General features: G+C 39.7%; 3 protein-coding genes across 3 annotated transcripts; 2 read left to right on the top strand and 1 right to left on the bottom strand.

The window, feature by feature from the left end:
- The first annotated feature begins 14,062 nt into the window (after positions 1-14,062).
- LOC140261991 (granulocyte-macrophage colony-stimulating factor receptor subunit alpha-like) lies at positions 14,063-23,261 on the top strand. Its single transcript, XM_072356053.1, has 9 exons — positions 14,063-14,201; positions 16,972-17,101; positions 17,192-17,370; positions 18,096-18,235; positions 19,892-19,930; positions 20,504-20,642; positions 21,185-21,272; positions 21,841-21,922; positions 22,786-23,261. Exons 2-9 carry the CDS (start codon positions 16,974-16,976, stop codon positions 22,849-22,851), a joined length of 861 nt encoding a protein of 286 aa, XP_072212154.1. The 5' UTR covers positions 14,063-14,201; positions 16,972-16,973; the 3' UTR covers positions 22,852-23,261.
- Positions 23,262-26,905: 3,644 nt separating this feature from the next.
- LOC140250748 (uncharacterized) lies at positions 26,906-66,026 on the top strand. The gene is made up of 22 exons (XM_072333682.1): positions 26,906-27,023; positions 30,318-30,526; positions 30,698-30,831; positions 32,807-32,933; positions 33,975-34,104; positions 34,208-34,377; positions 36,169-36,308; positions 38,117-38,155; positions 38,714-38,843; positions 39,274-39,367; positions 40,877-40,958; positions 55,008-55,104; positions 55,273-55,406; positions 56,400-56,520; positions 58,619-58,748; positions 58,853-59,028; positions 59,699-59,838; positions 60,598-60,636; positions 61,548-61,680; positions 62,406-62,499; positions 63,060-63,141; positions 64,089-66,026. The coding sequence occupies exons 2-22, from the start codon at positions 30,442-30,444 to the stop codon at positions 64,155-64,157; spliced, it is 2,346 nt and encodes a 781-aa protein (XP_072189783.1). The 5' UTR covers positions 26,906-27,023; positions 30,318-30,441; the 3' UTR covers positions 64,158-66,026.
- Positions 66,027-66,161: 135 nt separating this feature from the next.
- SLC25A6 (solute carrier family 25 member 6) lies at positions 66,162-69,842 on the bottom strand. Its single transcript, XM_072333696.1, has 4 exons — positions 69,645-69,842; positions 68,122-68,608; positions 67,238-67,378; positions 66,162-66,795 (listed from the first exon to the last, which is right to left on the bottom strand). Exons 1-4 carry the CDS (start codon positions 69,753-69,755, stop codon positions 66,638-66,640), a joined length of 897 nt encoding a protein of 298 aa, XP_072189797.1. The 5' UTR covers positions 69,756-69,842; the 3' UTR covers positions 66,162-66,637.
- Between the last annotated feature and the right edge of the window lie 1,899 nt (positions 69,843-71,741).

Raw genomic sequence — 71,741 nt, 5'->3', positions numbered from 1 at the left:
AGAGTTAGCTGCCTGTGAAAAGGAATTGCTGATAAATTTCCCGAAAGCCAATAACCTATGCAAAATTCAATAACAAGCAATCACTTGACTCGTGGTCATCCAAGCATCATGCTAAAATATAGTTCCACTGAAGTCTCATGCATGTGACTACATGAATTGGATTTTCCCTTCTCTCATTCCCTGGAATTGTTTTGTGTTGAGTTAGAGCAACTCATGCTTGTAACTATGTGCCGGTGGCATTTGAGTTGTTCTTTAGATCCACCTCTATTTGTGTCAACAGAGGAAGAAGAGAAAAACTCATTTTTTGTTTTACTTTGAAGTAAAAATGATATAAGCCATCCTAACTGCAGAGGAATAGTGAGGCAAAATGAAAGGGCATCATTAAGATAAAGGGAGTGACCTGAAATCATGTGTTCTTGTTAGCAGAAAGAAATTCTGGCATCACAGTTTTCTACTGCAGTGACTGATCAACCACCATTTGGGTCTTTTAATTCTGTTTTGAAGCTGAACTCAACATTTCTGTTTCACAAAATAGGTGTGGTAGCTGTCCACATGGCCTTCTACTCTGAATCTACAGTCTCAATATGTAACATTTATATTGTTATGGATAACTTTGCTAGTGTTTTTCAAAGTGGATAGATGCACATGTATATATAGCAAAACAAGGTTAGCCAGAGGAAGTCATATCTTGGAGAGATGTCCTTTTCTTTCCAAAAATTGCCAACTACATCAAATGGCTATCAGTTGACCAGACAAGTTAACTTTGGAACGCTTTTGTTTATCTGTTTTTCTGAATCCGCAAAAGTTCATATAAATTACAGTCAAAACCTACATGTAAAGGTTTATCAGAGACCAATGTGCAAGTCTGAGGAACAATCTAAGATAAGGTGACTGCACTGAGGTGGGAATGAGCTCTTTAAAATACTGCAATATTGTACAAAACATGCCTGTTCTTAGCTAATTACAATGAATCAGTGGAAGACTTGAATTAGAAGACAGTGCTGATAGCACTGACAGTATTGTCATTATAGATGCATTATAATAAATTGGACCCACTTTGTACCTATAATAGAATATTCACAACCTAATATGGGGACAGATAAGGGAGAGAAAGATGGGGGGAAAAAAACAAAAACAAATAGAGCTCCCATCTTTTCTGAGTGAGGATTGAGGCTTTTTTCCCTTTCAGGTTTGGCTGCATAAAAGTCACTAATACTCTTGTCTTCATATCACCTGCACAAGGATATTGTCTTTGTTAGCTGGCCAAAGAGGGGCACAGGGTAAGACAAAATTACTCTTTATTGAAAACTGGTTTCTGAGTTGAAGCAATTAGTTGCAGAACACAGGAGTCTTTCCTTTACAAAATCTTCAAGAATTCAAATAGGAAGCAGTTTTTTGACAACAATTTGCAAATCAAGTGAAGCTTTGCAGGAGACCATCTGAAGTATTAAAACTTGAAATCTAAAGATATTATAACAACAAAGATCGTTTCTGAGCATCTGAAGCATTTTCTTCATTCTCACTGGGAAGGAAAATAGAATGAACCACTGCAAAGAACATTCTTAAACTTATTGTGTAAAGAAGCATGGAAAGCTATTAAGAGTGCTTCATTATTAAAGGAATGAAATAAAATGTTCTTCATCTAGAAACTTTTTTTTTTTTTTTTTTTTTTTTTTTTTTTTCTAAATCTGACAGTTTTTAAAAGGTTTATCTCTACAGGGGGGTGAGGGAGGGAGGGGGAGGGATCGCATGTGTCGTAATTGTAAGGATTTGAAATTCAATGATTATAAACAGTGATCTGGTCAAATCCAAGTATGATTTACCTGATAGGCTGCATGAGTTTAGCCTAAGGTGAGATGAATCTCTATCTTATTTGATTCCACATGTTGATAGCAGTTAAAGTATATACAGTATATAAGATGTTAATATATGTACATGTCGTGTATAAATAGTACAAATTCTGTTGTCAGTGCTTGAATATCTGCTCAGGAATTGCTATAGAAATTAGTAATCACTTGCCTATATAAGGAATATGTAAAATACTCTCAAGAATCTAGGCATTTTCTCCAGTTTCCTTGAAAGCTGAGTAACAGTAATGAAAAATAGCTTACCCCAGCAGTCTTTCTTCCTATAAATGTTCAAGATGTATATCTACTGTTTTCACACTGAAAGATATCTGTTTCAAGCCTTAGTCTTACATGCTGCTAGTCACCACAATTACTGTGATTCATCACTAACCTGATCATCATCCCAGAGAGAAACTGTATGAGCAATCAGACATCAGATTCTGATCAGTATTTTGAAGTTTTCTGTGCAGTCCAGAACATTTAAGCAAGAATCATCATTTCTGGAAAGACTTTCTCATCCTCATGGCACTCCTTCCCCACCAAACCCTACCTGCCCAAGTTCAAAACAGTAGCTACAGAAGAGCAGCTTTTGTCACTCACTTGAAAGAAAACTGACTTGTTGCCAAGAAAGCTGATGATATGAAATTCACCAACCCAGCAATCGCAAGCAGATAAATTGTTTGTTGGTGAAACAGATTTGCTAATCTCATTTCCAAAATAGTCATCTTCTTTGCAGCTGTACAGACTGATAAAATCACTGGCATTGACTTCACCTAGGCAGATTTTTAGAAACTAATACTATATTATAGAAAGATAGGTTTCTAGATCACCTGTTCACACTATAATATACTGTTCAATGTTGATATTCTGCTTCTTTAAACTCTTATCTCTTTATTAATCCCCTGGAGCTCATCAACAAAAAAAATAATCCTCTAAATTCTTGTGGACCTTCAATCTCGTTTGAGTGAGAATATAAGAAGAGAAATCACACTGAAAGTCATCAAGCTGCATTCATCAGTCGCAACACTTCAGATGCTTTGAAGCATAGGTTTGGATTAACCATTCCATGTGCTCTTAGAAGCAATTCTATTCTCAATCAAAAGAATGACCTATTGGCACTGACATTTTCCACAAGTTAACATACATATATGTACATAAACTTAATACATTAGACATTCAACAAAGCAGATTTATTCTAAATTTTTGAAGAATCTGGAAGAAGAGCCTTCTCTTCTTTGCTTTGAAATTAATCATGATTTGGTTAGATGTTTATTTTGCTGTTTTATTTTTTTGTTTTGAGTCAAGGGGAGAAAAGTCTGCAGTTTCCCATTAGATAATACTTGCATACTTTATTTCCCAGATTAAATATTAAAGTTTTTTACTCAGGTGTCACTGGATAGAAAATACATAAATAAATAAGGTTTCAAGGAAAAGTTAGGTTAAAATCTGTTGGAGGAAGGCTGCTCTAGCACAGTTCTGACTTCCTCAACAGGGGAGGAGAAGAAAGCTTTGGCTTCCAGAAAGAATTTGAAAGAGATGAATGATCCTTGCATGAAGTTTGGAAAAGTAATGTTAGCCCTTACCTTTGGCAGATCTTCACAGCTGTTGCAGTCCACACACAATTCACTCTTTCAGTCTTACAATGAGAACACACATGCTTCTGATGGAGAAGATAAAATGTACAGCATTCTACAGTGCTGTTTGCAAGCTTTGGTAATTCCCCACTTAGCATGTTGGATATTCCCAATGAGACATGATTATCCTTCTACTTCTACATATTTGGTAAAGCTGTAGCTTCCAATATTACAGAACTGTAGAATCATAGCATTACAGAATCACAGAATCATAGAATGGGTTGGGCTGGAAGGGACTACCACTGCCTGTACATGTCTCTCTTTTCCCTCAGTTAGACCAGCAGGTCCTTGCTCAATCAGTTTCCCACCTCTGCAGCTTGATTTCTTCTGCTGGGAGATGGGAGCTCTTGTGCTCTCAGGAAGGTGTCCTTAAGAGCTGACAGCTCTGCTCCATTCCTGTTTCCAAGGACATTTTCCCAGGCAGAGCTCATCCAGTATTTCCTTACTTCTAAACCCTTTCCTGCTCTCAGTTCAGTGTTACTTTCCCTCTCGTTATAGAACCATTTGTTCACTTCTCTTTGTGTGATCAGATAACCTAACTCTTAAAAAAGAATCAGATCCCTGTTCAGAACCGGACACTACTTCCTTTTAAAGCTCTTCCTATTGCACTTGATCATGCAAGCAGTACCAACTCTCTTGACTCAAGAAAACCTACATGAGTCAGGAATGTCTTCACTCTTAAACAACTTCCTGCTTTCAGCTGAGTCATATTCATTAGCCATTTCCATTTTGCTTTATCTGACGCAAGTACGTGGATAAGCATTTTTTTTTTCCCCTTTTAAGCAGCTGTTCATTATTTTGTCAGAAGTTTATTTCTGAGAAATCACAATAAGTGTTCCAATAATTGGAAAAACAAATTAAAAAATCAGAGGAGATGTAGAAAACACTGTGCACACAAGTCTGAGTTAGATAATACTTGTTGCAGGTAACCTCAATATATATATATATATTAAGCTACAAAAAGATGTCTCAACAGCTCCCCAAACTGAAGTTCCATAGAAACAAATAAGATCTCCTTCAAGTACTCGTTATCTGCATTGTACCCATTTCAGCCTCGTTGAAATAGCATCTAATTGCTGATACAGTAAAGTGAATATAAGAGGGGCTGTGGCACTCACACATCTCATAGGTTCCACAGATCATTGTGTGGTTGTCAGAGGTTTGTGGGCTGGTTTGGTCGGGTTCTGTGACTAGTGGAACAGGGTGACACATGGACCCATGCCCCAGGAAAGGGAAAATAGATAAGGTATCAGAATGCATGATAACACACTGTAATACACTATAATACAACATAATTAGAATTGAAGATAATACATCAAATAAAATAAGAAAGAGTGTGTGAAAGCCAGAGGGCTTACTCTAATGCGGAGGCAAGTGAGACATCTAGTCAGGTTGAGTAGAAGAGTAAACAGGGGGGAACATCTCGTGATAGGAGAACAATTTTATCTTTGAGCAGAAACGGTAACAGAACAGCGCACAATCCTCTGGGGGATGCAGCATGCTGTTCTTCTGCTCTTCTGGAACAGGGTACCTGGAACTGGAGCATTAACTCTTTAATTCCCAGTGCACTACGTGATATTATGATGTGGAATACCAATAACAAAAAAAATCAAAAAGCCATGACAGTGATGCTTTACAAGTAAGAACAGAGTTGCTGAGAAACTACCTCTGTATAGGTGGGAAGGTTCCTAATGAATATTGAACAACAAATGAATGAATGAACAACTCTGCAGTAATGAGAACCTCAATAGGAAGTAATGATCAGAGCATGATAAGCCCAAGTTTACTAAGAAACTCAGAAAGGCAGAGAAAGAAAGTTGTTGGTTTACTTCTTTGATATTTTAAGTATTCAGAGAATCCTAGGCTAGAGATGATCAAGGAACCAGACCACAGCTGCCTGGAAATAAATGGAAATCATTACACTACTGATGTGTTACCTCAATATCAGACTGGTACTTGTAGCCTAGTAGGTAATATTCATTATTTCATTGCAACATCAAGGGCAAATTAATTTTTAAATGACAAGTTTTTTTCAGTACATATATATATATGTCTTTGCAAATCTTGCCCAGTTATTATTACTGCCAATGAAAAAGCTATACTCTAGCAAGAAGGCTTTCCACTCACCTGGTTCATTTGCATCCTGAAATTATCCCATGGTGTAACTACGATGTACATGGCAACAATATGAAGCTTTAATCTATAATTCAGAAATTAATCCCTTTTCCATTGTCCTTTTTAATTTTCACTTTACATTTGAAGTGCAGAATGACCATAAGCAAAAGCATGGTTTCCTCTTGTCAGTCGGCCTACCTGCGAATGCAGCATTAGTCTGCTCGTCAGCAGTATATAAAATATGCTAGCAGAACTTTTATTTTGATATATTTTTGTTTAAAACCTCTAATTTTGCTTGAAATAAAATGATATAAAATATAAAGTTAATAATATAAAGTAAATAACATCCAGTAACAAGAGTCAACAATGTCTGTAGCTAATGATATTTGTTTAAAATATACCCAATTTTTCACTTTTTAAGCAATTTGGTGTATACGGGTAAAAAGAGATCAGGCAAATTAGCCTGATTAAACATTTAATTTGGTTTATTTCTTGAACAAGAGACTCAGCAAAGGGTCCTGGACAATCCTGCAATAAATATAATGAGAATATATGAATTTAAAATATTGATTGCACTGTAACATATAGAAATATTAGTTCAGTAAAACAGTTTTTATTTGATACAAGGTTCTAGTCCAAAATATAGGCTTGCACTCCACCAGAAGATCTCTGTTCCTCTGATAACAGTAGCAAAGCAGCACCATTAGGTGTTTTTGTATTGCTTTGCTTTAATTTACAGTCTGAAATAATAGGTCAGATGCCTGAACTTCGGAGCATTTTGGTTAGATTTCAGACCTATGGACACATTCACATAGGGATGAAGCTCTGAGCATGGTGTGCATGAGCAGAAATACTCAACACAAATAAATTTAATGTTTCAGAGCTTAATGGCTAGAGTGGCCCATAGCTGCTGTTTACAGGAAAAATTGCACCTTTTCCTTCTGCAATGAAGGAACGACCTGTTAGCGTTTGTTGAGGGGAGAATTAGAGCAGAACAGAACATACAGGAACCAATAGGCAGAGTAATGAAAATAAAGAAATAATGGATTGCAATTAAGAAGCAAAATTAAGCCCTCTGAAAGCCACCTGCAGACTCGATCCTGCACACAGGCGGTGCCTTGATGTTTTGCGGGCTGAGAAAACAGCCTTCATTTCTGTTACTCGGGAAGATTCTCAAATTGGCCACATGATGGTAGTCTAGCATCAGACACACGCAAGCATCAACCATTTCTTTCACATAAGAGGGTGAAGAATTTCTTCTAGTAAACAGAAATCAAAGGAAACTCTGGAACTTGTCACTGCCACATGGGGAGAATCTAAGCGCTAGTTTGGCTTCCAAGTAAGTGTAATTTTCCCAACAGGGTTCTACTGTACCTAAGTGGATAGCCTTACATCTAGATAAAAGTGTGCCATTACAGACAAATCCATACCCAGTCCTTACACTTCACTTGCACATGAGGTCAGCATAGCATCAGCTGCAGCTAACTGCAGTTTCCTCTTTTAAAGTACAAAACAGGAGTAAAAAGTTGAAACAAGCCTGTTGCTGTGCACTCAGTAGCTAGCTCACTGTAGGAATAGCTTTGGTTGTATGTATGAAATGAAGGAAAACGAGGGCTTTTTTAGGACAGAATCCCCTTTGCAGGCTGGGGACCTAGCAGCATCTCCATAATTGAACTGAATTCAGATCATAATTTAGCATTTTCTAAAAGGTATGGACTTCTAAGCTTTTAGGATTTCAAGATTAGATAGTTTGTGTAAAAAGATGAAGCCAGGTTGTACTCAACAGCAAATTTCAGTGGCCCTAAAGCCAGACTGGGGATTGGGAAATTCTTCTGCACAGATATAGATATATTTGTTTGTGAAACTGAGCAATAATAATAATTTAAAAGTAGAAGAAATAAAAAATTAAGCTCAAGTTCTAAACCGTTCCCATAAGTGTTACATTGGGCTGGGGCAATCCCAGATATGTATACAGACTGGGGGAAGACCACCTTGAGAGAAGCCCTGCAGAGAAAGACTTGGGGGTCCTGGTGGATGAGAAGGTGGACATGAGCCAGCAGTGTGCTTGCAGCCTGGAAGGCCAACTGTGTTCTGGGCTGCATTAAAAAAGGGGTGGCCAGCAGGGAGAGGGAGGTGGTTGTCCCCCTCAACTCAGCAACTGTGAGACCCCATCTGGAGTACTGCGTTCAGGCCTGGAGCCCCCAGCATTAGAAAGTTCTTGTAATAGGTCCAAAGGAGGGCCACTAAGATGATCAGAGGGCAGGTGTACCTCTCCTATGAGGAAAGGTTGAGGGAACTGGGCTTGTTTAGCTTGGAGAGGAGAAGGCTCCAGGGAGACCTCATTGCAGAGGGGGAACAGCTGTTCATGAAGGCGGGTAGTGATAGGACAAGGGGAAATGGCTTTAAACTGAGACAAGGAAGGTTTAGGTTAGATTTTAGGAGGAGTTTTTCACTCTGAGGGTGGTGACACACTGGAACAGGTTGCCCAAGGATGTTGTGGATGCATTGTGGAGGCATTCAAGGCAGCCTGATCTGGTGGTTGGCAATCCTGCATATAGCAGGGGGTTGAGACTAGATGGTCTTTGAGGTGATTTTCAACCCAGGTCTTTCTAAGATTCTATGATTCTAATATTGTTTTCTTTCCATTTCTTCGACTTCCTATTAAATTTAAAATTTAAAATGCATTAAGAAACAAACAAAACAAAACAAAACAAAACAAAACAAAAAGGAGAAAGAAAGATTGTCTTTTGATTATCAGTTTCTTCAGGACAATAGCAGCAGTGTTCTTTCTCAAACATGCAATTCTTTAAACTAAGTTGTTATGCTTTAAATTAAAGGTCGAAGATAGTCATGTGAAGCCATTGCAATGATTCTGATTTTGAAAATACTGACATACTGACCCAGGGAATCTGTGGTATAACCTGCAGGACTAGTAAGGGTTGCTTGTACACTACTCTGGCATGCAACTCCCCTCCCTTCCATAAACAGATCAAATCACTCTCCAGGCTGACAGAGCAGCTAAGAGGAAGTCCATTTTCAAGTTAACTGATTGAGTGAAAACATACATGTCTAGCTCAAGCACTGACAATGAGGCTGCCAATGACAAAACTGGGTTTCAAACACTCTGCAGAGTTGCCTTTGTGCATTTTGTGTCTTTCTGGCAAGTTATACTTTCCCAATATCTATTTTAAATACTTACACTGACATTGATAGAGCATTGCTTACTCTATATAATTAATGAGGTTATAAACTTTCCTAATCTATTATCACTTCTTTCACAATTAAAGATGTTGACACAACAATAACTTAAGGCTTTTATACCAGCCCAATATCTTGTATTCTAATTTGCTGTAACTATTACATCACAACCCAACTTTCCCAGTGCAGGAACTTGTAATTCTGAGAGCAGCCTGGTTTCTGACAGTCTACAGGGCCCAGTTTCAAGAATTACAGAAGCTGAGTAGACACAAGAGTCACAGGACAGTCTTTATCCTATAGTAGGAGTCTTTCGGTTCCTCTACAGAGCAGCAATCAGAACAAGTCAGTTCTGAACAGATCAGTTACAGTTAGTTTTTTTGCTCTCTCATTTCCTTTTTCATAAGAGCAGTAGTACTGAATAAATGTGCTGGCCCATAATTCACAAGAACTCCCAACCTTACATACATTTCCATAGTGAATTTTTTCAAAACAAACTTCTGGTATAATTTTAGCCTTATATATAGCATATGACTGTGGACATGCCTGATGCCTGTTCCCCATGCTCTTCCATGTGTGTGCTTCTGTCTCTCACTGCTTTAGGAATATGTTTCCCTTGCTGAGAAGACGTCAGCAGTATCATCAGGTTGGGAAGAATAAGCAAATTCTGTGTGTTCCCGCTGGCAATTCTTGGCTTCCTTATCACAACCTGTTTAGTTTGCTCACTCCAGGTTCAAAGAATCTTTTGATTTTTCTGTGAAACCACAACATTATCCTTACATGTGTTTACCTCTGTGTGAAATGATTCATGAAATCACCAGAGAAGGAGAAACAAAGCCTAAACAATAGAATTCCCACCTCCTCATACCAACCTCCCCACTGATAATATAGCACATGTTTTCAGGGGAAACTGAAATCAGTCAGAACTGCCATTCCACAGTTCTTCACACCTTCACAATATAAGCCTCTGTGACTGCATTACAATAGCCACTAATTATACAATTTATTCCATATCCTTATATCCCACTTTCTATTCTAAACTTTGTGATCTGATTAGTCAACCAAGTAACTTCTATACAGTGCAACTTTATAATGAATTTTCATCTTTATACTATTCATTATTGCAGTGAAAGTCCTCCAGCAAGGGCAAATATACGATCAGTGGACAATAGAAAAGTATGTTTTAAAATATTTTCACACCTTGGAAGTAAGCCAAGGCAAGAATTTCACTATTACATATTGAAATAATTGCAAACGTAGATGGAGCTTGAAAACTGACTCCTTTCTGAGGTAAGCAAATAGCCTTGCAGAATCACAGAATGTCAGGGATTGGAAGGGACTTCAATACCCTGTATTAATAATAATAATAATAAAATTAATAAAATTTATAATAGCAGGAAAACCTAGAACAAGTCACAAAGGAACATGACCTATTAACCATGTGATAGCATAAGAAAAACTGTAAATATTTTAGAAAATGCAATTTAAATAAAAGACATGCAAGTATAGGAAGATTATTCACCCTCAGTTACGTTTGTTTATATAACCCTATTTCTTTTATAATGTGCATCTATTTATTGTGATACAGTTTTTAATTACATTCATTACATCCTTTCAACAGAAGACCTGTTTCGTGCTGCAAAATTTGCAGATGAATATGAAAGTCAACTGTTTAGTTTCCAAACTTCCCAGCATTATTGTCACATATCTGGATGGGTTGTACATACCCTATTGAAAATGAGATTTCAGGCTTGCTGATAAAAATTGATCCTGAAACCACACACACTTGAGTTTTAAAATGTGTGTACAATAGAAAGTGAGAAAGAGAACAGAAGGTCTTACTTCTGCAGCTCCTGAAATGAAGTGCCATAGCAGGCAACAGCCTACTGTCTGCTCTCTGATCTATGAATAAAACTGGGGAATTGAAACCTCAAGAAGATGAAGCATCTTCTCAAGCAACTCCCAATTCCTCCTCTGATCAGAAGAAAAAAAAGTGGAAAAAAAAACCAAAACAACAAAACACCACAACAAAGAAGGCTGATAGAAGTGAAGCTGTTCAGTATACAAGAAAACAGAATCAGGACAAATCTGAAATTATTTGTAACTCCTTCAGTGAAACGTAACAGATCTGTGTAACAAGACTGGTACACTCACTGAACATTGTATGTTATATATGTGTTGTTTAATAACTTTCTGTTCAAGTAATTAAATTATGAGAAAGGTAGAGAAATCTGTAAACATAGAGACAGAAAATCATGAAATAATAGAATGGTTTGGGTTGGAAGGGACCTTAAAACCCATGCAATTTTGAGCTCCCCACCAGCTCAGGCTGCCCAGGGCCCCATCCAACCTGGCCTTGAACACCTCCAGGGATGGGGCACCACAGCTTCTCTGGGCAGCCTGTTTCTGTGTATCACCACCCTCATAGTAAATAATCTCTTTCTAGTATCTAATTCAAATCTATCCTAATTCAGCTTAAAGACATTACCCTTTGGTAAAGAATCTCTCTTTCCTTTAAGCTCACTTTTTTTGTGTAAAGCTTCTATAATATCTCCTCAGAAACTTCTCTTTTCCAGGCTAAACTACCCCAGCACTTGGCCTTTCTTCAGAGGATAGGTGCTCCAACCCAACCTATTTACTTTGTGTCCCTCCTCTGGACCTGCTCTAGTAAATCCTTTTCTTTCTTGTGCTGGGGACCTCAGAGCTGAATGCATTTTTCTAGGTGGGATCTCAAAAGAGCAGAGTAGAGAGGAAAATTATCTCCCTTGTCCTGCTGTACACTGTACTGTACTGTACTGTACTGTACTTTTCATGCAGGTCAGGACACAATTCATTTTCAGGACTGCACATGCACACTGTCATCTCATATTCAGTTTTTCATTCATCCCTAAGTCCTTCTCTACAGGGATGTTCTCAATTCACTCATCACCCAATCTGTATTCATGTTTGGGATTGCCACAACCAAGGTGCAGGACCTTGTACCTGACCTTGTTGAAATGCATGTTGTTCACATGGGCAACCTCTAAAACCTGCTGAAGTCCCTCTAGCACATGTGAGTCACTCCACTGAGCTTGATGTAGTCACAGAATCACAGAATCACAGAATTGTAGGGGTTGGAAGGGACCTCTATAAGTCATCGAGTCCAACCCCCCTGCCAAAGCAGGCTCCCTACACCACGTCACACAGGTAGGCATCCAGGTGGGTCCACAGACTTACTGAGGGTGCACTCAGTTCCACTGCCCATATCACTGACAAAGATGTTAAACAGCATCAGCTCCAGTACAGACTTCTGAAGAGCAAAACCCATTGCTAGTATTCACCTAGATACTGAGCAATTTAATGCAATGCTTTCAGGTCATCCATCCTGCCAATTTCTTATCCACAATTAGTGGCCCATCTATCAAATCCAGATCTCTCCAATTTTGAGACAAAGATGTTGAGTGGGACACCATCAAATGCTCTACACAAGTCCTGGCAGATAATATCAGTTACTCTTCCCCTACCTATGAACACTGTAACCCCATGGCAGAGTTCTACCAAATTTTACATGCACAATTTGCCTTTAGAGAATCCATGATTGTTGTCACCCATCACCTCTCAGTCTTCCTTGTGTTCTACCATAGTTTCCAGGAGGATCTGTTCAATGATCTTGATGGGCACAGATGGGAAACTGACTGGCCTGTAGTTCTCCAGAACTTTTTTCTCTATTTAATGTAGGTCTTCTTTCTTTAGAAACAGAGGTTGTGTTTCCCCTTTTCCAGCCACAGGAACTTCATGAGGCTGACTGACATTCATATATGTTGGATCTCAATTGGGTCCCATGGACTTGTTCACATTCAGATTCCTCAAATAGTCTCAAATGTGATGTTCTCTGGCAGTGATGTTCTTCATTCTCACAGTCCCTTGGATTCTGTGAACTGGACAGTGTGTCTAGAATATCTTCCATTTCACTCACCAGTCACAGTACCATTTCTTTTATGTTCCTCTGTTGTTCTATTTGTTTTAATATGTCCTTCTTGTTTGTTTTTTGTTTGTTTGTTTTGTTTTGTTGTTTTTGTTTTGTTTTGTTTCATCTCTAGCAAAGCTCAGGCCCAGCTTTGCCTTGAATTTCCTGATCCCCTGGACCACATCCCTCTAATCTTCCCAGAATTTATATCCCTGCCTCCACTGCCTATCCATTTTGGTTTTGTGCGTTACTTTGGGTAAGAGGTCTTGACTTAGCCAGGTTCACTCCCTGGTTCATTTGCCAGGAACTTTGCATGTCCGAGTTGAGAGCTCTTAACGCCCAAATAAAAAAGTATTTAAATATCTCTCAGCTCTCATTTGTTCTTGTACCTCTGGGGGTATTTACCCAAGGAACACAAAGCACTAATGCCCTAAGCAGTCAAAAATGTGCCTTTCAGGTACTATGTAGTACACGGAAAGGCAGATGCTACGTTTCTCAGTTCACAGAAAGCTGCTTTGCTAGATAACTGTCTTCTAGGACCCAGGCACGTTCTTTGGTCTCAAAATCAGTCAAGATAGCAGAAGGCCTTCTGCTACTTATTTCAGTGCCTATTAATCCTTTAATGGGCAGTGTGTGATAGCTCAGGTCTGTGCTCATATTGCTGTATGCATTTAGAATGAGGACACTGAAGTTCATGCAAGTGGTGCTGTACACCTCCGAGGACCACTGCACTAACACAGACAGGTGCCATAAGTGTTGCTTTGGTACCCTCAGGGCTTTTAAATGCCAAAAGAATCTTTAACTTGTCTGTCCATTGGATGTACCAAGAAAAAAAGTGTGTTCACAAGAAGGACACTACCCCTGTCAAATGGAAGATTGACAAAGGAGAAGTTATGGGAGCTGGAAACATTGGTTTGCTATGCTTCCATAGGAACTGCATTTGAGGTTGAATAGAGCAGAGCTGGAAACTGCTGTTACAAAGTCCACAGCATCAAGCATAATGCAGAGGTGACCCTCAGCAATAAGCAGAAAATAATGGTGTGGTTTGAAACAATGGTGCCGACCTGTATCTAACCCAGAAATTTATCTCACATCTTCATCTGCCACTGAGGCTGTGCACTATACAGAAGGCTATATACAGCTCATGCAACAGGAAAAAGAAGAAAGTTACATGAATGAAGTGTTGAAAAAGCTGTCACACCACTTTTATTTTTGCCTACCTATACAAATACAGTGGCTGTGTTTGCCCGTTGCCTTACGGAAGTGCACTGTAAGGGAAATGAGTAAGAAATAGATGTAGGCGGGATTTTTACACCCTCTTACGTGAGGTTTAGAAGAACTTAATAATGAAATGACACTGTCAAAGCACACAAAAATATGCCACTGAGTTGCATTCACTGCTTCTGTTTTTTTCTGTGCCCCATTGCTATAACCACCACAGGGAAACAGGTTTGCAAGGAGAAGGTATGTTTGCTTTTGACTTTATCTGTTGTACAGTTTTACTACAAAGAAGGTAGGCAAAGAAACACTGTGTTTTTGTCATTTATGTTAATTTTAATGTTCTTAAAATAACTCTTTGAGGGATGGATAGGTACTATCTGCAAAATGCTTGCTTTTGTCTCCAAAGACAGATGTAGCCAAAATTTTGATGTTGTATGAGCATATTTTTTTCTACAGTTTATGTGTTATATATAAATATTTTCAAATGAAGGGTGACCATGTTTCCAGTATTACTGGGCTCATCCAAGTACACTCTTGAAAAAAGCTCAGTCCGACTAGAAATGTTCAGATTTTCACATTCAAAGAGCAAAATTGCTGTAACAGTGAGTTCCTTTTAGCACAATTATTATTGTGCTTTATTATTTCCTTTGCTTATAAAAGTCATTGTAGTGTCTGACATGATATAAGCTCTGATAAGCTACAATAACAGGGTCAGATGTTACTTACAACCAGGATGTTATTAGGCAGTTCTTTCTCATCTTATGAGCACTAATTAGTCTGGAGAACAGATAATGTAGCAGGACTTCAACCTAGCCAATATTTCCAAATGTCTAAAATGAACATCTCCTGTGGATGTGTGTCAGGGCTGAGCATTTTCAAAGAAGAAATAGAAGATGGGTTGTTTGTTGCACAAAGCCTAACTGTAGCCCTACACAACAGTGCATGACGGGTACATAATATAAAGAGCTCTGCATGGAAATACTTTATGTTTCCTTATGATTTTGGACAATAATCTTCACAGCTATTGCACGAGATGTAAAAGATAGTGCTTCCCACCTCTGAGGAGAAAGGTATTGTTCTTCTACTGTAATTGTTTTTCTAAAGAGGAGAAACATGTGGCAGCATGGTTCTACCTATTTTTAATGAAATAATGACAGAGAATTGATTAATAAAGGGTTTTTAAAAAAGGAATTGTAGAGCAAAGAAACCACTAAGAAAATCTGTCAAGCTCTCAAGCTGTTTGTAGGCATGATAAAATCGTGGCTGCAGAACAAAAGGCTCATAAGTTTAAAGAACACTTGGGTGTTATTATATGCTTCTCTTAGTTATAAAAAGCTGAAGTTACAACAGAAGAGGGCAAGGAACTGCTTTCATTTGTGTTTTCTTCAACCACAATGCCACAGTGCCATCCTAGGAGTTCCCTTTATTATGTCCTCAGTCAACCTGTTTGTTGGTACATACTTGAAACAGGTTGTTTTTGAATTTGACGTCAGAATAACCCTTTTTCGCTTAGCGTCACCAAAGGCTTTACAAACCCTAAACCTCTAAGATCCTTGCACAATGCCTATGACCATACTTCAGGCTGTTACACTTCTTTGACTTCCTTATTTCCAATCCCAAAGTATTTCCCATTTGTAAATGGGGAAATTAAGTGCATAGATTTGATTGACCCTGGGTCATCAGGTGACTCTGTGAAATAACAGAGAAATGAGTGATGCTCTTGGTCATCTTAGTACCATGATATACTCACTGGACTCTAAAGAGTGCATTGTAATATGCTTATAGATACACATATATAAGACAGATATAAACAACTCTGCATTGAATGCTTACATGTCTCTATCAACAGATAGAGATCTGTTGATCATTCTGGCTTTTTTTTTTTTTTTTTTTTTTTTTTTTTTTTTTGTCTCCTGAATTACTTATCTTTATTTTCAGATGTTTAAGAAATTAGATTGAATAACCCTTTTTCGCTTAGCGTCACCAAAGGCTTTACAAACCCTAAACCTCTAAGATCCTTGCACAATGCCTATGACCATACTTCAGGCTGTTACACTTCTTTGACTTCCTTATTTCCAATCCCAAAGTATTTCCCATTTGTAAATGGGGAAATTAAGTGCATAGATTTGATTGACCCTGGATCATCAGGTGACTCTGTGAAATAACAGAGAAATGAGTGATGCTCTTGGTCATCTTAGTACCATGATATACTCACTGGACTCTAAAGAGTGCATTGTAATATGCTTATAGATACACATATATAAGACAGATATAAACAACTCTGCATTGAATGCTTACATGTCTCTATCAACAGATAGAGATCTGTTGATCATTCTGGCTTTTTTTTTTTTTTTTTTTTTTTTTTTTTTTTTTTTGTCTCCTGAATTACTTATCTTTATTTTCAGATGTTTAAGAAATTAGATTGAAATTGAAATATCTTGTCCTTGATAACAGTTCCCCTAGTGGATCCTGATTACCAGTGATACCAGTGAGCTGAGTGTGAAGAGGATGTTTCCACTGAGGTGTTCTGAGTGATGAGAAGTTATTCATTTATATGTATTTGTAGCTAAGGTATAGAACGTTGTATTAGTTCTCCTAAATATCAGCCTTTGCCTCAGGAAATTTTGAGTCGGGACACGTATTAAGTTCTTACATTCCTAATATATTCAAATGAAATAAACATTTTGCAAAGAAGTTCCAAATACCTCCATAAAGCAGAGCAACTGCCTGGAGCCACCAAATTCATTGTGCCAAATCCAATGCCTGGACAAATTAAATGATAGCCATATCTTCAGCATCTGTAACAGTGGTAGACAATCTTCAGACTCAACACAGTTAAAATCATTGCTGTATTGATGCAAATGTGCAACTGAAAGACCCAAACAGTATGCGATTGTGCTTGTTAATTAGGTGCCTAAAAATCAATAAACGTGCATGCAGAGTTCTACATGATTTAAGAAGTTATACAGTCTTTCCACAGAGGGGACATGAGATATTCTTCCTATGTTTGCAGGCATGAATGTCACAGCCATTGAAAATTTTGTCTGTGTGATATATAATATTTCCTTCATGAACTGCACTTGGCATGTGGACAGGAATGCTTCAGGAGATACTCAGTATTTCCTGTACTGGAAGACCTCAAGGTGAGTAGGTCTTCTTGCCTTGGAAAATTTGAATTCTCATCTGACATGCAACATTATCAATATTAAACTGAAGAAATTTGTTATATATAGGAAAGAAGATTACATCAGATGCCAAAATTACATTGAAGATAATTGTGGAAGACACACAGGATGCAGATTCCAAAATGTGACAATCGAAGGGAATAAGAAAGGTTATTTCCTGGTGAATGAGTCTAGAAATGGACAAAATATTTTGCCCTACAAAACAATAATTTATCTGTATGAAATTGGTAAGGACTATATATATTTTTTTAATTTTATTTCCAGAATTGTGCTAAAAGAATGAAGGATTCAACCCTAAGGGGGAAAAAAAAGAAAGAAAAAGAAAACAAGCATAAATTTTTGAAATATTCTTCCTCAGTCTTCTTTTTTTCCCAGCCTTTGTGACTGAAATGTCAAAAGTATAAGAGTGAGAAAAAAAAAAGGAATGTAGAGACAACCCTGATATTATAGACTGGAGAATTCTGAAGACTGATGTCACATATATATGCTATGAAAGAACAAAGTCATCTTTTGGGAAAAAGTAGCTATGAATGCCTGAGTGGGAATATCTAGATGTTGGCTTTATGTCTTTATCTCATGATTCTGAATTCTGTTGAAGCACAGAAAAAAAAAAAAAAAATTAAAAAAAAAAAAAAAAAAAAAGGATCCAAATGCCTTAAAGCAGTGGACAAAAACTATAACAAAACAAAACAAATGCACAGATTATATTTCAGAATTCAGTAAAATATAGATATGAGTCTGTTCTGTTTTGTTTTAGTTTAACCTACAGTGATGTCTGATACTCCAGACTCCTCAACTGAAGTACTAAATCAGGAAGTCCTGTTTCTGAAAACAGAGTGAATCTGGTAATTCTCATAAAGATGCAGGTATTTTTATAAGACAGAGCAAACAGACTAGATTTTTAATCAGCCATATTCCTATAATAATTGTATTTCTGATTTAATTATTTCAGAGAAGCTCACCCCTCCATTAAATGTAACTGTGAACTGTACAGGAGTTTCTCACAGTTGTGAAATTGAGTGGCAACGACCTCATACAAGTCATGTGGACAGAGACAGTTGTTTCAAATATGAAATTGTCATAGAAAACAAGGTAAGGAGAATGGATTATAATGCTTAACTTTATTTCACATGCCTGCATTTCAACCTGCATTATCATACAACAAATGCCCTGTTCTCTCTTTCTCTTCTTGAGTTACCTCTCTGTTTTTCTATGTAGTACCTCTGCATGTGAGCTGAGAACAGCTGTCACTTACAGATACATACAGCAATTAGCAGGATTGCTTTCAGTTCAATTTTTGGCTGATCATTAAAGGAACTGGTCGAGGATTCTCCATACCAAGGGTGAACAGTTATTTCAGCACAAACACAGAACATGACTTTACCCCTCACCATTGTCCACTCTTCCAAAAGACTAGTTTGACCTTCTTGAGTTTGCTACATACGGAAGTTGACTGACTGAATAATGGTGAAAATATTTCTGTTAAAGACTAAAGTTGGACAACAACATGAATTAGATAGTGAATTCATTGTGTATTGGTCATTCTTAGATTGCTGTGAGTGCTCAAAATTGCCAAAAGGCTGAATTTCAATCTAGCTAGCTGGTTTAAGGACTGGAAATATATGAAGTTAAACTCATTTTTAGAGCACCAGAGGAAAAGAATAGCAGATGATAACGCGAACAGCACCAATTAGCACACTCGTACTGCTGTATGAGCAAAGCACTCCCTAGTTTTTTGTTGTTGTTGTTTGTTTCTTTGTTCCATGTTTCTAGTTTTGCTGTTAACTGGAGCTGTGTATTTCTTTTGGATGCAGTTTTTGTATAAACAAACATCTCTGCCAGATTGCACTAACCACTTGATTGACCTTGAAGTTTGTATCTCATCCAATTCCAAGGCTTAGATAAAGTAAGTCTTCACCTTATATACAGTCAGGATTGCAGTGAATTGCGCTGCAGTTATCACAAACGTGTTAATGGGTAGCAACACACATCAGTTCTTGGTATTGTTGGCTTTTTTATATGTGCGTGGTTTTGTGTTTGTTTTCTTTAAGTTCATTGTCATTTCTTTTTAATTTCAAGTGCAAATAGACAGCTATGTTTTTTAATAAAAAGAAATATTCTATCATATCACTGAAACAGAATATCCAGGTTTTCCAGGTCTTAACGTGAACTGATTGTTATTTCACATTTCATTAACTGCAACTATTTTGAAGATTTGGATGAATAAGGACAGTAGTGCAATATCCATTAAGAATACTGCTTGAAATATTTGTGGAAGCAGTCATGAGTTCCTTACTCCAACAGCAAATAAATAAATAAATAAATAAATAAATAGGGAGCTGTAACACAGCTGAATTAAATGATTAAGAATGCAGAAGTTACACACAGTTCTGAGGGAAAACAAAGTTGTCACTGTTTGCTCATATTAATCAAGATATTTTTCAGTACAAATAAGACATACATCATTCACACATAGGGCATGTGAAGAAAAGCTTATTTTGTTATTGTTTTTCAATTATTTGATTCTCAGCTCTGCAATCACATTTAAAGGGTTCATTATTTCCGAGCGCAGGTGATGAGGAAAAATGTTCCAGTGGAGGAACAGCTTAACTTCACAGTGTATAAAGAAAAGCATTCTAAATATCAAATGTACTCTTTTTCTCCCTAAAAATCAACCATTACTAAAGTAGAACATCTTATTATATAGTAACAAAAGGAACAATCATAAAAAGTCATTTTTGTTGCTAGGCTGATCCTGAGGAGAGAATGAAAGACACATCTAAGATGGTAAGTCTTTGTTACTAAATTAATCTAAAGTTTATGCTGGGTTGAAAAGCCTACTCTATAAGAACATCCTGTGATCAAATTGCTTTCGCTTCAGCATACCAGTGTATAATATATTATGTATGCTTATTATTGACAAAATTCCTCAGTACAGTTTTAAATTTTTGTTTATAAGACATGGTACAAACAATACCTGCACACATGGAACTTGCATCTACGCAAGTCGCACATCCTCCATTTTACAGCTCATGTACTTCCTAGCAAATTCATGTATATGTATAAATATGAATCAGAAATTCACGCTACAATTGGAGACACAAAATTCAGATAACTGAGAAGAATTTTACTTCCTAAATGAGATCTCAGGATGGGGTTGAGATGAAGGAAACGGGAAAATATCACCTGAAAGATTAAGTCAGTATAAAGGAGGAAGAAAAATATCATTCATCTGTCCACAGAATTATGTAAAAATGGTTATTCTGTAATTGTTTACATTATTAAATGAAGCAGATACATATATTAACATCTGAACATCTAGTGACGGCAAAGCTCTCAGTCTAGTTGTTTTATATTTAGGAAAGAATCATCACAGGAAATTCCTATATATTTGACAGCTTCAATGCAAATAAAAGGTACACCGTCAAAATCAGAGCAACTAACAATTACTGCTCAGTGAGCGAAAACTGGGGGGAGTGGAGTACGCCTGTGGAGTTTGGTAAGAATGAAAATCATTTTCTTGACATAATTTTCCCTCAGTTGTTACTTGTCTACCTCGCTTATTACTTCCCAGGTAGAAACACTTTAAAATTTGCACATCTCTTCAATTTGCTGGGATGAAAAAGAGCTAAGAACTGGCATACCTGTCAATATGAGGGAGCTATCCAACTGTTCTGCACTGACAGTCAGTGCTTCCTGCAAGAAGACAGTGGATAATGCACATCTTTTTCAAGTCTCTGTTGCCACCTGTTTTCCCTCTGTTTTTACAGACTTATCATTTCCCCTGTTGTTCTCTGTCACCTTGGATTCTGAAATAATATGTAGACCCCTGATCCTCACAAAATCATTGGTAAAATGTCAATTTGCTGAAGAAATTCTCTCTGCCATCCCATTCCTTCATATATTAGAAGGCAATGAGAAGCTAGGCCAAGGAAGAAGTGATGGAATGATGCCATGAAACACCATCATGCATCACAGAAGATGCTTTACATTCTTTTCTATTTTGTGATACTAAATGTTTTGATGATTATTGCTTTTCAGGAGGAGAACAACTGACATCTACTTCATCATACACATTACTTCTGATATCAGCCATAGCAGCAAGTCTTCTACTTTTCATCTGCATCATGTAACTCTTCTTTCTTGTGCAAAACTTTTATTCTGTATTCTACTGTGAAATAACTTCCTTTCTCCCCAGCAGAAATGTTATGATATCTTTTAAGCAGAGGAGACGGGGGAAAGGTGATAATGAATTATAGCAGGTATCATGACCTCCTAGCCATAGAGCCTCAAGTATTTCTGATTCCAAATTTTTTTTAACTACTTGATCAATATAACACAACTCCTTCCAACTGACATATAGGGTCTTAGATCAGTTCCTCTTTAGTTCCTGCCTTTAGGTACTGCATTGTAGAGGGTGGCAAGTAAAATCATTTCCTTGGCTTAAGGATATTTCTGTTTTAGAGGATAAAGAACGGCAACTTCCTGTAACTCTTTAACAAAACATAAAATAAACTGCAAAAATCCAAATTCTGAACAATGAACTGATGCCACTGGCTTAGACCCATGTAATTTTTAGATACTCTTTCATTATTTTTGTCTCAGAGACAGAAAATAAGGCCTCAGTGTTATAATAATAGAATGAATTTTTATAAATGTGTATATTGAGTCTTCTCCACCTTTTTTCGACCTTGTAGAACCATTTATCTGAAAACAATACCTGCCATTGTACTACAGCCAAAAGACCCATTCCATGATATCTCTCCAGTGAATTTCCAGGTATGTTTTCTTTCCATTTCTCTGAAATTATCTGTAAAGGAGGATCCATTGCAATCTCAACTGTACGAACTAAATGTCAGGGAAAATTTTATAAGCACAAGATATAATTCTTTCTTTTTCTTCTGTTGGGGTATCAAAAGATGAGCTCTGTATGCAAATAATTCTCTTGGTTCTCCTTTTCCATTCAGAGATATTTGATATCGGCTAAATAAACAATTTCACCCAGATCTCCATAGCCTAAGCTTTTCAGTACAATAATAATGTAGATTCAGACCACTGGTAGCTATGCAGAGGGAGAGACACAGAAATTTACTTCTGGTTAAAAATACTTCTCTCGTAGCAGATGTTGAGACCATGTTAGTTTTGACAATGCTGCTGGAGGAGAATTTTCTAGGGTATGGGAAGCAAAAAAAAGTACAGCAGAAAGCTGAGAGGTTCTGATCTATGCAGAGAGCTTGAGAAACTCCGGAGAATAAGGAAAATATCACAAGTGAAAATGGGAGAACTGCCAGTCTGGGGAGCATTGTGCAAAAGTTGTTACAATTCAGAGAGTATTTTAGCTGGCAATGAGCAGGTCTGGAAGAGAAAACATGCCTACAAGGACATACTGGAAGTTACTATAAATCCTACTTTCATGTTAGATCCAAAGATGCCTTTGAATGTAAAAGTCCTTTGATCCTTTCTGGGTAGCTCATCAGGAAGGGAAGATATTACTCATCTACTGCAGTCCTCTCATTGTCAGAGTCCCACTACATCTTCTCTATAATAATTAAATAGCAATTTGAATAATAAAAGTTTCAAATTATAAACTAGTGATCAATCTCATGCATGAAATGTTAATTAAATATTTTTTCTTTTATCAGACAGAGGATCAATTCATTAAGCATGAAACTGAAGAAATAATAACAATTGTTGAAGAAGCAGCATAATGGCATGCAGGATAAGAGAGGGGTTTTTTTGTTTGTTTGCTTTTTGTTTATTTTCATGCAAATGATTATGTATATACTTGCTGGCATTTATTTAAAGGTTTTTGATATCCTCCATCTTGTAAGCAGAGATAACTGCATTGCCTGATCAGGTCAGTCTTCTATAGTCTGCCATTATTAAAAAACCTCTGTACAATTTGCTTGGAAATAATATATTATTTCTGTAAGTATTTTGAGTTATATACTCCAACCAGTGGAATACTGTATAAATAGTAAGGAGCATTACTTGAAGTCTCCCTCCAGAATAAATACTGAAGATCTTCTATGCCTACTAAGCAGTTGTGTTCAGTTCTGCTCCTGACTGGCTTTTCCAATGCCTTTTCTGAAATTACTAAACAACTATTTCTGAAATGAATTTGTTATTTTTTGTCTGTGTTTCTACTAGGAAAAAAATAATAATAGAAAAATGAAAAAAGAAAAAAGGAAAAAGAAAAAAAAATGCAAGCATACAAGCAAACAAAAACACAACCATAAAACAAACCCTGGCACACCAGAATATCTGAAATGATTTGCATGTTCAAATTGCATCCTCGTGAAACAGGAGAGGTGCTGACAAGGTTAAGAAAAAAATATGCCAGATTTTAAAAAAAAATGCTCAATATGGATACGTTTAACTGAAGAATCGTGAGTTTCTTTTCACTGAACTGGAGCTTCCAATGGGAATTTCACTTCTGCCCAGGGGATAGCCCTGACTGGAGGGAAACGTGCCTTGAGCCATGCCATAATGTAAACCAGATCCATCAGACAAGCACCAAGACAGCTTCTTCAGCATAGGAAATCCCCAGTGTCAGAAAGGAGCAAGTGGGGGGACAGATCACAAAGATCTGAACGCATGAGTTATGAGAGGATGGCTCTGTCATGGAAGAATTTGTGTAGGGCAAAGTTTGCAGATGTCAAGAACTGTTACTTGGGATTCGAATGGAGAAGCTGTAGTCTGTGTCATGATATCCAAAACACAGTAAGAAGAGGAAGGATATATGGAAGATAAATCTAGGCTGCTGGCAGGCAATCTAAACGCTACTTCAGTGACATCCCACATATATGTTATGTTATTTGCCTTCCTCTTTTCCCTCAGGATCTTAAAGTCTACCACATCACGGTTCTTGCAGTTAGGAATGCAACTGACTGTCACATCCTTGACCAACTCTTCTTTGATGAATTACAAATCCAACTGAGTACCTTCTGTATTTGGTCTGTTTAGCATCTGTATTAAAACATGATTCCTGTTGACCTCTCTAATTCTCCATACCCTTCCATGTTGCCCTTCCACCAGATTTCAGGATGGTTAAAGTCTTCTCAGGCAGCTGAAATCCCATCCTAGTAGACAAAATTCAGTGATGATGATAAACATCCGCTAACCCCCCATGATCAAGAGGTTTCCTTTGAAGCCAGATTTTTCTGATTCCATGTTTCTAAATAAGTTTTTATCAACAATTTCTTTTAGATAACTTTAAAAATAGAAGTTGAGAAGAAACATGCTCTTTACATTATAACTTATTAACAATAAGAACTCCTGCATCACAAATGTCCAACTAAACCCAAAACTTACTATGGAAATCAAAACATACAATGCCTACTGAATCCTCTCTATTCTGTTTCACAGTCATGACCATTAGCGGACTATTTATTTACAACTCCTTTGCTTTCACTAGGGAAGATGGTGAGGCTGCAAAGCCCCTTCAGAAATCTGGAATTCACTTCTAATGTTCCGATGAGGACAACAGAAGTCCCATTCATGAGACACTGGAGGTGGGAGCAGGTGGGGTTAGAGCATCCCTTTCCTGTTCTTGGGCAAAGACCCAAAGTAATGATCACTGGAAAAGGGTGATCAGGCTGTGTAGCCTAACTGTGTGATTCAGATGTTCACAAAGACAGAAGTCATGTATTCTGGTCTCCTGTTGCTATATATTATTTTCTTAAAAAAAAAGGAAGTAGTGCAAGTATCAAGAAGAGAGTTGACTCCTATTTCTAAAGTTGCAATCTATGCAAAAGCTGTAACATATGGCCATAAAAAATGTTTAGACAGTGAGCACTTGTTTAGATTTGTGAGCACTCCTATTGCTGTTGGATGAATGAAATAATCTTCAAGCTTTAGAATTTTCTAGGAAGGCTGTGTTGATTCTGATCTGGCAGTGGCAGGATCCTCATAGAACTAAAAGAACAGAAAAGCTGAGTACCCTCGCATTATCTCTGCCCTCCATTACTTCTGGAAAGAGCCTTTTCTTCTTCATCTGCTGGGTTACAGTGAGGCCACTCCACACAGGTTTCTTGGACTTCAAGGCTTTGATAATATCACCAACTGCAACAGTTTTGCTTAGTGATTTTTTATTATTTTTTTAAAATTTGTTTACATTTTTTAAATCTCAGGAAGAATTTGCCCTAAATATAGATAAGCAAAGAAATCCCCTGGGTAACAGAGTTCCTTTGTGGTGGCAACAGCACTGTTCTTGTGGGTTGTTTGGCTTGTTCTCCTACAGTATATTCTAGTTAAAGAAAAAAAGGAAAAAAAGGGAAAAAAAAAAAAAAGAAAAAAAGAAAAAGAAAAAAGAAAAAAGAAAAAAAAGAAAAAGAAAAAAGAAAAAGGAGTATTCATACTCCAAAACCTCAAAACCCCTACTTCCTCAGTGTGTTGCTTAGTGCATAATCTCAGAAAGTACCACCGTGTGTTGCTCCTCTGCTATTTGCTGTAGGCTTGAGAGCTCTTCAGAGTGGGAGCATTAGGTTCAAGTAACTACTTAGTGAAGTGGAGTTGCACTGGAGAAAAAGACCCGAGTGCTTCATGGATGTGTCTCTCTTTATTCACTCATTCTGAGACCTGTAATTGGGAGGACTCGAAATCTGGAAGCTGACAGCACTTCCCAGAACCAAATTTAGGCACACAGAAAATGCAATTGTCCAGCATCCCACTACGTCTGCATCCATGTGATGAACAGCTGAGTCACATACAGGCACTGTATAGCCATCCAACCACAGCCATATGTGGGCTTGTGCTCCCACTACTTCTTGCAGGAAATGTCTGCAGGCACTGGAGATACAGCCCCCTCAGAGCATCAGCTGACCTTAAACACCATCTCTAAAGTGGTGCAGGATCAATAAATGCAACTTTGGTGGAATTTATTCCAGCCTTCTTCCTTTGCAGCCTAATCTCTGGGATCACCTCAACACTTTTCCTTCTCTTCTCCTGCAGTGTGACATTCCAGAAGGGGGGCAGAGCTCCTGCTTTGGAGGTATCGGCTGCAGGAATGGGGTGGGAGACTGCTTAACAACCTAGGAACTATACTATTGGAAGAGGGAAACAAAGGATCTCGCTCAAGGAGAAAGGGGAGAGAGAGGTAGATGCACAAAAACTCTGTCTTCCTTCAGTTTTCAAAACCCTGTTAGATTCTCCCTGGCATTTGCTATGGCTCTAATTTTATTGCCCCGGGCAATTTCCACTCTCCATTCTCCTTAAAATATCACTACAACCAGCCTTAAAATATCACCAGCCACTGCCACGGCAATAGCCAGAATAGCCAAGCTCCAGCTAACTACAGCCCTGCCTGGCCCTGACATGGCCCCTGTCCAGCTGAGCCCACCATTGTCTCTTGTCCAGGCAAGTGGGACTGCCTCCATATCCCCAGCTGCCTGCTCCTGGTCGTGCTGTTGGATGGGACCTGGCCTCGAGGGCCTGTCCTTGAGCAGCAGGGGTGGCATGCTTGGTGCATAGAAAGATATGCTTTTTATTGAGTTATGCTTTGTACTACTATGAATTATTTACAGCCAGAGAAAATATCTGTAAGAGGAAATGTTTCTACATATTCATTGGATTCCAAAGTATTAGCGGATTCTATATAACACCAAAGAAGATTTAACCAGCTAACTACTTGTTCATGTTGCATGAAGTGTGGGTTTTAAAATTGTCAAGATTCTTGATTTTGTAACAATCAGGAGGGAAGTGATGAGCATCACATCTTGCAACACTTCCGATGATATGAGTGTTCCCTAAAACGTAAGAGACAAGGAGGCAGCTCTATTTGTAGCTGTATAACCATTGCAATTGCAACTCTTTCCATCTTCTCTGAGCCTCAAGACTATGATACAAAGATAAATGAAACAAAGAAGTTTTCAAATACAAGGTAGGTCTATTTTTGCCTTTCTGTTCTGTTTATGGGGTTATCTGATAATGCTCTAAAATAGATAAAGGAAGCCGGGGGCTGGAGGGTCAATGACCCAGGCATAATCTCAAAAGCTGGCAGAGAAATACATGGAGCTGAGTTGAATAAAGATTTTTACAAGCGAGATATCTACTGCCTGCTAAGAAAGTTCCTTAGCCACATTTTTTTATTTTCTTTCTGCTTATGGCAATGAATTTGTAATAAACTTAGATGCTGCTCCAATATCCACTTTTATGCATGTATACTAAAAGATACACTTGGAATTACACTAGCTGAGCTAACACTCCCACCAAACTTAGCATACAGATCACTGAGTATCTAGAGCAAACTGATTTTGCTGTGACAAATTCAGATATTTTCTGTTTGCAGCTCTTTGTTCACATGCTTGAGGTCTGCTCATCCTAATAGATAATCTTTAGACCTTAAGACAGCAGTCATCAGGTACATAGAATTTCTAGAGCAGTTCCCAAATCAACAGCTCTATAAATCATCACACAAATTATTTTGCTGCAGTGAAAAAAACTTTGTTGATTTTGTTACCATCCATTTTAAAGATACTGCTTGAAATGTCCATACAATCTTTTCTTGCTCAAGAATTAGAATCGCAGAATAGAATCATAGAATCACACAAGTTGGAAAGGACCTTAAGGTCAGCAAGTCCAACCACAACCTAACCACACTGCTGTAGCTAACAACCCTCTACTAAATAATGTCCCTGAAAACCACATCCAAGTGATGGTGACTCAAACACCTCCCTGAGAAGCCTATTGCTTAACAACCCTTTCTGTAAAAAAGTTTTTCCTGATATCTAACCTAAACTTACCCGGGTGCAACTTGAGGCCATTTCCCCTCATCCTGTCACATGTCACCAGTGAGAAGAGACTAACTCTGCTCTCGCTGTAAGTCCCTTTCATATGTTGGAAGAGAGCAATAAGGTCTCCTTTCAGCCTCCTTTTCCTCAGACTAAACAACCCCAGTTCCCTCAGCCTCTCCTTATAGGGCATACTCTCCAAGCCCTTCAAAAGCCTTGTTGCCCTTCTTTGGACCTGATCCAGCACTTCAATATCTTTTCTGTACTGAGGTGCCCAAAACTGAACACAGTACTCCAGGTGAGGCCTCACCAATGCTGAGTGCCCTGTGGGACACCACTTGTGACTGGCTGCCAAATAGATTTAACTCCATTGTCCACAACTCTTTGGGCCCTGCCATCCAGCCATTGTTTCACCCAGCAGAGCATACACCCATGCAAACCATGGGCAGCAAGCTTCTCCAAGAGGATGCTGTGGAGGACAGTGTGAAAGACCTTACTGAAGCCCAGGTAGACCACACTGACAGCCTTACCCTCATCCACTAAGCAGATCACCTTGTCATAGAATGAAATCAGGTTTGTCAGACAGGATTTGTAAACCCATGCTGGCCGGGCCTGATCCCCTCATTTACCTTTAACTGGTCCATGATGGCGCCAAGATTCCATAGATTCCTGGGCACCGAGGTGAGACTGACCACCTGTAGCTACCAGGATAATCTTTCCAGCCCTTTTTAAAGATGGGTGTCACATTCACCAGCCTCCAATCCACTGGGACATCCCCAGTTAGCCAGGATTGCCGAAAAATGATGGAGTGGCTTGGCAACCACATCCGCCAACTCCCTCAGCAATCTAGGGTGCAATCCATCCTGCCCCATGGACTTGTGAGAATCCAGCGTCCAGAGCAGGTCTAAAACCATCTCATCATGGATCATGAAGGGCTTATTCTGTTCCCCATCCCTATCTACCAGTGCAAGGGGCTGTTTTCCCAGGGAGTAACAAGTCTTGCTGTTAAAGACTGAGGCAAAGAAGGCATTAAGCACCTCAGCCTTATCCTGATCTTTGGTCACTGAGTTGCCCTCAGCATCCAACATGGGATGGAGATTCTTCCTAGCCTTCCTCTTGCTGCTGATGCATTTATAAAAATATTTATTTATCCTTAGTGGCCAAGTTCAGTTCTAGCTGGGCTTTGGCTTTTCTAATTTTCCCCCTGCACAGCTTCACTGTAATCCTCATAAGTAGCTTGCCCACTCTTCCAGAGAGCATAAACTTTCCTTTTGTTCTTGCATTCCAGCCAAAGGTCTCTGCTCAGTCAGTCCAGCCTCTTTGCCTGTCAGTTCATTGTCTGTGACTTGGGGATGGTCAGCTCCTGAACCTTTAAAATAACTTCCCTAAAGTATTCCCAGCTTTCCTGGGCTCCCATGCTCTCCAAAACTACCTCTCAATGGATCCTCTCAACCATGGTCCTAAAGAGGGTAAAGTCTGCCAAGGTGGTAGTTCTGCTGACTCCCCTCTATGGTTCAACAAGGACTGAGAAATCTAGCATCTCATGACCACTGCCCCAGATGGCCTCCAACCTTTACATCCCCCACAAGACCTTCTCTGTTAACAAACAGCAGGTCCAGGGTTTTGCTTCCCCCCACTGGCTCCCGCACTAGCAGTGACAGGAAGTTATCTTCCATGCACTCTAGGAACCTCTGGGACTGTTCCTTATCTTCTGTATTATAAATCCCAGCAGATGTCTGGGAAGTTGAGGTTCCCCACAAGAAGAAGGGAGAGTGACCTTGAGACCTCATTCAACTGTCTATAAAGTTGAATGTCTATAAAGTCTTTTCCTCCTCTTCATCCTGGCTGGGTGGTCTGTAGCAGGCTCCCACAGTAATATCAGTCTTATTAGCCTTTGCTTTTATTCTGACCCATAAGCTCTCCACCCTATCATTACCATCATTAATTTCCATACATTCACAGTCTTTCTTAACACAGAGGGCTACACCACTGCTTTTCCTGTCTTGCCTATCTCTTTTGAAAAGTTGGTAGCCAGTAGCTCAGCACTCCAGCTGTGCGAGTCATTTCACTATGTTTCTCTGATGGCGACTATATCATAGCTTTCCGACTGCACAGAGACCTCCAGCTCCTCCTGCTTATTACCCATGTGGCATACATTAGTGTAAAGGCACCTGAGCTGGGCCTCCTTTTGAGTGGCAGTATACCTAATACCCTCATGGCCCTACTCAGGTGTTTCCATAGCCACCAACATTACAATATCACACCAACCCTGGTGTACTTCATACAAAAGGGTGAGTCGTTCTCCTCCTTCACCAAGACACAAGGCTGTGGGATCTAACTAGCATATCATTCTCCTACAAGCACTGAGACATTACATATAGGTTCTGTTCTAGTAACCCAAGTTACACCCCCACCCTTTTCATACCTATTTCTTTTTGAGACAGGCAGATAGCTTGGAAGCAAGTAAAATGAGCAGATCAGACCAGATCAATTCAGAGGAGAGCAGTTCACTCTGACATCTGTCACACCAGACAACTTTTGCTGCTTTCTGTCTCCAAGGAAGAAAAAATGCTTGCTTGTCTTGGACTCATCTTCATGACACAGTGGATGGTGCTGGTTGCCCAGATGTATGATGACTGGCAGTGCACAAACTGTGAGTAGAACACTTCCTGCAGATATCCTCTTAGGTGAAGTGTAAGATGGTTCTCTTTATACATATTTGTCCTCCAGTTGCCCTATGTCTTAGATCTGGTAAGTAGTAACCCCTGTACTCCAATACCTCAAAAATCTGAACTTAACCAATCCTATTATGTGATAATTTCAGGGGAGATGTCAGATTCACCCATCCAAAATTTGATGCTGAATTGGTGGAAAACAGAACTGAGTTGGATCAGCACCATGAATTTCACTAAATACAATTGTTTTATGACAGTAGACAATAATATGGTCCAAATACAGGTAAATTTTCTATGTAAAGTATGAACAGAGATAAATCACTACCCTTTATTCCTTTTCCTTCATATTTTTAAATAACTGGGGGAAAAAAAAAAAAGGTAGTCCTGGTAAGAATAAGATGTTGTAGCCATTCTTTTTAGTTTTTATTGAGCCCCATCTTGATACCTTGATACTGATATGTGTCTGTCCTCTGACAATTCTTGTGAAATTCGTGCCCTGTGAGGACTACACTAGGACCAGGATCTTGATGAGACTGAAGCATAAGACTGCCTCTTTTCCTGGTTTAAAAGGAACTTCAGTGAGAGGCATCTCATGCTGTATAGATGAGAATTTTCACATATAGAAGAGAAATTGAGTTAGATACACGTGCTCTGACTGATTTGCTTTAATAAGCGTTCAATGGCATTGAAGCTGCAGTGTAGCTCAGAACTGGGACTCATGACATAGAAGTTTGTGAAGGAATACTGTTTCTGGAGTGGCTTCTGGGATCCAAGAAGGTTGTCTGTATTTCATAGTAGGTACATAGTAGTTGAATAGACAAACTGAACCAAGACCTGGAAAAAAAAAATGGGCCTGAGCAGCCAGCAGTTCCGTAGCTAGACATTCCTGGAAGGCATTCACTTTAGATCACTCTGCAGGACAGCGTGTTCCAGATGGCCATTCTCCCAAGAGAATAGGAAACCTATATGCATAACTAAAAAAAGAGATTATATGTGTGTATATTTATTTATTTGTTTATTTATTTATTTTATACGGCTCCAACATTTTGATAGCTGACAGGAGACATGGAACTCAGGATGGAATACATGGACAGTGTTCTGACTTTATAGAAAGGTTATCTAGTTTGATCTGTTTTCAACTCTTATACAAAGAAGATAGCAAGCTAAACCTTTTCCTGTTTTGTAATTATGTGTATTAACCAAAATAGGATTTCTTTCGAAAACAGACAGGTTCTTCGAAGCAAGTCATAAAGTTGCTCTCTTGGGATTTTTTCTGAATACATACATTTCTCCAGAATTCACCAGATTCTCTTCCTCTAGACACCAAAGCTGCAGTAATGTCACAGTCTATTTGGTCAATATCTCTTGTGCATCAGACTGCGAAGGTTATCTCCAAAGTGCAGTTCAGGAACAGGAACTGTATCAGGAAATATTGGTTTTGACACCCATTTTTGCGCAAATAAGAAATAAGCATTTTATACTATGCTGCTGTGTCAATATGTGAAATATATACCACATTTACTGTTTCTGTAATCAATTTCCAGAAGTCTGTCTTTTGGGGAATCCTTTAATACCCCATGTAGTTCTAGCACCTGCATCAATGATCACAGATTAGAATACAATCATGTCACCTCATTTCAACTATCTAAGGATGGAAACCTTAGTCTTCAAAATTCTGATAGAAGCCGATAGAGAGGTACAGCTCCTGCCTAGAGAAAATGCATCCCATGCATCTTAGATGCAAACATCTGTGTCCTTTGCCACTAAATAGATGAGGCACTTATATAATTTGTTCAAATTGGCTGCTAACATTAAGAAATCTAACACTGGAGATTAACCTCAAGACCTCTCCTTACCCAAGCAGTCATTTGTGGGCTATCTCCTTTTGTCTTTGAAAGGAGAATAAAGTACATTAAAGCCATCTGTTGATTTTTATGAAAGAAAATACAGTCCATTTTTAGGAGGTTCAGAAGATTTTGTATGCCACGGATAGAAAGAGAGGAGGAGTTCTATTGTTCACACTACTCTGTCATGTGATTTTCCAAAAGGAAGCATCAGAGTCCTCACCTTATGCTGATAAAGGTTTGTTATCCAGAATTTCTAGGAAGGGAGCCCTTTGTCTCGTGGGGATAGCAGTACTTACTTCACTCTAGTAGTGGAGCCACTGTTAGAAAGAAAACACAGGCTTTCTACAGGGAGTGTTACATAAACCATTAGTTGAGAAAGTGAAAATTAACCACCGGAACGTCATTTTTCAGGAAAAGAAGACAAATTGCATCTTTGGAAGAAACCTAGTATTTCCTCTGCACAATGGGGCAAACTTTTCAGTTACAGCAGAGAGCAACAACAGTACATACTCAGTCACATGCAAGTATATTCCTCAAGGTAATGCAGAAGACTTTGGGTAAGGATTTGCACAATTCTAATGGGCCCAAGTGTAAAAAAAAAAAATAAATAACAAACATGAAATGTTTTCTTCCTTAGTTCTTCTACTTCCTGGAAATTGATAGCTTCTTTGTCTACATCCTTATGACAGTATTTGTTGGAAAGTATTTGTTGGAAAGTATTTTCCTACGACTTGTCGGAAACAGTAAATGTCTTGCCCATGGTTAATGTCTTGCTTGGTGACATTTTCTTCATTGCGAATTCTCTTCTGAATGTTTTATTAGCTTAATTTTCCTGTGTTATTCAAAATTGAGTTGAAACAGGTTTGTGGCTGTTTTTTTTAAATTCTTCAGGAAGTATGTGACACCTTGAATTCCATAACAGCATAACTCATGGTGTCACTTTGTAGTGTCCAATCTATGAGAACAAAATGTCTGACAGAATTTGCCCTTTTTTATATGAGAGGGAGAACAGATATGAGAGTGTTAAGATAATGAGGTACACTATTTGATCATTTAAGTAACATGGAATGTGAATATACAAAATGACTCTACTTCTTGTCTCATCAAGCTCAAAGAAATTGCTGTTTCCTTATAAAAGGAGGGCTAAGTCATCCTTTCTTTTAAAAAGACACATTTAATCTCCTTACTAGCTTTTGTTGGGGCTAGGAGTTAAAGAGTTATTTGTAGTGTTTGTGATCTGGTGATATTAACCTCCGAAATCAGAGTAATTTGAGGAACAGAGGTGACTACTTAAGGTGTCAGCCTTCATCATGTCAGTCTAGTCTTCATGGAGCCTAATCCTATCATATACAACTTCAGTCATATCTTTGGAGGACATAACTACATCAGATTTTTCACAATATCTGTCAGTCTAAATACCTTCCAGTGCAGCTACGTAAAATGAAGTTTATCATTCCTAATTAAAACAATAATTATCTGGAGTTGCAGGTATCTTCTGTATCTAAGCATGTGCCAATATCCTCCAACCTGGAGCAGTCCACACATTTTTTCCTCATAACGGACATTGCTATGTTTGCAGGCATTAATGGGTCAGCCATTGAGAACTTCTCCTGTGTGATTTATGACATTTCCCTCATGAACTGCACTTGGCTGGCAGGCAGGAATGCTCCAGGAGATACCCAATATTTTCTGTACTGGCAGAACTCAAGGTGAGTAGGTCTTCTTGAGTCTTGAATTCTCACTTTACACATCACAGTGCCCATGTTTAACCAGAACTCCTCGATATGTATATATATGTTATGTTATCTATAGATATGGTGACGTAATGGAATGTGAGCTTTACATTAAAGATGAAAATGGCAGACATGTGGGATGTAGATTCAAAAACGTGAAGATAGAGAGATCTTACTTTTTGGTGAATGGGTCTAGCAAAAACTCCCTGATCCAGTTCTATGACACGGATATTGAACTATATACAATCGGTGAGTAAATAATGTATCTTTGTCTTTATTTCTATTTTTGGTAATAGAGCATTTACCCCTGAGACAGAGCCTGCACTCAGACAGAACTGTCTCCCCACATAACAGTTCTTCCTGTTTTCTGAAAAGATTTGGTCTTATCCTCAAGGCTGGCAAAAATATAGTTTGAAAATGGACCACAAGAGGAAGTAGTAACATTCTGAAATAATTGTTAAGAAAAGTCTGACCACCCTTACAATTCTTACATTAAGAGTGAGGATTTTCTGGCATGAGTGTCATTTACCTAAACACTGTGCAGGCATTCAAGTCCATTGGATGTTGGTACCAGAGTTCCAAATTTCCCTCACAGAATCTGTAACCATTTTCATCTAATGGACTTTCTACATTTCAGTTCAGAACACTATACTCATTTAGTAGCATTGCTGGACATACATAATATATATATATTTTTTTCTTAAAAGTGGTATCCATACAGGCAAGACGTGAAAACTCTTTTCACTCATTATCCTTGCAGTGATAAAAGGGGCAGCATGTGCCCTCCTTTTCTAATAGGTCTGAATCATTTATCCTGGATGGCATGTCTAGCTCCCTGGTCCTTTGAAAAATATTATATCACAACTATTATTTATCTAGCATTTTTTTCAGTGACCTTCAGACTTCCTCCTTGTTTAACTTCTCAAAATGATATTGCTTTAGGCCAAGGTTTTCTTTGTAGCCACTGCTTTTCCATCCTTTCTTATATGGAATAACTCCATTATTTGACATGTATCGTACAGCATAAACATTGCACTGGGAGAAATACATGGTGTGCATCAGCAGTTCTTCCATTCAAGTTTGCTTCACAGCTGTAGCCCTTCTTAGCTTTTTTTTTGGCAATCTACTTGAATTACACATACATCAATGGAATTTTGGAGATGGCATTTCACACCACTGTCTTTTTCAGTGATGGCCAAAGACATTTTAACTAGAGAGATCTTTTGGGATAAGCCTATCCGAGCAATTACTCTTCCGCTTTGCCAGTGGAGATACTATATGTGGAAAACATACCCTTAACTAAAGAAATGAATATGTGTACAAAACACCCCAAGTTTTCATATGTATTTTCACATATGATGAAATTATTTTTACTATTGGCAAAGCTCTGCTGCTTTGATGTTGCCACCAAAGACAAACAGAGCTTGATTCTATAAAGAAAAGGAGGTAAGTTGAACTATTACTCAGAGAGATGAAATAAGACTGTTCTTGACCAAACACTTCATCACAAACAGACCAGTCCTGTCTGTAAAGACTGGTGAAAGATAGTCTAACTGAAACCATTCCCTCTATTATCATTTTATCATTCTCTCAGTCATCAGTGTCGGCTTGTCTTTTGCTGTTACAGTAGATATTAAGTCCTTGGGTATGATCAAAATACAAAAGTATCCATATTTTTTTGCCCGTGTTTGTGAAAGTAGGGGAGATGTCTAGATTCTTAAAACTGAAGTGCCCTTTTTACATCTGTCTGGTTATTTATGGAGAAGAAATAAGCTGCTTGGTTCATAACACCAAGCAAGCCATACGGTCATGTCACAGAAGAGTCAGGTGAGAAAGCTTAAAGAATGAAATAACCTTCAGAATTCTTACATTAGGATCAACACCAGATAGCTCCCCATGAGCCACATTCCCTGGCTTTCTCCCTGCTTCTTTTCCTGGAGACAGGATATAGAGAACTCTGGTCTTCTAACAGAAGATTTAATCAAATCAAAGACTACTAAGTGATTTTAAATATTTGAATGCTTGAATTTATCATTTCAGAAAAACTCATGCCTCCGTCGAATGTCACTGTCAGTTGTAACAAAAGTTCAGATTCTTGCACTATTCAGTGGCAAAAGCCCCAAAGAAATCACTCTAACAAAGACAGATGTTTTAAATATGAAGTCGAAATAACATCCAAGGTAAGAGGAATTTCTATACCTATGTTAAACATTGACACACATTTTAGAATTTTCTAATATGCATGCGTAAAAAGAAAATCTTTCATATTTTGTAGACTTCCTCATATGCAGCATTATTTTTCATCTCTGTGCCTTTCTTGTACCTTGTGAAGCTGTACTGCCCCATTTTATCCTTCTTCTTCTGGGTAATCTATTGCTGAAGATACACTCAGTGTCTGTGAGTACATGGGACTAAGAAGAGAAGGATGCTTAATCACAGCTTAAACATATTACAGATTTGGCTGTGGCAAAACTCAGAAAAAGTTCTTTCTTTTTCTGAGGCTTATTTCTTTCTAGTGGTGATTGTATCTCTGTGATAGGACAGAGCTGGGCTGCAAATATGGGGCAAAGAAAGACAGAGAAAGCAGAAAGACTCGACAAGTCTTTGGGAGAAACAAAAGGAGTGAGAATGGAGTGAGAGACTGCGGGTTCCTGCTAGGAGAGTAGGTGCACTATCGGGAGGCGACCAAGAGGTGGCCGATGGCGACTGGGGAGGAGCAGCCTGCCTGTACTGCATTCAGGCGGCCACTGGGCGGCTTGCACTGCCCTTCTCTGGAGTTACTGTTCGGAGCTGTAGGCGGTTTGCTAATTCACAGTTGATCCCAGATGATTGCTGCTTTAAAACTTTATGGCTTCTTCGAATCCCTTTGCCTTTGATGCAAACAAATCTTCATGCTGAGCTCTGTGTGACTTTGACATAAAGAAAAATCACATTAAAGCAATACAGAATTCTTCATTTTTTTTAACACAACTAGTATCAGGTTACAAAGAATATTCAATTTATATGATGTCCAAATTGCCTAATACTTCCATAAGTAATTATCAGCAGTTTTCATGTTGCTAATTTCATCCAGTCCATCAATTACTGCACTGCAAAATATACTGCTTTCCAACTGTGAGGTATAAAGTGAGAGCAAGATTTTGCTTATATTGTTTTATAGAGAAATATTACTTGCATTGCGATATACTGCAACCAACATAAATTTGTGTTACAGCCAACTTTTAAGCTTTATTTTTACAATTGGAAATTACTTTCATTGAAAGACAACAAAAAGGATAACACAGTGACCATGAATAGGCTGCCCACAGGAGCTGTGAAGTCTCCTTCTCTGATGATATCCAAAACCCACCTGGATGCCTCCCTGTGTTACCTTTATTAGGGAACCTGCCTAGCAGGGAGACTGGACTGGATGGCCTCCAGAGGTCCCTTCTAATCCCTATACTTCTTTAATTCTGTGATTGTCTCTTTCTTATACATGGCATCAGTAAAATGCTTCCTGGAAGCATTCAAGGCCAGGCTGAGAAGCCTGGTCTAGAGGGAGGTGTCCCTGCCAATAGCAGGGGTTAAAACTAGATGATCATAAAGGTCCCTTCCAACCCAAACCATTCTATGATTCAATGATACTGAAGGCTTTTTCTGGTGTATGTAAAAATAAAGTTATTGTTTGCATTCAGGCCAGGGTTTTTTTTGGTTGTGTTTCAGTTTAATCACCAGTCTGAAATAAAATGTATTTCTCAGCTCTAGTGGTAAGGAATACAAATACTTTTTTTATACACAAATTAGTTCCTATGTAAACTTGGCATTGCAGTTGAATAGCATATCACAAATTAAGTATTAGGTAAATTACTAGTTCTTCAAAACAAGATATTGAGTAGATAAGACAGTAATGCAGAGAAAGGTGGCAGATGGTTGATTAAAATGACTATCTTAACAAAACAAAACAAAAAATAAAAGCAATCATAAAAATAAGTTTTCTCTTGATTTACAGGGCAGCTCTGCAGAGTGGACCAAACAAAGTTACACAAAAGTAAGTTTCACACCCCTATTCTGAAAGTATCCAAGAGAGAGTATGTTTTGGGAAGTTCTGGTACAGTTAAGTACCACAGTCCTCTTATTTTATAAGGTTGTATTGGAACTTCTCTTTGTCCTAAGAAGCCCTGTTACAAAGACAGGAACACGCTGATGGTTTATTCTTTGCATTATAGAATTCTAGCAGTGTTAATAGGAGGCAATTAAAGATATTTTTCTGCTTCTGTAAGTGGAGGAAAGGAAATAGTAAATAAATCAGACTTACCGATCATGTAATTTCATGAGAAATTACAGGCAAACATGTAAAAGTTGAAAAGTTGAAAGTTCTAGGCAGCAAAATGTATGGAGTGATAGGCTGTATACACATAGATGCATACATACTACATACTTAAAAAAAAAGAATATAGTTTTTGCTCCAAAGCAGAATTCTGATCTAACAAGCAATTCTCCCATACCTCAAAAACTGTTACTGGTAAACACAGCTTGCACAATGTCAACATATAGACATTCAGCAACAAAAACCTCAGTCTAAGTGTGATGTTGTCTGTTTGCTTAGGAAATTGATACAAGCTACATAGTTCTAAATCCCAACATGAGAAAGAAGAACCTGGTGAAAATAAGAGCAGCTGGCCGTATGTGTCAAGTGAACAAAGACTGGGGGGAATGGAGTGCAGCTGTGGAGTTTGGTAAGAATAACAGATCTTTACCCTGACTTATCCTTTCCCCTGATATCTACACCACACATGGCTGTGCACTTACAGACAAAGAAAAATATGAAGTATATGTAAGCATTTTGTTTCATTCCACATTACTGAGAAGGAGAGAGAGAATTAGTTCATCTCTTAACATTCTCACTTTGGAAATCAGTAAAAATATGTGTATATTTGAAACTGTAGTGCATCATACCTGCTTAGCACTGAGGACTAACAAGCAGGTTTGGTGTTAATCTCTCCTAGAAAAATGTACAGCTAAAATGCTAAAAGAAAAAAGAGTTGCTTTTTGTTCCAGGATGAAACCTTTTGGACTGACATTCACAAGCTGAAGTTTGTGTTTGACACAGCTGTGCATCTATTGTTTTTTGTTAACAATAATGATTTGCGACTATTGCTCTTCCAGGAAATGAAGAAATTTCTTCTTCAGTATGGATTTTACCTGTATTGGCAGTTGCAACACTCTCAGTAGCTATCTTTACAATTTGCTTCTGCAAAAGGTATATAGTATTTATATCTATTTTATTTTGTGTGAAAATAAATTATGCAGAGGTGCTTCTGAACACATTTTCACTCACAGTCTAATAGAAACCAAACCAAAAAGTTGTTCTCAAGGCAGACATTATATATGAGTTGTAGAATCATTAAGGTTGAGAAAAGATCTCTAAGATCATCTAGTCCACCTGTACCACCAATATTTCTCCACTAAACCAAGTCCCTTAGTACCACATCTACATGTTTCTTGAACATCTCTGAGAACTGTGACTCAACCACCTCCCTGGGCAGCCTGTTCCAGCACCTCAGCACTCTTTTGGAAAAGAAACTTCCATCCAAAATCAACATCCCTTCACTCAACTTGAGGTCATTCCCTCTCGTCCTGTTGCTGGTTACATGGGAAAAGAGGCCGACCGCCACCTCACCACAACCTCCCTTCAGGCAGTTGTACAGAGCAATTCGGTCTCCCCTGAGCTTCCTCTACTCAGACTAAACAATTCCTGTTCCCTCAGCTGCTCCTCCCAAGACTTGACCTCCAGACTCCTCAACAGCATTGTTGCTCTTCTCTGTACATGCTCCAGGGTTTCAGTGTCTTTCCTGTAGTGAGAGGCCCAAATCAGTACAACATTCAAGATGCAGCCTCACCATGGCTGAGTACAGAAGGATGAGTGCTTCCCTGCTCCTGCTGGCTGCGCTGTTTCTGATACAGGCCAGGATGCCATTGGCCTTCTTGGCCACCTAGGCACACTGCTGGCTCATGTTCAGCTCAGTGTCAACCAACAGGTCTTCTTCACCCACACAGTCTTCCAGCCACTCTGCCTGAAGCCTGTAGCATTGCCTGGGGTTGTTGTGGCTGAAGTGCAGGACACAGCACTTGGTCTTGTTGAACTTCATCCCTTGGCCTAAGCCCAGCAGTCCAGCCTGTCCAGATCCCTCTGAAGGGCATACTGACACTTCCTGCCAGCTGTACTTATTACAAACACACAGGCTGGTTGTACTGGTAGTATAGATCTTGTAACATGTGTTAGAATTGTCCTGGCAAGCTAAATTAATCTGAGAATGCATAAAAAGTTTGCATTTCTTCCTGAAATAAATTGTGCAAGAGAAATGGAAAAAAAAAAAAAAAAAAAAAAAAAAAAAAAAAAAAGGATAGTCAACCTTATCATGCACTTTGTATAAAAATATACAGTAATTCAGAGAAGACTGTTCTTCCTACTTGTATAAATGTTTATGTTCACTTTATACTGGTTGCAGTGACTTAGATATCACAGTAGTGAGTCCTTTTTTCTTTCAAAGAAGAAAAATATTTTTAATCTAACCAAAAAGAAAATTATTACCATCAAAATTGTTGGTGTTTTCCTCATATGTATTCACTGTGTGCCATGATGATGTATAATTTTCATTTCTCTTCTACCCTGGAGGAGGAAGATAAGAGCTTGTTCAAGGGTGCATTGGTTTTGACACATGCTGGATACTTTATTTTTCTGTTTTACTCTGTCCCATTTGAATTCCAGGACTGGTTATTGGAAAGCAGCATTTCCACAAGTCCCAAAGCCAAAAAATCCATTTAATGGACAGCCTGATATAAATCCACAGGTAGGTTTTCTTTCCATTTTATATTAAATGTATGAAATGCAAACTAAGACTCTACTACAGGTTTAAAGGAAATGTTTAAGTTATAAGGAACTTAAAAGAAAGAATAACTCTTTTGCTGTATATTGAGGAACTACAAAAGAAAATCAGCAGGGAATTTGTTAAGGGAAGTCAAACACAATACCCTTCTACCCCAGGGGGTTTCTTCTGTTCCAGTCTAGTGGGCACAGGGGTTAATGCTTCCATTGGGAGGTCCACTACAAGGCACATAAAAGTACCAACATGGAAGAGAGGAGACTGAGACAGCCAGTCATACAGAGTAGCATGGATGCCTTTACCAACATCACACTGTCACCAACATCAGTCCCATAAGCAGAGCCACAAACAGCCCTGTCTGGCTGCTTCTCTCCATGTAGGCAGGATGAAATTTGCCAGTGGGACATGTAAGCATGTAAAAAAAAAAAAAAAAAAAAAACAAAAAAACAAAAAAACAAAAAAACGTGAAATATTTCCTTGAAATTTGGAAAAATGTTGAAATATTCTCAGAATTACACATGCATAAGTGAAGTTAACTTAGCCATGTGTATAAAACTAACAGAAGTTTTAATTTTCCTTTCAGATGATGGAGTGCAAAATGCAGTCAGTAACATCTGAAACTGAACAAATTACAGTAGTTGCTGAAGTAGTAAAATAGTAGAAACAAATGAGGAACCTGAAAGCGTACTTTTTAGTACTTTTTGGGTAATTTAGCTCTTAAGAAATTGTCAGGGATTAAATTGCATAAGCAGGGCAGCCAAGAGATAAGATTATTTATGTGTAAGTTTTTGAAATGCCTTTGTATTTTCTTTTAATTTCATCTTTCTTTAGCTGTTTGGGTAACTGTCCTTATTGGGTATCTTTCATTCTGTGAATATGACTTAAATATTTCAGTCAAGAAGTTTCAGTTACATTTCAATTTGTTTAAGGAAAAAATAACATCTTTTTTTTAATCATATTTACAATACTGAGTATACTGAGAGGGCACGCCAGCTATTCATGGGGACCCTGACATGCTGAAGAAATGGGTTGATGGAAACCTCATGAAGTTCAACAAAGGCAACTGCAAAGACCCGTACCTGGAACAAACTAAATCCATGTATCCTAGTGAGTGGCTGACAGACAGATCTGCAGAGAAGGGTCTTTGGTCAGGGTAGAAAAAAATCACCAGTGCATCCTTATGTGTAGTCAGGTGTCAGGAGAGCACAAAGATTTCCCTTTCAGTTAAAGCCTATTTAATGCCATACAAAGTTCATTTTGGAGCTGGAGATATATCAGAATAGTCTTGCCATCTGACTCCCCAGTTTGGATGGCTGGAAAGTAAGCCATCCACCTATTCCTACCTGAGGATGTTATGCTGGAAGCTCACCATGATTTCTAAGGTGATGTTAATATTCGAACAGAAAATGATCAGGCAGTTCGCCCCTTAACAGGATTAACCTTCGAGTACTTTCATTCACAATAAAAAGAACTTTATCCTCTGAGGTAGTCTCGTTGATTTTGACATCTCACATATCTTGCCGCTTCTTTTGGCCTTGGAGGTTCACGTTTTGAGGACATCACAGTGTTTTTCATAGGTAAGCGAGGAACCATGGTTAGATCAAGTTTATGCTTTAGTGTTGAACTGCTTTTTTATTTTGAGACAAAAATTTGGAACACAATTTCAGACTTCCAAATATAGTTATTTGATTATTAGACTTTTTTTTTTTTTTTTTTTTTTTTTTTTTTTTTTTTTTTAACAATGCTGTATGTTTGATTATCAGATTAACTATTCCCAGGACAGTTTTCTTGCACCAAGACCAACTGCCATGTAATTTTGCCAGATGTATTTCTTTAAACCTTAAATTTAGGTCAACACATGAAAACTGCCATTACATACTAGCCCCAGTCTGAGAATAGCCACTGTAACACTTAGGGAAACATATAGACTTACCAGGAGACCAGCTTCTCAAATCAAAAGGGTGCAAGAAGGAAAGGAACAAATAACAGTGGATGTCCAAAGAAGGTACTAAATGTGGAAACTCAGATCTATACAGTTCTCACAAGAACCCAACTTAAGGGTGATGAGACCTGGCCAATCCATTCTGTAGCATCTTCAAGGTTGTGGAGACCAAGGAGGTCTTTATTGTCTGGAGAAAGGCAAGTACTGTTCCCATCTTCAGAACAAGTTCTAAAGATTATCCCAGGGAACTACGGGCCTGACAGCTTGGAATGTCACAATGGGAGTTCTATTGGAGCACATTTCTGGGCACGATAAGGAGTTTACTGGGAGCAGTCACTATGGTTTTTAAAAGAATAAATACCCATCATAATTGGGGTACTAGAGTGTTCTATCCTTACATCTATCCTGTTTGACGTCTTTGTCAGTGAGCTAGAGGAGTTCTCATCGTCATGTTTGTGGATAACACCAGGTGACCAATTCATTTGCTCAAAACAGAGGCTACACAGGCTGAAGAAAAGGTGAAAAACCAAACCAAACCTGAATTTATCAATTAATGACTTTTAATTTAAGTTGTTCAGAAAAGGAAAAACAGTGTTTTGTTGTTGTTTTTGTTTGTTTGTTTGTTTGTTTGTTTTTTAAGAAGAAGTGATATTATCTTTTTCAAAATAAGCGTTGTGAAAAAATTTCCTGTGCATTTCTTAAAACTCTATGAATTACACTACTTGCTGTCAGTCTGTTACAAAAGAGTTTCATAAAGCATTGGACAGCTTGTTGAATTCTATGGAAATAATTGTTCCATGCATGATCTAATCCTCTTTTAATGAGAGGCTGGTGACATTTCTGAAACTTTCATCAGCCTATTTTCTCAGCAAATGCTAGTGCTAAACCAAGATGTTATTGTAATGAATGTTTCAGACCATCTAGAGTGAATTTCTCTCTTTTATTTATGGCAAACTACTCATGAATCAGCTACTAACATCTACACCAACACTGTGGTCCACCTGCAAGAGTCCAGAAGACCACCTGTGGACCAAGAATTCTTGCTCTGGCAGAGATTACCTTGAGGGAACTGGAGAGGTTTTTTTCCCTGCATCATTGCTCCTGAGTGTCAGCTGCTCACACTGACAAAGCACAGAATAGCATATTACACAATATCAAAACCATTTCTGGTTTATCATAAACACCAAGATAAGCAGTGTGTCTGTTCAGAAACAGCTGATCTGATGGTTCCCAGGAGAAGGTGGGGCATGATGAAGGGAGACATAAAAGAGATCAGATGTCCTTGAAGGAAAATGGTCAGCAATGGAGATAGAGTCATGGTCTTGTCTGCACAGGGAAAGCAGAGCACTGTGAAGGCCATTTGCCCTCATGGGAGGGACACAGAATCCAAGGACAACCATGGAGCCATCAGGCCATGATCTCTCTGGCCAGAACTATCCCAGAGCATACAGTGAGCAAGCACAGAAAGCCACATCCTAGGGAGAGGGAAGAGTGATGAGAGATAATTCACAGAGCCCCAGTGAATTCATCCTAGAGCTTTGAAACATATTAGTCAAGACTAATGCAGCTACTCTGAATTGTCTGAAAGTACTAATCAGGTGAGGCTGTTAGACAGTCCTCAGGTTATTCACAACCTGACCAAACATGCCACTGCTACAGGATGCAAATCCTTTTAACAAAATTAATTACCTTTCCAGGAAAGCACACAGGTGTAGAAGTGTTCAGAATTGTCTCTGAATTCTTAATTGTTTCTTTATCTATTTCCTTCACCTGGAATTACTTGTCTTGCTACTCTCTTAGGTCCTGTCCTTCAGACCTTCCTCGACCCTTTCCAGTGCTTGTTCCTCTTCTCCTGTTCGTAGGTGAAAGCCCAGGTGAGAGCAGGCTCAGGCCCAAATCCTCCCGAGTATCTCTCACAAGGCTGGTTCTCAACCAGCAGAAAACAGTAAGCAATGCTTGTCCTGAACATGTCTTGGAAATAAAGAAATGGAACAGAATTGAGCTATTTTAGCTAGAATAAACCCAGAACAGACAGAATGAGAAACCAGTCCAGAGAGGATGGCAAAATTATTATTACATATTGCTTTTGGCTGAAGCAGCACAACTAGATATTCAGGCTGTTCCCAGTTTATGTTTGTTAAGAGAAGGAACTGAACATGTAAGTCAGGTATTACCTCTGACTGAGCTGAGAAAGTACCTGTCATTCTATATCATCTCATTATCAAATAAGAGAAGACAAGAACATTTAAGATTTTTTTGTTTGTTCAAAATGCTGATATATCAGGTTATTTTCAAAGTGATAAGGAAGCTTAGCACCCTCTTCAGTTAGTTTTGATAGAGCATACCTGGGGTTTGTCCATTATCACCTGGAACCACAAAATATCAAAGTGACTAACTATATATAGGATCATATAATAGAATGGACTACATTGAAACGGACCACAGTGATCATCTAGTTTCAACCCCCTGCTATGCGTAGGGTCACCAATCACCAGACCAGGCTTCCCAGAGCCACATCCAGCCTGGCCTTAAATGCCTCCAGGGATGGGGAATCCACAGCCTCCTTGGGCAACCTGCTCCAGTGCGTCACCACCCTCTGTGTGAAAACCTTCCTCCTAATCTCTAACCTAAACCTCCCCTGTCCCAGTTTAAAGCCATTCCTCCTTGTCCTATCCTTATCCACCCTCATGAACAGCCATTCTCCCTCCTGTTTATATGATCCTTTCAAGTACTGGAAGGCCACAGTGAAGTCTCCCCAGAGCCTTCTCTTCTCCAAGCTAAACAAGCCCAGTTTCCTCAGCCTTTCCTCACAGGAGAGGTGCTCCAGCCCTCTGACCATCTCTGACCTCTGGACCCACTCCGAGAGCTCCACATCCTTCTTGTATTGGAGGCCCCAGGCCTGGACACAGTACTCCAGATGGGGCATCAAAAGAGCTGAGAAGAGAGGCATCCACTGATCTCTCTCAGCTTGCTAGTGGAAATAATTACATTAGAGATACATAGTATGATGATAGAAAATATTCTATCAAAGCTTATTGTTACATCAGAAAAATGATACATCCTTTCACAGTGGAGGTTTAGAAAAACACCAATAGCATGTGACAACTTTTCTCTTTTTCTTCCACTGCACTCTATTTTCAGATTCATTTTAAACTTCATGAATATGATCCTTTCTCAGTCTAGTGGTACTTTACCTTAGTGTTTTGAGGGATTTGTTTTAAGGAATTAAATTAAGGAATCTGCTGAAGGCAGATCTTCTCTTGCCATCTGCAAACTTTATTATCCAGTGACAATCTCCTGTTGTGGTGACCCCTACAGTGGCTGCCATATCCTTATTTCTTGCTGTTGAAAAGAGGTAAGGGTCTTAACTAAGCTAAATGAAAAGTTCAGAAATGTGTAAAAAGGCTTTGTGTGAGCTGCACTGCTATCTTCTCATTGGCTTTTCTCTTTCCCTCAGTTCCTCCTATCAGGAAGGCATACTGACATCCGATTTCAATCACAAATACCTGTGCCAAGGGTATTTGAATTGACAGAATCACCACATCATAAGTTGTAAAGCACATCTGGAGGTCACCTGGTCCAACCCCAAGCTCAAACAGTTGGCTGATAGTACCCAATTACAACATATTTGACAAACAGACAATTCCAGACTACACTGATATATGCACTAGCCACATACTTCTTAGAATACATTAAAAAAAATAATTAAAAAAAAAATTGTTTATTGAGCAAAAGACTTGGAACATGCCTATCTTCTTCCCAGTATGCTGAAAAGCTGGCAAGGACTGAGTCAACACTAGAAATGTTGCTCAAGAGACCAGATTATTTGGCTAAAGCACTGCCTTACATACACTCTGCTCTCAGTATTACTCACTTTATCTTTAAATAGTTTTATTTTAATCATAAAATCAACATTTAAGGTGGAAAGTATGATTAAGGCACCCTTTTGACAAGAATCCTTAGCTGATGTTGGGCAGGACAGAGCAGTATGGAAAAGTCAAGACATTTAGAATTTGGTATATCTGTGAAGTAATTCTCTATTGGAGGATCTTATCACACACACAAGAAAATAATAAAGTGAGAGACTTTGGTTCAACGAAAGCAGGGCTAGAAATTATTCTTCCTCCAGCAGACTAACTGCTAAGGACTCTACCCCCTCCCAAGAAGTTCAGGGGTTGTGCCTGTATTAGGGGTGAAAGGTAAAGAGTAATTCAAATCATTCTGTCTGTGAGTACTTGAAAACAAGAAATAAAAAGTCTTGCCTGAAGAACCACTAGCTACTTCAATGTATATCATGTATCATATAAAACAAACTAGGAAGTGGCTAATACTGAGCATGACTCAAAGCCACATCTAAAGTTGCTGACAGCTAAAACAAACATGTTTTAGCTTTTCATATTTTTATGACTGAAAAGCCTTTTACAAACTCAATATTCTATACAGCCAGTTGGGTCTTGATAAAATTAAATGGCCATGTTGTAAGAACTTCGAGCATTGGCTAGTTGTATAAAATTGAAATCAGTGTAACATAACTGCAATTATTCATATCCAAAACATATTATTTATGACAATTTATTTATTTGTAAGAGGGGTATTTATATGTTCCTTGTCACTGTATATGCATTATTTTATAATAATTTTGCATAACTGTTCGTGTAGCAAAGCAGGAAGGAAGACTTAGTTGCGTGATCAGTTCATGTGAAATCATTTGTATCTGCAAATTAGGAAATTTAAGGAAGTTCAAAAGCTGTGGGGGAAATGATAATCTGAGTAACTTTCTGGTTTGCAGAATTTGCTATTAAGTAGGGGTGTATTGTAAAGAAACCTGACAGATCTAAACACTTGCAAGCTTAAGTGCCTTTGCAGCTCTGATCCAAAATCAAACAAAATAGAGGAGGAGGGTTTTTCCACAAGGAGGTATGTGTCTTTGTGTCATCTATTGCTTTTTTCTTTTGCAGCAAAATAAAAATGTGCAGAATACAAATATTTGCTAAGGATTAAGCTAGATCCACTTGTACTAGAACATCTGTGAAATCTGGATTAGCTTCCTGCTTTAGAAAGCACAGAGAAAATACCGATACTTTCTACAAGATTCAGTCTATGAAATGCCTATGATTTCTGTTGCTCTGTTTGACATTTGTTATCTGACATTTATTTTGCAATAACTGAAAAAAATATTATTTTCTGCATCCTTGGGGATATTTGAATTTCTATTTCTTTAAAAAAAAATAAAAATAAAAGTTAATCATAAGAACATGGCAAAGACAAGGCTGGAAGGCATCTATGGAGGCTGGTGAATCCCACACTCCCTGTCCAGAACTGTCAGCTACAGCAGGCTGCTCAGGGCTGTGTCCTGTCAGTTTTGGAGTATCTCCAAGACTGTAGACTCCACAACCTCTCTTAGTAGTTGTGACATTGTGTATCTACCTTCAAAGAAGAAATTGCTTTCTTATCTTTTAACGGAATGTCCTCTCTTTCAGTTTGTGCCCATTGCCTTTTGTCTGATCACTGGGTGCCACTGAGAAAAGTCTGTCTCCATCTTCATTATTCCCCCATGTTGTTTTATGCACATGGATAAGGTTCCCTGGAGACTTCTTCTCTCCAAGATGAACAGTTCCAACTCTCTCCACCTCTCCTTTTTATGAAGGCTGTTCTACTCCCGTAACTGTATTTGTGATCCTTTGCTTGACTCGCTTTATTTTATCTGTGTCTCTCTTGTACTGGAAAGCCCACAGATGGACACAAGACTCCAGGAATGACCTCACCAGAGCTGAGAGAGGTGAACCATCATCTTTCTCAGTGTGCTGGCAATACTTTGCCTAATGCATCTCAGTTTACCATTAGCCTACTTTGTAGCAAGGGCACATTGCTGACTCATGTTCAGCTTGATGTCTACCAGGACTCCAAGGACCCTCTGCGTGGCTTCTTTCCAGCAGGTCATCTTTAGTCTGTTGTGTTTGGGATTATTTCTCCCCATGAAGAAGAACCCCAGGTGCATTTTTCCTGTTTGACTTCATGAGATCCTTGTCAGCCCATTTCTCAAGCCCATCCAGGTCCCTCTGAAACAAAACAGTATATCGCTATAGCAACCATTTATCCGAGTTTTATGTAACAAAAACAAAACAAAACAAAACAATCTACAGGTTGAATTGATTCTTGGAAGACAACATTTAAGCATCGATATGGGCTAAATGTATGTTGTATTTTGCTTACGCTTATTTCTATGCCTCCTGGTACGCTTAATGGTGATCTCCATTTGCCCATGATGTATAAGCATTGGTTTGGCTGCAGTATAGAAACATCAGTTTATGTTCACAGCCTCTCTGAGTAAAATTCATATTTTCACTTATTGAAGGATGTTGTGGGCAGGAGTAAACTTCCCAGAGTCACTCCAAAAAAACAACAATAACAACAACAAAACCACTGTCAAAGCCAGGAGTTCAAATTAAGAAATTTTGGTCTCAGGTGGCTTTTACTGGTAACATCCTACACTCACAGCCTGAGAGATAAGAATGTGCCAACAAAGAGGATAAGAAAATAAAGTGTTTAGATCAGTATTTAATTGATGCCTCAGTAAAAACTACTATAGATATTCCATAACTTCTAAATGTGACCATATTTTCCTTCTGCAATGTTGATACAAAAGTCACTCCAGAGAATATTGAGTTTGCCCATGCCTTGCTACAAAAAAATCAAACATACATTCACTGTCATACAGTGAAAGTGTCTATCTTCCAGGGATATGGTTGCTGTTGCTGAGAAAGACACGTCATACATCTGGTAACAGCAGATAATAAGCTTAGCAGTAATTTAGATGATTTCCTTGATAAGGTATTCCTAGTGAAAAATTAAACATAGGTTCTATGTGCATGCCACTAAATAAAAGAAAGCCAGGACACTTCATGACCCCGAGGTTAAGTAGCACTGGCTAGTTCATGTCCACTTAGCTTGAGTGGATAGATGAGCTTAAGAGCAAACATGCCTTGGAGAGAGCTAAACTAAAAACTGAGGAGTGTAGACATCATGAGTTCATGAGTTCCCTCTGTGTCTCTCCCCCATGAAGAAGCATAACTACATGCTGAAAGGCCAAGAGACTTGTGAAGCTGGACAGGAAAGGAGAAGAAAAAAAGAAAAGGGAAAAACATGAGGAAACTACTTACACAGCATATTTTTGTTTGTCAGTGTGATCCTCCAGATAACACCCCAAACTGTTTTGGTAGAACTACGCCTTCCTTCTGACACCTTCAATAGTGAGGTCTGTTCAGAACAGAGAGAGTTTAACCACATCTGTCTGCAGAAGATCAGTCTGGGAAAGGGGTGACAGTTCTCGAGGCAGAGATGTGGTGCTGGAGCCATTTGCTTGGCTTCCAGGCAGAAAGAGTGAAAGAATAAAGCAAAAGGATGAGGTCCTTCTGCAACTCCTCTATCCCTTGCCCTAAGTGCAGCCCAGAGAACATTCCAGAGACCTGGCTATTTGTTGGTACATTCAGTTAGGGGAAAGTATTAATTACCCAACATTGATTTCTTGTGTAATTCCTTTAAAAGTCAGTCAACTGTGAAACATAAATGCATTGGGAAGCAAAGTCCTTCAGTGAAATGTCACTGAAGTCAATGAAAAAGATCATTTCTTCTGAAGAACACTTGTAGCTCCTGCTATTCCTACTGCAAGCCCAATGATATGCCCAGAGCCTGGACACAACTGTGCCAGAAAGCTCTCCACTAAGCAGGATGGGCTGCAGATGTTCATTTGGCAGTGCTCCGGATGAGCATTTCCACAAGAAAATATAGTGAATTAGCAGTATGGACACTATGGAAAGCAGGGTCGGCATGAGAGCAAACAGAAGGAGATGACAAGAATGAAGCAAAGACAATAAAGGAAAGGTGAGCAGACATTTTAGAGAGAATAGGAAAACAGTCACAACAGTCACAGTCAGGGTAGAATGAGGAAAAAAAAAAAAAAACAAAAAAACAAAAAACAAGAAAAGACTAAGTGACTGAACAAAGGATATAAAATGAAGAAAAATATGGTTATGGGAAAAGAGGGAGAGAATAATAGGAGGTCTTGACATTGTTGCGGAGATCACTGAGAGCATGGGAAAGTGAAATAACTGTTGAGACCAATATCTCATAGAACATTTCAGTACCAGTCCTCTGTACTGCTTGTACTTAAGATTCTTCAGTATCACTTCCCAGCAGCTGTGGCCACATCCTCACTGTTGCAGAATGACTTAGAAAGAAAAGTCTGATGCTGAACAGATAAGCAGGAAAGTGTCAGTCTACCATGAAGACTCTATCTGATGATGCACCAGTGCTGTGTCCTGTCCCGTCTCTACTTTTAGAGATTCTAACAGATGGGCCACGATGAGACATTTCCATGAAGTGTGAGAAGCCCTTCAAACACATTCAAAACTCCAGCTTACTTGGATCAGACTGGATTTTTGCTTAAACCACAAACGGAGCCAGTCTTGATCTGTTCTTCTGAAATGTCCATAACAGTTAATATAGAAAAACAGACAATTAACAGACTATTAACAAGTTTCTTTTTTTTCCTATGTTCCTGTATTTACCAAGTAGTCCTAGAATTAGCCCTAAAAATGCCTGCAGTCAAGAAAATGCCTACAAGAAAACTGCACTTCTAGGAAATACTTAAACCAAAAATTCCACTGATTGTGATGTTGCTTCTTCATGTAGAAGGGAACAGAGAACCAATTATTAGGAACAGGGAAATCTCTTCCATGGAGTTTTAACTTCCTCTGAGAAAAGAAAATTAGTTTGTAAGAAGCATTAAAACCAACGAGCTTAAAAAGATTTCTATCAGCTGCAACTAAAGGCACTGAGAAATGATTTAAGTGTACCAGGAGCAGTGAATAGAATTTAATCAGAAAACTATGGACAGTAATGTGAACTTAAACAATTAATGCATATATAAAGACCTACTTGTAGGTGTCTTAATAGCAGAGTACACCCCACACAGGATGTCTGCAGGAATGTTAGTTGGTCTGTTTCATTATCAAAACATAATGGAGCCAAGTCAAGATGGGAAGGATATCTTATGTCTTCTGAGGAATTCCTCTTCAAATAGGATCATTAAGATAATACTGTCTCTTTAGGGAAAATTAGTCTGAATACCACACAAAGACAGAATAAGGCTCTGGAAGATATTCACAGCTTATGGAAAGAAATTTATAGGATCAAGGGATCAGAAAGGCTAAGAGTTAATCTGTATACTGTTTATTAATATGTAGTTATTCAATCAACTAAATTGCACTTTAAGACATAGTGTCATACTATCAAAAATAGCCATAAGGGGGGCATAATCAAAGGGGTAATAAGCAGCTGGATTCAACACAGAAACATTGCATGAAATTATTACAAAAATTAGAATATAGTTACATTGATAAGCAAATCTGATTGAAAAATACATTCTCAAATCAGGAGTCACCTTTCTCTGTCATCTGTGAGAAATTCCTAAGTATATCTGTAAAAGATAGGAACAAATAGGGATAGGGAAAATCACTTAAAACATGTGACTTACAAAAAAACTTGATGTAATAGTCATATCCCAAAAGTATGAGTCTTCAACTCAGACAAATATCTGTCTGCTGATTTTGGATTAAGTATCTGTGAAGCAGATTTATCACATTCCCCAACTTCTTAAGTGCATTTTATAGTCAGAGTTCAATTGTGGATCAGTTTATTTGTTGGTTTAAAATTGTTATGGACACGGTCCTGTAAGGCAGCAGCAAATTTTTATTATGGAGTATACATTCTCATGTGTTATGTTCATAGTAATGTTCCACAAGGTCTGGATCCAAAAGAAATAAGGAACAAAGAAAGCATAGGAAAAATGGATCATGTTTAATAGTGGGATGCAGGAAACTACAGCTAAGAAACGGAATTATTTAGTACACTCGGCTCTCCATGAAAAGGGGTGAAAAGTGAGGAACCACGTTAAAAAAATAATAATAAATGTATTTAATTCAGGTTAGTCAGGAACTGACAGAAATGTGAAGTTTATGATGAATGCTTCTATTTGGGATACTCAGTACAACAGAAAAGCAGCTGAATCTAAGGTTATCTGTAGTCAAACGGCCTGTAGTAAGGCTCATCAGAGTTCCAGCATCTTCGACGCCTTTCTGAATGGAAAGCTTTCCTAAGCTGGTATGTGGTCAGAAAAGAAAAGAAGAAAAGGTGATAGTAAATAATACTGGAACTGACAGAGTCTTAGAATCATAAAATCATTAAGGTTGGAAAAGACTTCCAAGATCATCCAATCCGACTGTTTGTTTACTAACAATATTTTCACACCAAACCACATCCCTTAGTACAGCATGTAAACATTTCTTGACTTTGAGGGATGGTAACAAGCACTTTGCCTGTAAGAAAATGAGAAGTAATTTAGGGAATTGCTTTTAAGCCATGGTTGTCCAAAATTTTGGTTTGCCTTTGTCCACATATAAAATGCATAATATAGTTAATGTACATGAGTAACAAAATTTCTTCGTATATATATATATATAATTAAAAAGGAGGGCAACAAAAAACACAACTAGTGTGATAACTGACCTTGATTTTGTGAAACACACATCAAATACATATCACAAAACTCATTAAAAATCTGTATACATGTAGGTAGGTTGAAATGTTATTGGCAATCATTGCATTTTACTCACCAAGCAACACAAACATGTACAGTATAATGCACAGAGACATCAGTTCAGCTTAATGTGTGCAGTGGGCACAAGAGCTGTAACTAGCACTGCACTGCATGTGTCTTTCCACAGCATTCCTTTGTTGCCTACAGAGTTGGCACTTGAGCTATGCTCAATGAATTAATGGACAATGTTGTTAAAAATCACATAATAACAATAAAGTTTATAATTTTGTGGGACCACACTACTAGCTGTCCAGGGCTTCATGTAGCCCATGGGCTGTGGGGTGGACAACTCTGTTTCAAACACTGTTAATGTTTTGCTATAAGAATATTTGAAATCAGCCTCAAATTCTTTTCAAGCAAAACAGTACATTTGCCAGAGTTAAGAAAAGTAGGTCAGTATTTAATTCCTGCTAAGACCTGGCAGATACTGAGATTTTTCTCCTCCTGATTTGCATGGACAAGTCAGAACTCGTGGTGTTTTCCATGCACAACTAAGGTGCAAGCAGGAGGAGGAAAAAGCTTTTAACTTGCCTTGGTGCTGATGCTGGGTTTAACAGGGCACTCCTGGAGAAATGAGTCACCCACAGCCTGACACAGCCAAAAACCAAATTGCCCACTTCCCAAAAGATGCCTTCACCAAAGAGTTGAAAGCCAATCTAGGTGGTCATTCTGCAGCATAAGCTGGAGCACTGAATAATGTGACAGTGGCACAGGCTGCCCAGAGAGGTGGTGCAGTCGCCATCCCTGGAGGTGTTCAAGAACGGTGTGGATGTGACACTGAGGGATGTGGTCAGTAGGCACGCTGGGGCTGGACTGGGGTTGGACTGGGTGATCTGAAAAGTCTTTTCAGCCTTAATCATTCATTCTTAATCATCCTGGAGATGTTCAGGAAACATATGGATGTGGCAGTGAGGGATGTGGTTAGTAAGCATGGTGGGAATGGGCTGATGGTTGGTCAAGATGATCTTAGAGGTCTTTTATAATCTTAATGATTCTGTGACTATAATTCTATGGTAAAATTGGCAGGGCTGTTCACAGGATCAGAAAGCAAGAACACTTAGCTTTCTGATGGTTAGGGCAAATATTTCAGAGAACAGTAATCCTAAGTCACGGTCCCTGCGCTGTCAATGAGTGGAGGTGTAGTAACGACAGTTAGTGGCCTCTTCATCTGAAACTGCTGTCTTGCAGCTGGTAATAGTATAGTAGTGAGCTTACTCAGGTCTTTTAAAGAATAGGTGCCTACCAGAAATCCTGAAGCACAGCCTTTGCTCAGCTTTTCTGAAGAATATGTTCTAGGGGTGAATTAAATAGCTTTTGTTTGTTCATCGTCATGAAGATTTGGAGCAAAAAATGATCTTTGATGTAATTTTCTTTTGTTTAAGTTTTTATTTTCTTTTTGCCCATTGTATCTTTACAGAGAAGAAAGATGTTTGATGCTCTTGGACTCACATGCATGATTTGTTGGTGTATGATGCTAGTTTGTCCTTTGCATGCTGACCTCCAGTGTCTGGGGTGTAAGTATATATTTATGCAGTCTGAGAAACAGTGTTTAATTCCTCATTTATTAGAGCTATTTGAAATTAAGCTGGTAATAGTGAATTTAAGCCTGAAATATACTATACTCTCCATTTAACAGTACCAGCACCATGCCCTAATTTGAACTTATCCTGTAACCATTTCAGCAGGGACACAAGAATTTCTTATCTCAAACTTGACACTGAATCGGAGAAGAATGGAACTGTCCTGGCAAAGCAGCAAGAACTTCTCCAGTTACAAATGTACCATGGCTACAAACTCTACATACAGAGAAATGGAGGTAAACTTGCTGTTGATTGAGATAATTTATTGTACTTTTTCTGTTTAGCTCTTACAGATTTAATTTACCTTGATAAAAAAATAAATAAATTACATCAGTTGGCTTTAAAACCTGTAAGTGACTGCAGTGTACATTCTGATCTATGGGAAGCCATTGCTGATGCCAGGGTGTAACTGATATGAAAGAAGCTTCCTAAAAGAAACACAGAAATAAGGTCCAGTCACCTAAGAGAAAAGGAGAGGATAGCTTGAACTGTAGCTGTGCTGAAGCATGAATGGGAACGTAACTGCAGAGAAAAAGGGATGTGAGACTAAGAGAGATATCTTGAAGGAGACATATCCTTCAGCTGAAAAGTGAATATTCCAAATGATCTAAGATTTTCAATGTCTACAATAACACCATACTGTCACTGATGATTTAAAATCTAACACTATAGATATATTTCTTAACCCCTCTGGAGATCAGATGAAGATTTTTGTTTAATTGGGATCCTCTGATTTAATTTCATTTTGTTTCTCCTGTTGATTCAGCATCTTCTCTTTTGTTGTTGGGATAATATTTGCCTTCCTTAATAAGTCTCATGCTGGTGTAGAAATCTTTTTGTGTAGTTGTGATTTCAATTACTCAGTTTCATTCTAGATTATCCTCAATTTTTAAAGAAGAAAGTTAGTCCTTGAGCATAAAGCATACACAGGCATCTGAGGCAGTGGCACGGGCTGCCCAGGGAGGTGATGGAGTCACCATCCCCGGAGGTGTTGAAGAACAGTGCGGATGTGGCACTGAGTGACATGGTTAGTGGACACAGCAGGGGTGGGTTGGGGTTGGACTTGATGATCTGAGAAGTCTTTCCAACCTTAATCATTCTGTGATTCTACACATACACACTAAATTTTGGCCGTAAGAGTTATTGCTGACTGGCCCGTTCAGATCCAGCATTGTCTGACATAGCAGAGGAAAATCAGAGAAGCAAAATATGTACATGTTATTTTTCAGGTGAAGAACAAATTGTGCAGGTTTGAAGTAGAAGACGGTGTGCCTCTGTACAGAGGAGCAGACTTTACTGTGACAGAGCCAACGACAAACATCTCAAAAGTCTGCTCATTTATCCCTGCAGGTAATGCTGATTGTCTGGGTAAGGTTTTCACCTTTTACAGTCTATCAAGGGTAAATAATACCACAAGAAACAGTTCTTTAAACAGTAGTTAAATATTATTTTCTATTTAAAATGCTTGTCTTTTTGCAAATCAGTTTAAGCCATTTGTTCTCTACTGACCATTCTGCAACAGAGGTCTTTCAAAAAAATGTATCAATAACTGTGTTATTCCTTTTCTCACTAGGACTCCAAAATGCTGCTAAATTCAGTGTGATTCAAGTAATTGTTCTGGCTGCTTCACCACTAAAGTCACGGGTTCACATAGCTGGGTTATTTCAGACTTGGAATAAGTGATAAGTAGTTTGCAATCTTGGAGATTCCACCAGGGAAATGTTTTCATAGTGCCCTGAAAAATACAACCCAGGGCATTGCCTTTTAAATGCTCTTCCCCACCTGGACCTCAGGTCCAGGCATGCAGGTCTCCCAAGGGAACTCCCACATTTCTCAGGTGCCTTTAACATGGGGAGCTTAGGAGTTACACAGAAATGTAGAAACTACTTGGGTGGCTGAAGTAGAGGCACACCACAGAAACAAGCAGAGAACTGGCTGAAGGAGAAGGAAGAATGAGGCTGAGCACATCTGCACAGCCCTAAAGGGAGCTTACAAAGAAACGAGGTTCCCACCTGAACCTTCTCCAAGAAAGGAATGAAGTTGCACTCACTCATGTTGGGGTGAAAAGCTCTAGCCGATGGGCAATTTGATCCTCTTCTGATCCATCAGGAGAGGATTATTGATCATTAATCACAAAATGAGAACTACTGTTCTCTGTAGCACCAAGGATGGTGTTAAAAGTCAGCGTGCCTTTGTTTACCTATGTGAGTGCTCTGCTCACTCCCCAAGTTCAGACATAGGCAAAATACAGTGGGAAAATACAGTGGGAGTCTGGTTTTATCTGAGCTATCATTCCTAATGCAAGAAAAAATTGGCTGGAGTTGCAGGTGTAAGGATTTGCCAAGGGAACAAAACCAGCAGGGGAGGAGAGGAGAGGAGAGGAGAGGAGAGGAGAGGAGAGGAGAGGAGAGGAGAGGAGAGGAGAGGAGAGGAGAGGAGAGGAGAGGAGAGGAGAGGAGAGGAGAGGAGAGGAGAGGAGAGGAGAGGAGAGGAGAGGAGAGGAGAGGAGAGGAGAGGAGAGGAGAGGAGAGGAGAGGAGAGGAGAGGAGAGGAGAGGAAAAAGATTTGTTGAAAGGGACACACAGACGTCAAATTCCACTGCCTGACTACTTTACAGCTAACTCTCAGCCTCTCCTCATTGTACATGCCTTCAGCCTTCTTAACAGCTTTGGTGCCCTCCTCTGGGCACTTCCAAGTTTCTGAAAGTCCATGTTGTGTTGTGGAGCCCAGAACTGCATGCAAAAATGTGAGGTGGGACCACCCTGGTGCTAAATACAGAGGGATTATCACCTCTTGTGACCAACTGGCCATGCTGTGTTCAGTGCAGCTCACGATGCAGTTTGCCCTCTTGACTGCCAGAGCATGCTGCTGGCTCATGCTGAGATGCTGTCACCAGCACCCACAGTCCCTTCCTGCTGAGGTGCTCTTCAGCCACTCCTCTCCCCAGTCTGTGCCTGTGTCCAGCACTACCCTGTATCAGATGCAACACACAGTATTTACCTTTGCTGAACTTCATGCCACTGATGATTGGTCAACACTCCAGCATATCTAGATCCCTCTGCACGGCCTCTTGTCCTCCAGGGAGTCAGCAGCACCTCCCAGTTCAGTATTGTGAGCAAATCTGCTGAGAAGACTTTCCACTCCAGCTTCCAGAACACTGATAAAAATTGTCCCTAGAATTGAGGGACCACTGCCAATGAATGGCTGTCAGTCAGATGTAGCCCCATTCACTACAACTATTTGAACTCTGCTGTTGAGCCAGTACACCTCCCAGTGTAGTATGAGCTTGTTTACCTCATAGTTGGACAGCTAGTCCAGAATGATGTCATAAGGGACAGTACCAAAAGCCTTACTGAAATAAGATTACATCTGCTGCCATGATTCTCTAGCTTGGAGTTGTCCACACATTTTTTCTTCATAACAATGACGGACATTGCTATGTTTGCAGGCATTAATGGGTCAGCCATTGAGAACTTCTCCTGCGTGATTTATGACATTTCCCTCATGAACTGCACTTGGCAGGCGGGCAGGAATGCTCCAGGAGATACCCAATATTTTCTGTACTGGCAGAACTCGAGGTGAGTAGGTCTTCTTGAGTTTTGGGTAGGCTGAATTCTCCTCACGTCACTCTGCCTACATTTAACTAAAACCCCTCACTATATATCTGTTCTGTTACCTACAGAGATGATGACCAGACAGAATGTGAGCTTTACACTAAAGATGAAAATGACAGAAACAGGGGATGTAAATTCCAAAATGTGACAATTAAAGATAAAACTACTTATTTCCTGGTGAATGGATCCCACAAAGACTTCCTGATCCAGTTCTACGATAATTATACAAAACTATACACAATTGGTAAGTAGACTCTTTTATTATTGCTGTACCAAAAGGGAAAAAAAGAGAGCCGGGAATTCTTCTATGAAAGAAAAAAAGAAGGAGAATAAAACCACTGTGTGCAGCTGTTATAGGACTCTATACAGTAGTACAAACTTGATTCCCCATAGCTGAAAGAATTCCTGCAATTAACTGAAATTAACGAAGGACTCGAATGGTGAGAAACAATGGTGAAAAGATTTTGAGGTCAGCTTTCCTGTGGGCTTATTGCTCCACCTCAGTAATTCCACATCTATGGGAGCCACAAGGGCATTTTGCCCTAAAACCAGATTCAACTTGCAGATTAAGTCTGTATTAACTAAATAAGTGGGTGCCCATAAGAGATCTATGTGTTTAAGTTCTGATAGCGATTTGGGGCAGGATCCAGTTGCCTAAAACCAAGGCCCTGAGGCCATTTGAGACACCTTCAGACATCCAGAAGGTATGTAGATGTAGGTCAGTAGTTCAATAGTTGTAGCATCATAGTCTCTGATTTTCATACTGTGTTTTACCTACGTTTAGCAGATAACATTTCCTTCTACCATCAGAACACAGCTGAATTAGTTGCCTCAGCTTCATATACATTTGTCTAGTAACATGTGAGTTGTAGCTGATTATTGATCGTGTCTACATGAATTTCATTTCATTCCAGAAAGACTCCCTCCTCCATTGAGTGTCACTGCCAACTGTACTAGCAATCCAGGAGGTTGCATAATTACATGGCAACAACCCCTTCTAAGTCATGTGGAAAACGCAGACTGTTTTGAGTATGAAATTAACATACAAAGTAAGGTAAAATCAATGTACTGGTCTGCATTTGGCACTGTACCTAGCCACATGTATCTAAATAACATGCAAATTTCTGTTCTGAGGTCATTGACTTCTATCTGATAAGCTGTGGCACATTCTCCTGCTCCAGTCCTGCTGTTCTAGCTTACATTGCTTCTGACTTCTTTTCAAACAAATATAGAATAAGAATCACAGAATCATAGAATGGTTTGGGTTAGAACGAACCTCTAAAACGACTTAGTTCCATCCTCCTTTCTGTGGGCAGGGCTGCTGCTCACTAAATCAGGCACTGGGTGAGTGGAGGTACCAGGAATACCCAGATGGAGATGGTAGGTAAGACTCACACATTCTAGACAGGCCAGCTGAGGCCAGGAAAAATACTATGCAGGAGCTGTAAGGGACACTGCAGGGCTAAGTAAAGGCAGCTCAGTAGCACCCACCTTGTCCACAGCAGACCAATGACTTCTATCCATGTCCTAGGTTGAGAAAGCTCATCTAATAATGAGTAATGGTGAAATACTAATCTTTATAATGCATCATACACACTTACTTTTTTGTAATGCCTGCTGTCCTGCTGACATTACATGTAAACGTTTTCTGGATCCTATCTTTTCCACACTCTCTGGAATCCTTATCACAACCGCTGCCAGTGATATTGCTTGCTAATTTCCACACCTATGTTTTTAATCTTAAATATTTCAAAATGTTCAGGTTCTTCAGTCCACGTTAATGCTTTTTTTTTGTCTTGTTTTTGTTTTGCAGGACAAGATCCCAAAAGAGAAAAAGGATCCTCCTGTAATTGTAAGTATTTTTATCCCAACAAACTTGCACTTTTGCCCTGTTTATCACGTAAATCACTGTGGTATAGAGCATAGCTGTCCCTGGAACTGTAGCTTTTCCATCAACATAGGAGCTAAGGAATATATTTTCCTGGGGCAGCATCATGTGTAAGCTTCTTAATATTTCCCTTCTGGATGGGAATAGGGAGAACATCCCTTGCACTTCACAAAAGGTCACACTTTCCATTTATTTCACAAATAGATTTTAAGAGAGCTGTTGCTTTTTCTTCTTCTTTTCTCTTTAATAAAAATTGGAAATATTCTTTTTGTCATGTCTTTTTGTGGATGAATATCACTGTAGTTCAGGACAGAGGGATGGAAGGGACATCGAGATCTTCAAAATGAGTGAAACTGGGACTCTGACACAACCTATCAGTCTTACCCTTGCAAATGGGCAGTTGTCGGCCTTGCAAGCATCCTCAACAGCCTCCAGGCTTTGCATAAAGCACCAGGAGGTCTGACAATCCATACCTGGTGTTGGATTGTCTCAAAGGCATCAATTGCATTTGACGAAAACAGACACGATCCAGGGAAGTCTTTGCATGATTTGCAGACTCAGAGGCTGCTTCTCCAGTTTCAGCTTTCTGTCCTGTTTTATATACATACGTCATGAAGGAAACAAGATGTTATCCTTAACAGAATAAATTTAAGCGCCAACGAATTCCAGGAAACATATTGAATCCCAAGAAAGTCAGTGGTAGGATGAACTAATGGGTACCAGGGTTTAAAATATGGGGGAAAGATCATCTAACTTTTTACCTGCAAAGTCATAAAAATAAGTTTCTTTTACGGAACCTGTATCAGGTAATTAAAATCCAGATTTTATTAGTAGTTGATGATGGAGTGAAATACAGCTTCTACCTCTGGTTGTAGGTAGCTGAAAACAAATACGAATTCCAAAGTTACAACGCGAAAAAAAAAAGCATTCTGAAAATCAGAGCACGTGGAAAAAGAAGATGTTTTGTAAACAGACAGTGGGGGGAATGGAGTGACCCTGTGGAGTTTGGTAAGACTGTGAAATACTCTTGTAATCTAGGCTGGGTTATGGGATGTTTTCAGTATTAATGCGTTTGCAAACTTTTCTGTCTGTCTCATACTCACAGATAGGAATAAAATCTTAATTCTCATTCAGTGACATGGAAGGAGCAGGGTGAAAATTATTAATGTAGATGAAGTGCTCAAATCCTATGGCAACAGATGCGGGTGGCCCATGAGTAGCTGTGTTTGTGATGGCAGCTGTGACACAGACAGCAGGACCACAGGAAGCAGCTGAGGTGTACCCAAACTGTCTTCTGTCAGAAGTTCTGAAAGTCCCCTTAAATCTTCAAATTCATACTCACAGAATGGCCTGGGCTGAAAAGAACCACAATGATCATCCAGTCTCAACCCCCTGCTATGTGCAGGGTCGCCAGCCACCAGACCAGGCTGCTCAGAGCCACATCCAGCCTGGCCTTGAATGCCTCCAGAGATGGGGCATCCACAACCGCCTTGGGCAACCTGTTCCAGTGCGTCACCACCTTCAGGTTCATCCTCTTTGTTCTGAATCTTCCTATTCCTTGTTTCCTGGATGTTCCTTTAACAGCCCCACCTCTATCCACACTTTTCATTCCGAAGTGCATTAAATGCACCTGAGCTTCTGAACCAAGTTGTGTAAGATGCTGAACAGTTGAGGTGCAATCAGACTTGATGCTTTCTGGCAGACCGCTGACATTTCTCTCTTGGATGTTTCAGGTGGAGAGAAAGATTACTTTCTTTTTGTGATTTTACTTCTGATAGCACTCGGAACGATCCTGGTGACGCTGCTCCATTATTGCCTTTGCAAGAGGTAAACCAACCTTCTCAGTGTAGGAATTTCAATGAAACATCCCTCCTACCTATGCAGCCTTGAGGAATCTGATCATCACAGTCGTTCGGGATTACCAGCACTATGGTTTTGGATGGCACTGTGGTACACTATGAGGGAACAGATTGTTAGACTTAGTGAATCGTTCCACCAGATCCTAAAGAAAAATGTTTTTTGTCTTTATTTCACATTATTTTAAAATCACTGGCTTCACGCAGTACCAGACGGCAGGGTACTGAGACAGATGAATGCGTCCTTACTTTGATAAAACTTCTTGCTTAGTGATGGAAGTTATTTATGTCAAGTGGGTTATTTTAAGTCTTGCTTAATAAATCATTCATTGTAACTTCAGTCACAAAGTAAGCTGAGTTACCCATTGGAGCACTGTCAAAATAATTACCCCTCAGTTAACATTCAAAGCATTTTAACTCCCTCTCACTTGGTGATTTGTAAGGCAATAAGCAGCACTCCTAAGGCTCAACACAGAATATGCCGTGTTGCGTCACTAGTATTTTATTTACAACCCCATTTTCTCTCCAAAGGTACTGCAGTTCAAAAAGAATATTTCCTCCTATCCCACAACCAAGAGGCAAATTCAATATGCCCGCTGAGGACGATATCCAGGTATGCTCACCCGTTCAATCAGATCAGCTAACTGTATTTTGCCATGAGCTGCAGGCATGAAGTATTGCTGTGTAAATAAGAAAGACATATTAGGCCCATTAAAAACAGATTTGCCCCGTGCAAAATTAGTTGTGCCCTATGTGACTGCTGAGTATAGCAGTTATCTTCTGTGTATTCTTAGCCATATTTTACAGAGTTAACATTAAAATAAAAACAGGTAATTTTTGTACATGCTGATTTTGGAAGGTTGCTGTCTAAGCGATAAAGTACCTATCACTAAATTATTCATTACTTATGTCAGTATAAAGTAACTGTTAATTGCTAGTAAAGCAACAAACTGCCCTTAAAAACATTGCAGACCTTTTAGACTTAATGTTTTTGCTGAATGTGGGGTTTCTGTACATGTATGACCAGAGCTACACAGAGCTTCTTTGGCTCTGGGGAAAACCTCACTGTGGCCTTCCAGTACTTGAAGGGAGCATATAAACAGGAGGGGGACCAGCTGTTCACAAGGGCAGATAGTGATAGGACAAGGGGGAATGGTTTTAAACTGAGACAGGGCAAGTTTAGGTTAGAGATTAGGAGGAAGTTTTTCCACTCAGAGGGTGGTGATGCACTGGAACAGGTTGCCCAAGGAGGTTGTGAATGCCCCATCCCTGGAGGCATTCAAGGCCAGGCTGGATGTGGCTCTGGACAGCCTGGGCTGGTGGTTGTTGCATAAACACCAAGGCTGCAAAAACCATTTTCAGGCATCTTACCTGCCTGAACACCTCCTAGACTCTCCTTTGCCTAATTTAGAAATGCAAGCATTTCTTACATATCAAAATAGCAAAACCAGGGTGCCTTTGGAACTGAGTATCTAATACCCCTAAATGTTTTCTGTGAACACCAATAGTTAACCTGTAGTTTATGGTATGTTAAAAGCTATTTCTTTCCCTTCTCTTTAGACAGAGAATGTGCCTCTACCTCAAAAAAGCTGTACTGAGGAAGTAACTGTGATTGAAGAGGTGACCTAATCTTCCAGAAAGAAAAAAACAGATTTGGATTCAACACAAAAATCACACACCTCCAACAGCAAAGGGAATCACTGCAATACCGGCTATGACACTGAAGTTCTTACTAAAGTCCTCAGTAATTCCAGGGTAACAACTACAGGATTTGGATTGAAATCCATGATAAGCTTTACTAACTTGGTATTAAATAGCTCATCACACCAGCCCATTTCCTTTCAAGTGTGTAGACCCTGTTTGCAAAGCTATTACAAATATAGTCTTTTTTTGTTAAACCAATTCCCAGTCTTTTCCTGCTGAAAGTATCTTCCAAAAGAACCACGTTTCACCAACTATGTGCTTCAATAAGGTAGAAAACAAATGCTTTTTTTAAAAGTCTCATTTATTGTTTGCCTCTTATGTTCCCACACTGCATAACCACATTGAAAAACGCTGCTGGATGACTAAGGGAAGCGACATACTAGAAAAATAAACACCGAGCGGTACATGCTGAAATGCAGAGCAGAAGTAAGTTGCATTTCCATTTAAATAACAACCCACACTTGCATTGATTTCTTACTTCCCCTGATTAATACCTAATTGTATTGGTGGGGGTGGTGAAAAAAAGATCTCATCCCCTTTTCAAGGGTTGCTTGAGTTAACTGTCATGCTTGCTTCTTCCTCATAAAGTTCGGTCACCATGCACTCACAGTAAGGTTATATGAGGGGCTCTATCATTATACACCTACCTTTTAAGCCACCAACGTAGAAAATAAGCCTATGAAGTATATTTATATAGACTCTTCCTCTGTCCCTCCAAATCAATAGAATTTGAATTGAAACAGCAGCTTGAATGGAAAGGTCAGCATCGAGTGACCTGCTCACACCACAAGAGCTACCATTACTAAACAAGATTAAAAAAAGCAACCAAACACTTGCAGTAGGTACATAAAATTTGCCGTTAGCCTGTGTGCAAAGTAGCTATGTCATGTACTTACATTCATAGAAAGATGCTGAAAGCGGTGCTTGTGCCATGGAACATCACATTGGTGCAACATCACCAGCCAAAGCCATGTTGTTAATTTAAATATCTCGAGTAGCAACCTCAGAAGGCACACAAAAAAACCTCCAGATAGCTCAGTCAGCCTCCAATGACTCATTACAATGACATTTTCACAAATACAGGGCGAGTTATAAGAACGTACTGAAAGATAAACACCTTGCTTTCATTTACTGGTCCCCCTATCACATCTTTGCAGATTACAAAGTAAAGAAGTTAAGATTATATAAAGAGCATAGATTTAGTTTCTCATACTGCTTTTTAAGATGCTTTTAGTCTTCAAGCCATCCTTAAAATTAGACAGGATTCAATCAGTATTGAAGGCTGGCTGACTTTTACCTTTACAGCTACACAGGACCACGCACATTCCCTGTTACATCCCATATTGACTTCACCTTATAGAATGAACTTCAGATTAAATTCTTTTTTCCAGAGCTACTGGCCACTTGCAGAGATAAAAACTCAAGTGGCATAAATCAACATTTCCAAATAGCAGCAATAATACTCAAAGGTTAGAAGCATTTAATCAGGTTCCTGGTTTTTTGCATGAACATCATATGTTGCTTCCTATATATTGATTTAAAAAAATATATCCCATTTTAAGACTTCTCCAAGAGCAAAAAGCATTCGCTACTTTTTGATTGCCCTCGGAACTTTGGGTGGTTGTAGGACTACAACAGAAAAAACCCTCGTTTTACACCATATGAAAAAGCTGCAAATCAATTTGTAAGAATCATGCAAAAAGCCACTTGCAGCAGCCCATCATACACTATCAGGCACAAAGAAGGGGAGTGGTTTCTATGAGTACAACCCATGCTTTTTTCCTCCAAGTTCCCACATTCAATTTTCCTGAAGTAAAATCAAACATCCTCTTACAGTACAGCATAAGTGCATCAGAGGAACCATTATCTGAAACAAGTTGTCAAAGAAACGATGTTTTCCCAAAGCTTTGATGTAATAACTTCAACACGGACAGAATAAGTATGTTTATTGTCTTTGTTTTTACAGCAGAATGCCCCAATTGAAGAACATAATTGCTAGATGTTCAGCTGTGCAAAATGGTACATAGTGCTTCAGTACAAGTGGAAAAGAACATGATTTGTTAGCAGGTATTTTCAAATACAATTTTATGGTCCTAAAAGATAGGACTTGAAACTGAGGACTGATCCACTGGCATACATTATTTCCTGCCTTAATTGGACCCAAAACCACTGTCACTGATTTTTCACCGCTGAAAAAATCATCACACTGAACTGCCAGATTCAGTGTCTTCATGAAGGTTACCGTGAAATGGATCAGTCCTCTATGTCAGTTTCCAGCCCCATCTACAAGTATCAGCTGGCTCCGATAAATAAAACTCACAGGAATTTCTTGAAGGTCAATGGTCCATAATGGTAGTTATTCTACATGATCTGCTCGACTTGATTTCCAATTTTAGTTAGGCTGTTTAAATGACTTTCTTGAATTCATCGTACAGCACGAGCACGAAAGCACCCCCCATGCCTCGGAGAACATTAGACCATGCACCCTTGAAGAACGCCTTGCCTCCCTCATCCCTTGCAATCTTCCGCCAGCAGTCAATCGTTCCAGAGTACATGATATCAGCTGTAGAGAAAGAGGAAAGAGGGATTTTTAACTTCTGTATTTTAAGTGACTCTTAAGACAGCTGTTCCACTACTCTGACTACTTTATGCCCCATCTCACTTTAACACACTACCAGTTCAGGTGACAGAAAAAAAAACCCTCCTGCCTGCTTGCCTACCTACTAAGTAATGTCATAAAATAACAGTGTTAATTGCACTTAGGGCAATTACACTGCCACCTACTTGCTTTCACTTAGTTTGTTACCACAAACTGCCAGTCCATTTACCCCGTCTATAAAAAAAAAGCCCTCACCATAACTCCTAACTCCTCAAAAGCCTTTTACTACCTGAATTGCCTCACACTACTTGAACATAATAGCAATAGAATCAGATTTACACAATAAGAAACCATAAGCACTGAGGGATCACCGTTAGCACCGTATAATGATACGGTAACAGCCTACCTCCTTTGCGTCCTGACTGCATCATCATCCTACGCCGCACTGTGTCAAAAGGATAGGAAACCACACCAGCCACAGCAGTCACTGTCTGTGCAATCATCCAGCTGATGACAATGTGAGTATTCCTGGGATCTGGCAGCATGCCTGCAAAGAAGAAGATAATTAGCTTTTTGGCTTGCAAATCCTCCTCCAGTTCACAGCACAACACCTACTTTACTACAGAAGGCTACCATGAAGCACTGTAAAACACCGCTTTAAGCTGCCACAAGACACTTAAAACACATTAAGCATGCTGAAGCAACAGAGAAATTAATAAAGAAGCACACCCATTTACTTGTCACTGATCAAAACACATAACATTTAGGTACTAAGATCCTTTCAGAAAGGCACAGAAGTGTTCTAATTATTCTCTACTTGTTTATAGAAGTAAACATCATTTAAATAAATCACTCCCTATTAAGTTTATTAAGCTACACAGATCAATTAACTCTACACCCAGAAATCAAGCTTAGCCAACAAGTGCTTTACAGAACAGCACAAATTCTGCTAAATATACTTGAATTGTTCGAACAGAACTACAAATACTCAGTAGGAAATTACAAATTTTGAGTATTTGTACCAAAGCACTTCCATTAGGAAAAAGTGCAGCATTCTAAAGGCAAACGTAATGGGAGAATTCTAAAGCAGCCTACACCATCAATGCATGCTGAAGCTTCGCCCTTGAAGTGCTACTCTCAGTGCAGTGCCACTCCTGTTGGCAGAGATAGCCCTCTTCCACCGCACTTACATAACTACAGAAGTCACAAACAGAAAACAACACAACAACAGGAAGAAGCAGGCAATACAATTCTACAAACAAGTTTATCAATACCCTCCTGAAACTTTACCTTTTGCTGTATCATAGATTCCAAAGTAGGCAGCTCTATAGATGATGATGCCCTGAACAGAGACATTGAACCCTTGATACAAGCCACGCAGACCATCAGACTTGGTAATTTTGACTAGACAGTCCCCGAGACCAGAGAATTCTCTGTCTGCACCAGCTTTGCCAACATCAGCTGCCAAACGGGTTCTTGCAAAATCCAAGGGGTAGACAAAGCAGAGGGAAGTGGCTCCAGCTGCACCACCAGAAGCCAGGTTGCCAGCAAAATACCTCCAAAACTGAGTGTGCTTGTCTACTCCTCCTAGGAACACCTGCTTATACTTATCCTTGAAGGCAAAGTTGAGAGCTTGAGTTGGGAAGTATCTGATGACATTTGCCAAATTCCCTCGCCAGAAGGACAACACTCCTTGTTCCTTTGGGATGCGCACTACACAATCGATGATACCCTTGTACTGCTTATCAGCAGCAATTTGCTTACTTGCATGTTGCACCTGCGAATAAAAACATGCATTACGTAGAATCACAGAATGGCTCGGATTGGAAACGATCTTAAAGATCCTCTGGTTCTAACCCTTTCAGCAATAGGCAGCATTGCTCTCCCAGTAAGTTTTTGGCTCTATGCCTCAGCCAGCCCTCACTGCAGCTGGGTCTGAGTCTGCTCGCAGCATAACACAGAGCTGCTCAACCTGAAGGCCTAAGTCTGCCACAGCTGTAATAGCCAGGTTCCAAGAAAACCCAATACTCTGGGTCAGTCGGAACCTTAAGACTATGAATTACAGTATCACAGTATCGTGCGAGTTGGAAGGGACCTTAGAGATCATCGAGTCCAACTCCCGGGATTTGAGCCCTTCTGTGTAGCAGAGCAGCATTTCTGCCACTTGCACCACAGGGGGGATTCGAACCCCAGGCCTCTGGTGTTGCAAACAGCACCTCATACCACTGCACCACCGGATTGTCTGTTTATAGTTTAGTAAAGGCAACGCACTTAATAAACTCAAAAATTAAAACCTTATGCTCCGCACAGGGGTCGCATACAGAGCCTCCAGCTAAGAGAGAACTGGAAACAACTCTAAGAACCAACGCAAAGCCGGAAATCCCATCCCATTTTCCCGGCATCTCAACACCAGGCCCTTCACGAAGGTCACCTTGGGGCGCGGGGTCAACCCGGGCCGCTCTCACACGCCCCGCCCTACCACCGGCTCCACGTGAAGGTCACCAAGATGGCGGCGCGCAGGCGCGCTCCCGCCCCGCGCAAGGAAGTGACACCGAGAACCGCCCCCTCCCGCCGCGCCCCGCATAGCGGAACCGGCTTCCCCGCCATGCCGCGCGCCCCCCGCCCACGTGACCTTACCGACCACCCCCTCACGCGCGGCCTTTGTTCCGCACGGGCGGCTGCCGCCCGCTGTAACCTCCCCCCCCCCCTCCCTGTCCGTACCCGCCGCGTCTCCTCAGGCCCTCACAGGACAAGCGCCTCCGGGGAAGGTCACGGCCTTCCTCGCTCACTCCGGGCTCGGCCGCGTCACTCACCTGCAGCAGGAGCTTGACCCGCTCGATGGGCGCTACCGCCGTCTTGCTGATAGCGGCGGCGACGCCGCCCGCTAGGAAGTCCTTCAGGAAGGAGATGGCCTGGTCCGCCATGTTCACGTCGCAGCTGCCGGGGAAGAGACACCGCCACCGCTCAGGCAGAAAGGGCGGGCCTGCCGCCGCGCAACAGCTAAATGCCGGGCCCCGTCGGCCCCGCCCCGCAGCTTCTCATTGGCCAAGCCTCCGGGAGGCGGGGCCTCGGCGTCCAATGGGCGGGGTCGGGTCGCGTCGGTGCGGTAGTTAGGGCATTGCCGCGCTCCCGCCCCTAGCCGTGCCCCTCCGGCGCCTGTGCTGCAGCGCCGCGTAGCAGCGCTCGCGTCGCGCCGTAGTCTCGGCCGGAAGGCGCCGCCGGAGGCTTTGTCAAGGGCGGGAGGCCGTGCCTCCACCCGGCCGAGGGTTGCTGTGTGCTGGAAGTGAAATCGTACATCTCATAGCCCGACTGGTGTCTGAAACCGTGCTAGCCGCCGGGCACGAGTTACCGTGTGCCACTTGGCAATTGCTTTCGATTTTAATGGATGCTTCCTGCAAGCGTAAATAAAGCCAAGCTTTCTTTTAAACACACAACTGTTCGACTGGTAAAGCACGGAGTGCAGCTGTGGAAGCATCCAAAACCAGCTCACGTGCACACAGCATTGTGCAGGAGGTCAGCAAGAGCAGGTCAGGCCGGGTGCTGTGAGAACAGGACGTGCCTGGCGTCCTTCCACTTTGCAGACTCTGTCACATGTCATTGCACCTCTTATTGCACATGGAAAGATAGGAAGCAATTTTATGCTGCTTTATGTTCTGATCCAGGATAGGCAGGTAGTGAAGTGACTGAATACTGTGTCCAGTTCTGGGCTCCCCAGTACAAAAAAGACAGGGATCTCTTGGAAAGAGTCCAGCGGAGGGCCACAAAGATGGTGAAGGGCCTGGAGCATCTCCCCTACGAGGAGAGACTTAGGGAACTGGGTCTGTTTAGCCTTGAGAAAAGAAGGCTGAGAGGGGACTTGATCCAGGTTTATAAATACCTGAAGTGTGGGAGCCATAGTGGCGAGGCTGGTCTGTTTTCAGTAGTGCGTGGGGACAGGACTAGGGGAAATGGGCTGAAACTCCAGCATAGGAAGTTCCGCACGAATGTGCACAAGAACTTCTTTACAGTGAGGGTGACGGAGCACTGGAACAGGCTGCCCAGGGAGGTGGTGGAGTCTCCTTCTCTGGAGATATTCAAGACCTGCCTGGATGCCTACCTGTGCGACGTGGTGTAGGGAGCCTGCTTTGGCAGGGGGGTTGGACTCAATGATCTCTGGAGGTCCCTTCCAACCCCTACAATTCTGTGATTCTGTGACTCCCACGCTGACCCACAGAAGGTCATGCACATGCTGTGTGACAGGACCATACTTTGGCTGTATGTAATGAAAGGCCATGGTGCGTGTTCTCACAGACACATGTGGCTTAAAAAGCTATTTCACCAAGAGGTGAAACTTGTGCTTTTATGTAAAAACCATTTCAAGAAACCCCACAGAATGCAGAGGAGTCTTTTCTGATGCTCTTGAGAAGCTTCTGCTTTAATTCTTCCAAGCTTGACTTCACTATCATGACAGTGCTGTTTCCTGACTATATTAAATAGTTAACGCTTACATACTAACAAGGTGCATGCCTAGTGAGTTCTGTAAAATAGCAATGAGATAAGCAGCATTTATACACATCCCAGGTAACCTCAAACACCTTTTCTTATCTGTGACACATAGCGTTACACGAATCATCTGGTGCAGAAGCTTCTGACTACTTGACTGGTTATGTAGCAAATGACAGGACTAGAGCAAGATCCCATCTCCCAGCACAAATGTTTTGAGATAATTCCAAATGTCCTTGTGAATTATGCCTACAAGTTATCTGTACATAATCCATGGTCCCCAGAAGCAAAATGTTTCCATAGCCCCCAACTTTCTGAGGCTTACAAATGATGCAAGTAGGTTAGTGGAGAAAACACGAGCCTGCAGCTAGCAGCTACAGCAATGTGTCCATCTTGACTGAGTTACTAAGAAGACAGGCCCAGCAGTT

Source organism: Excalfactoria chinensis, chromosome 1, assembly GCF_039878825.1.
Source record: "Excalfactoria chinensis isolate bCotChi1 chromosome 1, bCotChi1.hap2, whole genome shotgun sequence".
NCBI lineage: Eukaryota > Metazoa > Chordata > Aves > Galliformes > Phasianidae > Excalfactoria > Excalfactoria chinensis.
Note: the sequence above shows the minus strand (reverse complement) of the source record. Positions and strands in the feature narration are given on the sequence as shown.

Bases quoted from the DNA above. Each gene is read 5' to 3' on its own strand.
- LOC140261991 (XM_072356053.1), top strand. From the start codon at position 16,974: ATGAATGTCACAGCCATTGAAAATTTTGTCTGTGTGATATATAATATT. The intron at 19,931-20,503 runs GTAAGTCTTTGT...TTTTATATTTAG, and splicing joins TGAAAGACACATCTAAGATG to GAAAGAATCATCACAGGAAA. The intron at 20,643-21,184 runs GTAAGAATGAAA...ATTGCTTTTCAG, and splicing joins GAGTACGCCTGTGGAGTTTG to GAGGAGAACAACTGACATCT.
- LOC140250748 (XM_072333682.1), top strand. From the start codon at position 30,442: ATGCTTGCTTGTCTTGGACTCATCTTCATGACACAGTGGATGGTGCTG. The intron at 60,637-61,547 runs GTAAGTATTTTT...CTCTGGTTGTAG, and splicing joins AAAAGGATCCTCCTGTAATT to GTAGCTGAAAACAAATACGA. The intron at 61,681-62,405 runs GTAAGACTGTGA...TGGATGTTTCAG, and splicing joins GAGTGACCCTGTGGAGTTTG to GTGGAGAGAAAGATTACTTT.
- SLC25A6 (XM_072333696.1), bottom strand. From the start codon at position 69,755: ATGGCGGACCAGGCCATCTCCTTCCTGAAGGACTTCCTAGCGGGCGGC. The intron at 68,609-69,644 runs GTGAGTGACGCG...TTTTATTCGCAG, and splicing joins GGGTCAAGCTCCTGCTGCAG to GTGCAACATGCAAGTAAGCA. The intron at 67,379-68,121 runs GTAAAGTTTCAG...TCTTCTTTGCAG, and splicing joins AATCTATGATACAGCAAAAG to GCATGCTGCCAGATCCCAGG.